The sequence below is a fragment of the Ovis aries genome, chromosome 15 (genome assembly GCF_016772045.2).
Source record: "Ovis aries strain OAR_USU_Benz2616 breed Rambouillet chromosome 15, ARS-UI_Ramb_v3.0, whole genome shotgun sequence".
Taxonomy (NCBI): domain Eukaryota; kingdom Metazoa; phylum Chordata; class Mammalia; order Artiodactyla; family Bovidae; genus Ovis; species Ovis aries.
The window spans coordinates 35,002,772-35,074,837 of NC_056068.1; the positions used below are offsets into that span (position 1 = coordinate 35,002,772).

General features: G+C 39.8%; 1 protein-coding gene across 1 annotated transcript; it reads left to right on the plus strand.

The window, feature by feature from the left end:
* Positions 1–6,062: 6,062 nt before the first annotated feature.
* Positions 6,063–7,001, plus strand: LOC114118401 (large ribosomal subunit protein eL6-like). Its single transcript, XM_042233021.1, has one exon. The coding sequence runs from the start codon at positions 6,083–6,085 to the stop codon at positions 6,842–6,844; it is 762 nt and encodes a 253-aa protein (XP_042088955.1). The 5' UTR covers positions 6,063–6,082; the 3' UTR covers positions 6,845–7,001.
* The last annotated feature ends 65,065 nt before the right edge of the window (positions 7,002–72,066 follow it).

Genomic DNA, 72,066 nt, shown 5'->3' on the forward strand with positions numbered 1-72,066 from the left:
CAAAATCAGATTCAAACCTTAGCTGACCTCCAGAGCCCATGCTCCATTGCCTCTCATCTGATGAGCATTTCAGTAATAACCAATAAGAGCTGCCATTTTCTGTGTTCCATCTAAAGCCTCCTCGACATTATCTCTGACTTTTTCACTTTTTCCCTTTTCTTCCTTATGCCCACTGTTTAAAAGTATCTGTCCTAAACAGTGGAGAAACAAAATAATTTCCTTGACATCATTAGTTAACAATTCAGGAGTATTGATCAAGAATATTATATTTCTCAGAGAGGAAAAGGTCAGTAAGGCTTGAAGAAGTAAGAAAAAACCCTTTTGGACTTGGAGCTTCAGCATCCCACAGACCCACTTTGAGAAGCTGAGAAATCTCTGGACTTTCTCCCCCAGAGAAAGCACACGTATACATATACACACGAAATTTGCATTCCATATCAAGAAGCTTGTGAATTCCCTGAAAGCCATCTATGAATCCCTGGCCTAGGTAAGCGAGGGGAGAATATTCCAGGCAGAAGTCACAGTACTATTAGTTACAGGAACATGAGGTGAACCATCTGCTGGATCGCTTAGTGCTTGTAAGCAAATAGGAAATCAGACCAGAAGGGCAGAGAGGTAACCAGGCAAAGAGGACACTGGAGAGTCCACTGTTCTTACCCTTGGATCCCACCCCTGGGAATTTATCTTAAGGAAAAATTCATCTAATGATTATTTACAACACTCAAACACCTACATAAGACAGTATTGCAATACAATCTAATACTGTAGCTAAGAAAAAACTGGAAACAACCTAAATTTTGATAATGGAAAGATATTAAAAATTAGGGTGCTTCAAATTGCTAGAATAATGTTTAGCCATTGAACACAGTAATTCTAAATCCTTTGCATAAGTAAGTGTCTAGAAAAATTGGCCAAGATTTTAAAATAGGCAGAAGAGATTACTGTACTGGCGTGCTTTCTGTGGAATGCTAGGCATTATCTAGTGAATCAGCTGAGGATAAATAGATTCTATAGGGATGGGCACTTCCGATTGTCTTTCTTCTAACTAGGCTATTTTACAGTTCTTTGGGAAGTTAAATTATAGAAAACTGATAGTGATGCAAAAGATCTTTGTTCACAAAAATGCACATGAATTTTGTTAATAGAAATATAATTAATTTCCACTCTGTAAGCAGATGACCCAAAACATTATATTGCCCTATAAGATATTAATCAGATTTGCATCTCTTAGCAAATTTATTCCAGCATTCCTAATTGCCTCTGTTTATCTACTCTTCAAATTCTCCTTTGAATTGGTCTTAATGTCTTACTGATCATGTTGATTAACTAGGTGAAAAATCCTTAGCATCTGTGTTAGTTATTTATTGCTTCATAACAAATAACCCCCAAACTTAGTGGCAATAAGTGGTGTGTGCTAATTTGTTTCAGTCTTGTCCGACCCTTTGTGACACAATGAACTGAAGCCCATCAGGCTCCTCTGTCTCCGGAATCCTCCAGGAAAGAATATTGGAGTGGGTAGCCATGCCCTCCTCCAGGGGATTTTCCTGACCCAGGGATTGAACCTGTGTCTCATTTCTCCTGCATAGGCAGGTGGATTCTTTACCACTAGCATCACCTGGGAAGCCCAGTGGCTAAAAAGCAAACATTTGTTATGTCATAATTTCTATGAAGCACAAGCTGGAATCAAGATTGCCGGGAAAAATATCAATAACCTCAAAAATGGAGATCACATCATCGTTATGGCAGAAAGCGAAGAAGAACTAAAGAGTCTCTTGAAGAAAGTGAAAGAGGAGAGTGAAAAAGTTGGCTTAAAACTCAACATTCAGAAAACTAAGATCATGGCATCCAGTCCCATCACTTCATGGCAAATAGATGGGGGAACCGATGGAAACAGTGAGAGACTTTATATTTTGGGGCTCCAAAATAACTGCAGATGGTGACTGCAGCCATGAAATTAAAAAATGCTTGCTCCTTGGAAGAAAAGCTATGACCACCTAGATACTATATTGAAAAGCAGAGACATTACTTTGCCAACAAAGGCCCATCTAGTCAAAGCTATGGTTTTTCCAGTAGTCATGTATGGATGTGAGAGCTGGACTATAAAGAAAGCTGAGCACCAAAGAATTGATGCTTTTGAAGTGTGGTGTTGGAGAAGACTCTTGAGAGTCCCTTGGACTGCAACGAGACCAAGCCAGTCAATCCTAAAGGAAATCACTCCTGAGTATTCATTGGAAGGACTGATGCTGAAGCTGAAACTCCAATACTTTGGCCACCTGATGTGAAGAACTGACTCATTTGAAAAGACCCTGATGCTGGGAAAGGCTGAAGGCAGGAGAAGGGGATAACAGAGGATAAGATAGTTGGATGGCATCACCGACTCAATGGGCATGAGTTTGAGTAAGCTCCGGGAGTTGGTGATGGACAGGGAAGCCTGGCATGCTGCAGTCCATGGGGTAGCAGAGTCGGACATGACAGAGCGAATGAACTGAACTGAACTGAATTGAATTTCTGGGAGCTAAGAATCTGCAAGTAACTTAGTTGGGTGTGGGTCAGGGTATCTCATGAGACTTCAGTCTTCTCAAGGCTTGACTGAGAAAGGATCCGATTCCAAGCTCATTCATGCAGTTTTTGACAGGTCCCAGAAGATCTACTTCTAAACTCGCTCACGCGGGCACCTTCACAGTGCTGTCTCATGATATGGCAGCTGGCTCCTCTCAGAACTGAGGAATCCAAGACAGACACACACACAGAGAACACGCCATGTGAAAGCCACAGTCTTTTTATAACCTGATGTGACATCGTCATTTCTGTCATATTCTATTCCTATGAGGCTTCCAGCTAAAATTTGTTTCCAGCTGAAGATATTTGATAATAAACAGATACAAGAAGAGGTTTTTTTCTCCCTAAACTCCCTTTGTCTGCCTAAAAGCAGAGCCTCCCAATAGAAGCTCAGCTGTCATACATCCTCTTCTAAGGAAGAAGACTAACCAGGGAAGATTGACCCTATCACCAGAGAGGGCTGACAGCACCAGGATAAGAGATTACCTAAACAGACATTTGATAGATTTTCTTTTCTTGGACTCCAAAATCACTGCAGATGGTGACTGCAGCCATGAAATTAAAAAATGCTTGCTCCTTGGAAGGAAAGCTATGACAAACTTAGTTGTGGTGTTGTGCTTAGTTGCTCAGTCATGTCTGACTCTTTGAGACTGCATGGACTGTAGCCCACCAAGCTCCTCTGTCTGTGGGATTTTTCAAACAAAAATACCAGAATCGGTTGCATTTTTTTTTAAATTGGCATGCTGTGCAGCTTGCAGTATCTTAGCTTCCCAGCCAGGGACGGAACCCGAGCCCCCTGCAGTGGAAGCACAGAGTACTAACCACTGGAATGCAAGGGAATTCCCTGCTTCCCCTATTAAGATGGTATATAAGCTCCAAATTCTAACTGCCTCCTTGAGTCACATTTTCCTGTGTGCCCCTGCAAATATATGTGATTTAGAATTTGTCTTTTCTCCTGTTAATATGTCTTTTATCAGTTTAATTCACAGGCTCCCAATCACTAAATCTAAGGGAATGGAGGAAAAGTTTTTCCTTCCTGACATGTAGAAGCCAGTCAATAAGAGCAGCCAAGCTGAAGGTGAGGGGACTATACAAGGTGATGACAAGTAGGAGGCAGAAATCATCGGGGTCATTTTAGAAGCTGCATCACAACATGTTTGCATAAAAGTCAGGCTTTTAAGTCTGAAAATAATACTGTAGCACAAAGAAAAGATTTATGATATAAAATCACACAAAAAGAACAGACTATGAAAATGGGTATATACCATTATTTCAAACATTGAAATAATACTATGCCTATGGACAGTACTGGCAGAGAAACAGAGAAAAAGAAATATCTAAGAATATAACAGCTATGTGAGAGTGGAGTTTAAAATCTGGGGCTCTTTTTCATTCTTTCATTAATTCTTTTTTTTTCTTTAAAATTATTTCAAATATTATTTTGTTTTCAACTCAAAAGCAAAAATCAAAAGAAGGCTTGATCTTATCAGGATAGAAAATATGAAGTCCTAAATTGATCAAACAGGAATGCATCAGGATGAAAGCAAGATTTCTTTAAGTGAGTAAAAAAGAAACTGTATTTCAGGAAAGCAAAGGGTAGTCACTTGAGATTTGAATGTGAAAAAAAGAAAATGAAAAGAGAGTTCACTGTACTATTGGAATCTTTATTCTTAGCAAAGTTTGAGGCCGAATGATAGGCAGATTGGAATAATTGAGAGGAAGGAGGTCCCCTGGGGAACTGCCTCAGTCTCAGAGAGCCCAGGCTCTGAGCCTCAGCACATCTGTGATCACCTGTGACACATTCTCCCACCAAAGCTGCAGAAGAAATCCAAGCCAGGAGATGGAAATCTTAATTATTCAAGCTGTGAAAACAGCAAGTCCTTTGAAATCTTCTAATTGATTTGCATACCACTGGGTTCAGTGAGTTTAAGATACATAGCCACCACTGCTGCTCCAAAGCCAGTTTTGATAAAGGAATTGGCTTCAGTTTTTGTTGCATTTTCTCTAAATTAATAAACTGAGGTAAATTTAGAGCCAGGGGGACTAAGACCTCTAAACTCTTTTTGAATAAGTGAGTGGCATGTTTGGTCTGCTCCCTAGCCAACACATTAGTAATGGATAGAGTGCTAGTTCATGGTTAACAGCTGTTTTTCTGAGAGATGGAGAGAGAAAAGGCCTGAGCTGTAGCATTTGCTGGGATAATACTCCTAGTAGGGGTATGTTTGCAAAGTCATTGAATGAAGAACTGGGGAGAGATATGCAGTTATTACACACTGTTGTATAGGACTTTTACCCTACAAAATCAGCCAATATAAATAATTTCAAGAATGTAGGTTATGGCAATATGTAGCAGAATAAGGAAGTGGTGAGTTTTGATTATTTTTTGGTCTTTGTTCTTGATGTAATTATTTAATTGTAATTGTATATAAGTTAATTTTTAATAATGCATTGTTTAACAGCTGGCTCACAAAATTCCTGAAAATTGAACAGTTGGCTCTTTTGAACTGTTATTAATATAGAACAGTTCTGACATAACACTAAAGGCCAAAAGTTTGTTCTCTATCAGTGAAGTAATAGTGAAAGGTAAGTGGTTATTGCCAACAAAAATTATTGGCCTCAAAATTAGGAATTTGCAGAAGACAGTTTTTTTTATTATAAATATTTGATATTTTTATTGTGATATAATTGACATTTAACATTATATAGCTTTCAGGTGCATCAGTGATTTGCTGTATGTACTGCAAAATGATCACCACAATTTAGTAAACATCTGTCACTGCACACAGTTACAATTTCTTTATGAGAACTTTTAAAATTTAGTAACTTCCAAATATACAATGCAATATTATAAGCTATAATCACCATGTTGTTTTTTTTTTTTTTACTTTACAATATTGTATTGGTTTTGCCGTACATCAACATGAATCCACCACGGGTGTACACATGTTCCCCACCCTGAACCCCCCTCCCCCCTCCCTCCCTGTACCATCCCTCTGGGTCATCCCAGTGCACCAGCCCCAAGCATCCTGTATCCTGCATCGAACCTGGACTGGCGATTAGTTTCTTATATGATATTATACATGTTTCAATGCCATTCTCCCAAATCATCCCACCCTCTCCCACAGAGTCCAAAAGGCTGTTCTATACATCTGTGTCTCTTTTGCTGAGAAGACAGTTTTATCACCAGATTTTTTAAAATTAAGAATTAGTTTCCCAAGTATAAATGCAAATGTATGTGTTGATCTGAGACTTCAATTTGGAGGAACTAGTGAGTGGAGACATGAATGACTTTAGAAAAAGGTAATTTCTGCTAGAATCTAACAACCAAATGGCTCTAAAATACAGCCCATCAAGAAATCTAAATAGGAAGTTTATAGAAAAGAGCTAGAAAGGCCCTTCATCACATAATAAAAAGACTCATCTTTCAAGAGAATGAGAAGACAAGCCACAGACTGGAAGAAAATATTTGGAAGAGACATATCTGATATAGGAATGTTACTCACGCTCTTTCCCATCTTGCAAGATGGCGGGTGAAAAGGCTGAGAAGCCAGATACTAAGGAGAAAAAACCTGAAGCCAAGAAGGCTGATGCTGGCAAGAAGGCTAAAAAGGTGGAAAAGGTGAAGAAGGTTAAGAAGGGGAAGCCCCACTGCAGCCGAAATCCTGTCCTGGTCAGAGGAATTGGCAGATATTCCCGATCAGCCATGTACTCCAGAAAGGCCTTGTACAAGAGAAAATATTCAGCACCTAAATCCAAGGTCGAAAAGAAAAAGAAGGTTCGTGCCCTTGCTACTGTCACAAAACCAGTTGGTGGCGACAAGAACGGTGGTACCCGAGTGGTCAAACTTCGCAAAATGCCTAGGTATTACCCTACGGAAGATGTGCCTCAGAAACTGTTGAGTCATGGCAAAAAACCCTTCAGTAAGCATGTGAGGAAGCTGCATGCCAGCATCACTCCTGGGACCATTCTGATCATCCTCACTGGGCGCCACAGAGGCAAGAGGGTCGTTTTCCTGAAGCAGCTGGGCAGTGGCTTGCTACTTGTGACTGGGCCTCTATCCCTCAATCGAGTTCCTCTGCGTAGAACACACCAGAAATTTGTCATTGCCACCTCCACCAAAATCGATATCAGTGGTGTGAAAATTCCAGAATATCTCACTGACACTTACTTCAAGAAGAAGAAGCTGCATAAACCCAGACACCAGGAGGGTGAGATCTTCGACACAGAGAGAGAGAAATACGAGATCACAGAGCAGCGCAAGGTTGACCAGAAAGGTGTGGACTAGCAAATTCTGTGAAGAATCAAAGCTGTCCCTCAGCTCCAGGGCTACCTCCGCTCTGTGTTTGCTCTCACAAATGGAATTTATCCTCACAAAGTAGTATTCTGAACTTCTTGCAAAGAACCTAATTAAATAACTTGTCATTTCAAAAAAAAAAAAAAAAGGAATGTTACTCACAATATACAAAGAACTCTTTAAACTCAACAGTGAGAAAACAAACAATCTAATTGAAAAATGAGCAAAAGACCTGAGAAGATACATAGATGGCAAATATGCATGTTAAAAGATGCTCAACATCATATGTCATTGTGAAGTGGAAGTCGCTCAGTTGTGTCCTGCTGTTTGCAACCCCGTGGACTATACAGTCCATGGAATTCTCCAGGCAAGAATACTGGAGTGGGTAGCCTTTCCCTTCTTCAGGGGATCTTCCCAATCCAGAGACTGAACCCAGGTCTCCCACATTGCAGGGGGATTCTTTACCAGCTGAGCCATACTACTAAGTCGCTTCAGTTGTGTCCGACTCTGTGCAACCCCATAGATGGCAGTCCATCAGGCTCCACCGTCCCTGGGATTCTCCAGGCAAGAACACTGGAGTGGGTTGCCATTTCCTTCTCCAATGCATGAAAGTGAAAAGTGAAAGTGAAGTCGCTCAGTTGTCTCCGACTCAGCGACCCCATGGATTGCAGCCCACCAGGCTCCTCCATCCATGGGATTTTCCAGGCAAGAGTACTGGAGCGGGGTGCCATTGCCTAACATCAGTGAGATACTATACTATACACCTGTTAGAACAGCCAAAATCCAAAACACTAATAACACCAAGTTCTGAAAAGGATGTGGAGCAATAGGAACTCTCATTTATTGTGGTGGAAATGCAAAATGTTAAGTCACTTTTGGGAAGACCATTAGAAAATTAAATGTACTCATCATATGATCCAGCAATTGAACTCCTTATCAAAATGAGTTGAAAACTTATGTTTGTACAAAACCCTATATGCGGACATTTCTAGCAATATCATCATTTTATTCATAATTGGCAAAACTTGGCAGCAACCAAGATATCTTTCAATAAATACATGAATGAATAAACTGTGGTACATCCAGACAGTGGAATGTTATTCAGCACTAAAAAGAAATGATCTATCAAGCTATGAAAAAATAAAGAGATATCTTAAAAGCTTATCAGTTTATGGGAAAAAAAGCTAATCTGAAAAGGCTACATACAGTGTGGTTCCAACTATGTGACATTCTGAAAAAGGCAAAACTATGGACAGAGTGAAAAGATCAGTGGTTGTCGGAGGTTAGGAGGGTGGAAGGGATGAATCAGCAGAGCACAGAGTATCTTTTGGGCAGTGAAACTATAATGGTAGATACATGTCATCATAAATTTGTCCAAATTCACAGAATGGACAAGAGTGAACTAGAATGTAAACTGTGGGATTTAGGTGATGATGATGTGTCAGCATTTTTCAGTTGTAACCAACGTATCACTCTCGTGGGAGATGATGATAGTGGGGGAGGCTATGCCTGTGTGGGGGCAGGTGATATAGTGTAATGGAACTCTGTATCTTGTGCTCACTTTTGCTGTGAACCTAGAAGTGTTCTAAACAACAACAAAAAAAAGGCTATTTAAAAGAAGAACTCATCTAGACTCATAATAGACATCCAATTAGAATCATTGAAATGTTATCTCCTACCATCTGATTAGCAAAAACCAGAAAGTTTGATAACAGACTGTTGGTGAGTCTGTGGGAAAACAGACACTTGCTTACTCCACTGATAAGACTGTCAATTTCTATAACCCCAGTGGAGGACAGCCTGGCAATAACTCTCAAAATTACAAGTGCGTGAACCCTTTGACACAACAGTTTCATTTTGGGGAACTTACTCTAAGGCTCTGCTCCTCCATGTGTGAAATGACGATGGACAAAGGTATCCATTGCAATGATTTTTGTGGTGGCAAAGATTGAAAAGAGATAACGTGTTCATCATTAAATAAAGTTCAAATAAGACTTCCCTAGGAATGCAGAAGCTTCTTAGGTACTAAAGCAGAAATATTTCCTAGATGGATTAATAGAAAAGGAAGAGCAAAACTGAGTGGTTATCTGTTTTAAGTTGAAAAACAAAACACTAGGAGATACATTCACATTCCTATATATTCTCAACATAAAAAATATCTCTGGAAAGATATGCAATTAATAATAGTAGTTACCTATTGGGAAAGTGTGGGGATTGAACAGATAAGGGAGGGACAGAAAGAAGACTTCTCTGTATTTTTTTTAAATCATGTGAATATACTTAATATGCAATAAAGTAAATATATAAGCACAGACTCAGAAAAAAGATATACATAGCCCATGCCCAAGCCGTAAATATATATGCCACCCCTAATAAAGTGGAAAACATCTCAAATATCAGTTTTTGTTTGAATTTTATAGTTGGAATTTTGGATGATTTTCACAGACATATGCATGTATACCTATGGACACCTGTACATACACACATGCACACATATATATAGGTTTAGAAAAGAAAAAAACATCCTTTGACATCCAGGAACTGACCTGGTACTACCAGCTGCTGGACCTTGGAGTTAGTAATACTATGAGCTGGGCTGACACTCACAGCTAGGTCTTAATGTTCTCCTGTTAGACATGAACTATTTCATAGAACATCAACATCAGACAAGGCCACTCTATGACCATGATGGATTAATACAAAAACAGGACCTCTCCATAACCAAGTCTGAACACAAACAAAACATGAACACTATCCAAGCCATAAAACACCACACATCCTCCTAGCCTGGCTAATGGATGCTGCTGTTGTTCAGTCGCTCAGTTGTGTCTGACTCTTTGCGACCCCGTGGACTGCAGCACAGACTCCCCTCTCCAGCACCATCTCCCGGAGCTTGCTCAGTGATGCCATCCAACCATCTCGTCCTCTGTTGCCCCCTCTCCTCCTGCCTGAACCTCTAGGCAAAGTAGGGTATTTCTTTTTCACTGATATAATTTCAAACAACAACATTTTGGATACTCCATGATGTTAGAAAACAAGGTTTTTCAGTAAGAAAACAGTGGTCACTCCAGAACGGGATCGTTATAACACTTTGTAGTTACAGCGTGTTCTTGGAAGAAACTATGGTTCTTGCCAACTTTGCAGCAAGCTTTATCTGTGTCTGTCCTCTCAACCCCCACCTTGCCTGTCAGCTTGATGAGCTGCAGGACAGACTTACTTTCTCAGATTCCATCTGTGCCTCTGACTACTCATTTTCTCACAAGTAGCTTGACCTCTCATACTTCAGTTACTTCCACTGTAAACTGAGGATACTGACTATATAGGGTTGAGAATTAGACAAGATAATGTTTGTAAAGAGTCTAACATGTTACATGGATATAGTGTATACTCAAAAAAAAAAAAAAATCATCTGTCTCCACATACTTAGTGGCTGAACAACAACCACAGAGGTAGACTTCATAGGTCAGATAAGTTGTTAACTCCTGGTCTAGGATATAAAAACAGATACTGTCTAATGAGAGTCTGTTAGATTTCATCCTGCCATATGATACTCTGTTTATTGAGCACCTGTACTGTTGCCAGCAGTGAGGAGAGAAACTTCATTACACAAGGAAAAGTTCAGCCCTTTGTCAGAGCCATCAATGCAATCTGAAAGGTGAAGAATGCAGGATTCTTTTTTTTTTTCTTTCAATTTTACTGAGATATAACTGATATATAACACTTACTCATTTTCATTTCAGTTCAGTTACTCAGTCCTGTCTGATTCTTTGTGACCTCATGGACTGCAACACGCCAGGACTCCCTGTCCATCACCAACTCCCAAACTCATGTCCACTGAGTTGGTGATGCCATCCAACCATCTCATCCTCTGTCATCCCCTTCTCCTGCCTTCTTTTTTTTTTTTTTTTTTTTCCTGCCTTCAATCTTTCCCAGCATCAGGGTCTTTTCAAATGAGTCAGCTCTTCGCATCAAGTGGCCAAAGTACTGGAATTTCAGCTGCAACATCAGTCCTTCCAAAGAACACTCAGGACTAATCTCCTTTAGGACGGACTGGTTGGACCTCCTTGCAGTCCAAGGGACTCTCAAGAATCTTCACCAACACCACAGTTCAAAACCATCAATACCTCGGTGCTCAGCTTTCTTTATAGTCCAACTCTCACATACATGACTACAGGAAAAACCACAGCCTTGATGAAATGGATCTTTGTTGGCAAAGTAATGTCTCTGCTTTTAAATACACTGTCTAGGTTGGTCACAACTTTTCTTCCAAGGAGTAAGCGTCTTTTAATTTCATGGCTGCAGTCACAATCTGCAGTGATTTTGAAGCCCCAAAAAACAAAGTCTGTCACTGTTTCCAGTTTTCCCATCTATTTGCCATGAAGTGATGGGACCAGATGCCATGATCTTCGTTTTCTGAATGTTGAGCTTCAAGCCAACTTTCTCACTCTCCTCTTTCACTTTCACCAAGACGCTCTTTAGTTCTTCACTTTCTGCCATAAGGGTGGTGTCATCTGCATCTCTGGGGTTATTGACATTTCTCCTGGCAATCTTGATTCCAGCTTGTGCATCATCCAGCCCAGCATTTCTCATGATGTACTCTGCATATAAGTTAAATAAGCAGGGTGACAATATACAGCTTTGATGTACTCCTTTTCCTATTTGGAACCAGTCTGTTGTTCCATGTCCAGTTCTAATTGTTGCTTCCTGACCTGTATACAAGTTTCTCAAGAAGCAGATCAGGTGGTCTGGTATTCCCATGTCTTTCAGAATTTTCCACAGTTTATTGTGATCCACACAGTCAAAGGCTTTGGCATAGTCAATAGGCACAGTAAATGTTTTTCTGGAACTCTCTTGCTTTTTCCATGATCCAGCGAATGTTGGCAGTTTGATCTGTTTCCTCTGCCTTTTCTAAAACCAGCTTGAATATCTGGAAATTCACTGTTCATGTATTGTTGAAGCCTGGCTTGGAGAATTTTGAGTATTACTTTACTGATGTGTGAGATGATGATGAACTCCTTACTGCAAAATTCAGACTTAAATTGAAGAAAATAAGGGGAAACACTAGATCATTCAGGTATGACCTAAATCAAATCCCTTATGATTATACAGTGGAAGTGACAAATAGATTCAAGGGATTAGATCTGATAGAGTGCCTGATGAACTATGGATGGAGGTTCATGATATTGTACAGAAGACAGGGATCAAGACCATCCCCAAGAAAAAGAAATGCAAAAAAGCAAAATGGCTGTCTGAGGAGGTCTTACAAATAGCTGTGAAAAGAAGAGAAGTGAAAAGCAAAGGAGAAAAGGAAAGATATATGCATTTGAATGCAGAGTTCCAAAGAATAGCATGGAGAGATAAGAAAGTCTTCCTCAGTGATCAGTGCAAAGAAATAGAAGAAAACAATAGAAGAGGAAAGACTAGAGATCTCTTCAAGAAAATGGGAGACGCCAAGGGAATATTTCATGAAAAGATGGGCTCAATAAAGGACAGAAATGGTATGGACCTAACAGAAGCAGAAGATATTAAAAAGAGGTGGCAAGAATACACAGAAGCACTGTACAAAAAAGATCTTCATGACCCAGATAATCACAACGGTGTGATCACTCCTGTAGAGCCAGACATCCTGGAATGCGAAGTCAAGCGGGTCTTAGGAAGCTTCACTACGAACAAAGCTAGTGGAAGTGATGGAATTCCAGTTAAGCTGTTTCAAATCCTAAAAGGTGATGCTGTGAAAGTGCTGCACTCAACATGCCAGCAAATTTGGAAAACTCAGCAGTGGCCACAGGACTGGAAAATGTCAGTTTTCATTCCAGTCCCTAAGAAAGGCAATGCCAAAGAATGTCCAATTCCTATTTATTTTAGGTGTACAGTATAAACATCAGTATTCTGATTAATAACAGTATAGCATAACTCCGGTTCCAATAGCTACTAGAATTTACATTATATGCTGTTTTAAGTGGGGTTTCCCAGGCAGCTCAGTGGTAAAGAATCCACCTGCCAATGCAAGAGATGCAGGAGACGCAGGTCCCTGGAGGGTGAAATGGCAACCCGCTCCAGTATTCTCGCCTGAAAAAAAATCCCATAAACAGAGGAACCCTGGGGTCCATGGGGTCTCAAAGAGTCAGACAAGACTGAGCACGCACGCATGCTGTTGTAATTGGTAATAATATGTTGTTAAAAGAAAGAGAGAGAGCTAGGGAGAAAAGAAAAGAGGAGGAGGGAAGGAGGAGAAAGGAGAGAGGGAGACTATAAACACAAGCCCAGAGATGGATTTTCTTTGTGATGTGCCAGAAGGCAGAGCACTTCTGAGCTGGAGATAAACTTGTATCTGATCTTACCTGTAACATTTCTGAACCACTTTATCTTAAGCATCTTCTAAGATTTGATCTTTTTCTTTTTGTCCTGAACTGTACATAATTAAATCTGGATGACCTACGACCAAGCAATCCCACTGCTGGGCATACACACTGAGGAAACCAGAATGGAAAGAGACATGTGTACCCCAGTGTTCATTGCAGCACTGTTTACAATAGCCAGGACATGGAAGCAACCTAGATGTCCATCTTATCCAATGGACATCTATTGGATGTCCATCTAAAACATCTACTTCTGCCATCCATCTAGATGAATGGATAAGAAAGGTCTGGTACATATACACAGTAGAATATTACTCAGCTATTTAAAAAATGCATTTGAATCGGTTCTAATGAGGTGGATGTAACTGGAGCCTATTATACAGAGTGAAGTAAGTCAGAAATAAAAACACCAATACAGTATATTAATGCATATATGTGGAACTTAGAAAGATGGTAACAATGACCCTATGTGTGAGACAGCAAAAGAGACACAGATGTAAAGAACAGACTTTTGGACTTGGTGGGAGAAGGCGAGGGTGGGATGATTTGAGAGAAGAACATTGCAACATGTATATTATTTTATGTGAAATAGATCGCCAGTCCAGGTTCGATGCATGAGACAGGGTGCTGAGGACTGGTGCACTGGGATGACCCTGAGGGATGGGGTGGGGAGGGAAGTGGAAGGGGGGTTCAGAATGGGGAACACATGTACAACCCATGGCTGATTCATGTCAATGTATGGCAAAAACCACTACAATATTGTAAAGTAATTAGCCACCAATTAAAATAAATAAATTAATTAAAAATAAATAAATAAATCTGGATAACTGACCATCCAGTTCTCTAATACTAGTTGCATTCAAATGTAGCCAGTAAAAAGTACAAAATACATCAAGACCATTTAGGTATGAGTGTCAGATACCTCTTTGAAGAAAACTCATCAAGCACACACACACAAAAACCTTCTTTCAGCCTTAAAAATATTTGTATCTTTTGACTTAATAAAAATATATCTGAAGGAAAGAATTACAACTATGCAAACACTTTTGTGACAAAATATTTACCAAACATTATTTATAATGGTGGAACATTGGTAATAATCTAAAGATACAACAGTAGATGATTTATTAATTATGGTACTTCAACTGCATGGGCTATTATGCAGCCATCTTTTAAAGTTTTATTTCTGATTAATTTATAAGCCCCTAGAAAAATGCTTATATAAAATTGTTATTTAAAATGCAGAAAGTAGGACTTCTCTGGTGGTCCAGTGACTAAGACTCTGTGCTCCCAACGCAGGGGGAACAGCCCTATGAACTGTAGCCTGCTGGGCTCCTCTGTCCATGGGATTTCCCAGGCAAGAATACTGGAGTGGGTTGCCATTTTCTTCCCCAGGGGATTTTCCTGACCCAGGGATCGAACCAGTGTCTTAGGCATTGCAAACAGTCTCTTGCATTGCAGGCAGATTCTTTACCACTGAGCCACAAGGAAGGCTGAGATTATGTCCCTCATTCTTTCCACATTTTGGTATTTTTGCAACTTTTTTGTGATGAGCACACTATATTTTCCTCTTGCTGTTTCTTCATCTATTTTTTATTATCCTTACATAACTCTTAGAGCCCTGAGCAACAGCACCCTCAAGGAGTTGTACTGTGGAGGAGCGAGTACAACACTAAAGATATGGAGGCTAGAACTCACCATCCTAAGAACTCAAGCAGGATGCATCCAAAGCTAACTAATGTCAGACATTGTTTTTCACATGAGATTTTAATTTGCTTAGAATTTTTTAAAGTTACTGTAATTCCAACTCCCAGAGGGATTTAGAAGGGAAGTCTAGATAATAAATATGTAGCAGGCTTATAAAACAATACATCTAGATTGGAAGTGTACAAGAACAGGATGCTCCAGGAGGAGTATCTCCAGGAAAGCATGGAGATCATGAGGTGTCTGATATGTGTGGTTCCATAAAGTCCTATAATAAGAAGCTGTTGTAGTATATGTCAAGAATTAACAATTGATATAGAGAAAATTGAGCAAATTAAAAAAGATAATTATTAAATCTGGAAAAAAGAAATATGTATCAGAAAATAAACATAATTTATGTATAATTCATGCTTCAATAATCAATTATACTTAGGCATGTTGGATTAACTAAACTTGTCTGCATAATTATATTGGAACGGTGGGAGGAGTGGAAGAAGAGAATAGTTGAAGAATGCTAAATCTCTGTCTGCTGCAATTGCAAACTAATGTAATAACAATAATAAGTGAAACAGATAAACCAAGAAATAACAGCCTTAGCATATTATTTAGGACTATGGAGTTGAGGACCAGAAGACCAACTGAAATAGATGGGGAAAAGAGTTGGTCTAATGAGCAGGACTGGGGCAGAAAGGGTTGGGATAGGAATGAGGACATTAAACCCTTTTAGAATCACATTATTTGACTTTTTAACTTCATACAGCCATTAAAAATGGTTTTATTTTTATTTTTTTCAATTAACCGCAGAACCACAATGAGATATTACCTCATACTTATTGAGATGGCTACTATAAAATGAACAAAAGCAATTAGAAAATAACAAGTGTAGCTGAAGATGTGGAGAAATAACAATCCTTGTGCCCTACTGTACACTGTTGGTAGGAATGTAACACGGAGCAGCCACTATGGAAAACAGTATAGCAGTTCCTCAAAAAAATTAAAAATAGAATTACCATACGATCCAGAAATTCTGCTTCTGGATATATAACCCCAAAGAATTTAAACCAAGGTCTCAAAGAGATATTTGTATATGCATGTTCACAGCAGCAGTATTCACAACAGCCAAATGGGGGAAGCAACCCAAGTGTCCATAGATGGGTAAATAAAATGTGCTATATACATACAATTGTATGTTATTCAGCCTTAAAAGGCAAAGAAATTCTGACACACGTTACAACATGGATGAATCCTGATGACATTATACCAAGTGAAATAAGCCAGTCACAAAAAGATAAACACTTCTGTATCATTACACTTATATGAGGTTCCCCACATAATCAAATTCACAGAGACAGAAAGCAGAAAGGTGGTTGACAGGAGCTGAAAGGAAGGGGAATGGTTAGTTGTCATTTAGTGAGGGTAAATTTCAGCTTTGCAAGATGAAAAGAGCTCTGGAGATTGATTGTACAACAGTGTGAACATACTTAATGCCATGAACTATATACTTTAAAATGGTAAGGTAGTAAATGACATGTTATGTGCATTTAGCTGCAATTAAATTTTTTTTTTAATTAACCAAAGTAGTTGGAATTCAGACTGCATAGGATTAAGACATGTGCTCTGCTGTTATACTCTCCTGTGGAGTGTAATAATCTTTAGCTGAGCTCTGGAATGCAACTGCACATATTAAGACAACAAGAAATTATAAACATAACCCAAGAGCATGCAATATATTGTCCTTTTAAATGATGAACAGGCTTAGAGTCAGTTGCTCAGTCATGTCTGACTGTTTGTGACCCCATGGGCTGCAGCACTCCAGGCTTCCCTGTCCATCACCAGCTCCCAGAGCTTGCTCAAACTCATGTCCATTGAGTTGATGATGCTATCCAACCGCCTCATCCTCTGTTGTCCCCTTCTCCTCCTGCCTTCAATCTTTCCCAGCATCAGGGTCTTTTCCAATGAGTCAGTTGTTCACATCAGGTGGCCAAAATATTGGAGTTTCAGCTTCAACATCAGACCTTCCGATGAATATTCAGGACTGATTTCCTTTAGGATGGACTGGTTTGGTCTCATTGCAGTCCAAGGGGCTCTCAAGAGTCTTCTCCAACACCACACTTCAAAAGCATCAATTCTTTGGCACTCAGCTTTCCTTATGGTCCAGCTCTCACATCCATACATGACTACTGGAAAAACCATAGCTTTGACTAGACGGACCTTTGTCAGCAAAGTAATGTCTCTGTTTTTTAATATGCTGTCTAGGTTTGTCATAGCTTTTCTTCGAAAGAGCAAGCATCTTTGAATTTCATGGCTGCAGTACCATCTGCAGTTATTTCGGAACCCAAGAAAATAAAGTCTGTCATGATTTCCATTGTTTCCCGTCTATTTGCCATGAAATGATGGGACCAGAGCCATGATCTTAGTTTTTCAGATGTTGAGTTTTAAGGCAGCTTTTTCGCTCTCCTCTTTCTTTCACTTCCATTAGGAGGCTCTTTAATTCCTCTTCTCTTTCTGCCATAAGGGTGGTGTCATCTGCGTATCTGAAGTTATTGATATTTCTCCCAGCAATCTTAACTCCAGCTTGTGCTTCATCCAGCCCAGCATTTTGTACGATGAACTCTGCATATAAGTTGAGTAAGCAAGCTTACAACATCTGACCAAATTTAGAATGTACAAGGAAGTAGTTTTAGTCATCCTAACTAATACCTGGAAACTAGCTTGACATCAAGCTAACATCAGTGTCAAATTAATTGATGGACACGTTCAATATTCATTCAACAAATGTTACTTAACCACTGACAATGTGCAGGCACTGTGCTGGACACTGAAACTATCTTGTAATTCATGAGCCAACTTAAGAAAGAGAGTTTAAGTCAGGAAGAGCAAGGTCTGAGTGCCTATGTGGTACCAAGCACTCTGCCAGCTTTATATACATCATCTCCACTAAGTTACACTCCATGATATACATTAGCTATCAAACTATAAGCCAATCAGTTTTATGCAGTAAGCATCCTGAATGTCTATGATATTTTTTCCAGTCAACATACAATGAATTTATCTACTACTGAAGAACACATATCTAAGTATGCCCCATCTTTCAAACCACATTTACCTTAATGCCTTTCTGGTTTTCAGGTTGACAGTTTCTGCTTCAATAACTTTTCTTTGTAATCCCACCACAGTTCAGTTCAGTTCAGTTCACTCGCATCCGACTCTTTGCAACCCCATGAATCACAGCATGCCAGGCCTCCCTGTCCATCACCAATTCCCACCACAGCTCCTCCTTAATTCCCATAGCTGGATGTTTTCACACTTTTGTGCTTTATAGTTTTGAATCTCCTTTTCGTATTGCCCCTGAGTTGCAGGGATCAGAGGTTGATGTGTTCACTACAAGTGTCTAATCTCGCAGAGACAAACTAATTGTTCCATTTTGCCCCAGAACTGAACTGGTTCTCAGGTCATGACTCAGCTTTAAAACTGAGAAAGTACTTGGTAAACTCGCTTTCAGCCAAGTGAAGTCCCATATTCTGGGAACCCCTTAGTCCTGAAGTTGGTCATCCTAACTCAGTTTTCTCTTCCCATCATCTGTCTTGATCTTGTGTGTGTGTGTGTGTGTGTGTGTGTGTGTGTATATTTATATAAAGTCAAGGGCTCAGCAGAGCAGGAGAGAACTGTGCTGCCAGATGTTCAGAGTGCTCAGTTAAAGCAAGAAGCTATTAATAAAATAAAAATAAGGCATTAGCTTTCATGATCTTACATAAGGAACACAGTATTTAACCCAATTAATCTCATATTAATTAATGCCATATTTAACTGCAAATTGAGATTTGGGTGAGTCAGAAGGGGAGAAGTAAAAAAAATAAATAAATAAATAAAATAAAAATAAGAGTCAAGCTGTTCATCACTTACTGTGATATTATAAGCAAGAGACTAAAACCAAAGTTCTGACTCCCTCTCCTTGCATTTTCCCCAGTGGAACATGACAGGTCAGGTAGATCAGCACAGATATGGGGAGTGAGGAGTAAGGGGGTTTATAGGATGGCTAGGAGTGGAAAAGTACTGAGTCATAGTGGGCAAGTACTAGTACTGAGTCAGACGGGAGAAAGTCTCTTCATCGCCTCTCCCTCCCATTTCTCTCACCAATAAGGAAACCTAAGCAAAGGCGCAAGGAAAATCTTAGAGAAAAAATCTCCAAGTGATAGCTCCTTGTCTAGAAATGCAGATATGTAAAACCATGGACAGCTCGTCCTTGACTAAAACTCCCTTCAGAGGCTGCAGTGTCCTGCCTGTGCAAGTCTAGTAGGGGGCAGTATTCCCCTCAAGACTTGCCAAGTAAGGCCTTTGTAATTGCCTACAGCTGGGCCTGGGAAAAAAAAAATACCTGCAAGTTTTTGGCCAAGAGCTGGAATATTAGTATATCTTTCTTTCTCTCTATAACCCAATAAAAAAATGGACAAAGATTATTATCAAATGGTCCACACACACGAAAAGAAAGTTAGAAAGTGAAAGTGAAGTCGCTCAGTCGTGTCCGACTCTTTGCAACCTTGTGGACTGCAGCCCACCAGGCTCCTCTGTCCATGGGATTCTCCAGGCAAGGATACTGGAGTGGGTTACCATTTCCTTCTCCAGAGGATCTTCCTGACCCAGGAATCGAACCCAGATCTCCTGCACTGCAGGCAGACACAGGCAAATGCTTTAACCTCTGAGCCACCAGGAAGCCTTAAAAAATAAAAAAGTTAAATAATTCTTAAATACATGGAATGATATTTAATCTCATAAAAGTGATGCAAATAAAACCTTCCCTGAGATAATAATTTTTCACTTAACACACTGTGATGGTAAAGAAATGGGGAAACAGATACGCCTATTATAGGAAGGCATATATACTGATAACCACTGCCTCTACTTAGAGCAATTTCACACCTTCAATCAAAATTACAGATTCAGGTATCTTTGACCAGTAAATACATTCTAGGAATTTATCCTGCATACAGGCCATACCTGTGGAAGATGACATATACACGAGTCTTTCCTTGCCATTTATTGTTTATGATAGCAAAAGGTTGGAAAAAATGTAACAGTTAGGGACTGGTAAAACGCAAATGTAATACATCCATACACAGAAATACTGCACAGCCATTCCAAAGATACGTTTTTTAACTGATTTTTAGTTTTTGGCTGCACTGGATCTTTGCCGCTGCACGGGCCTTCTCTAGTTATGGTGATCAGGCGCTACTCTGTAAGCTGTGGAGCATGGGCCATAGGGCAGGTGGGCTCAGTAGTTGTGGCCCACGGGCTTAGTTGCCCTGAGCGTGTGGAATCTTCCCAGACCAGGGACTGAACCAGTGTCCCCTGCATTTGTAGGCAATTAACCACTGGACCACCAGGGAAATCCTATCATTATGTTTCAAAAGCAAATATGAAACTGTATGTACCATATACACAGTTTGTGTGATAATACAGAGGAAATAACATGTATTTTCTGTTTAGATATAGAAAGATACATAAGAAATTAATAGCAGTGGTTTTCTGGGAGAGAACTAGGTAGCTGGCAACAATAATGGAAAGAGCCATTTCACCATATACTATTTTACACCTTTTGAATCATTTTGAATGTAAATCAGAATTTAAGGGACCTCTTTGATGGTCCAGTGGCTAAGACTCCACACTCCCAATGCAGGGGGCCTGGGTTTGATCCCTGGTTAGGGAGCTATATCCTGCATGCCTCAACTAAAGATACCATATGCCACAACTAAGACCCAGCACAGTCAAGTAAACAAATAAATTTTTGGAGAAGGAAGTGGCAAACCACTCTAATATTTTTGCCTGGGAAATCTCATGGACAAAGGAGCCTGGCAGGCTACAGTCCATGGCATCTCAAAGAGTCAGACACAATTTAGCAACTGAGCAACAACAACAACACAGAATCAGGCAGATTGTGATTTGGGGAAATAGTTCTTGATGGAAATGTGGCATAAAATGGAGAGCGAAGTGACCTAGCAATATGGAATATACAGTTTTGTAAGAAATTAAAATTTGTGTATAGAATAATAGTTGCAAATATTCAAACAATAAAATCCATGGCTAATGGGGAAAAAAAAGAATTCAAACAACAACAACCAGCAAACCAACCACAAAAACATGGGCTCTAGTGTCAAGCTGCCTAGTTTAAACCTTTCTCCATCACTTAACAGTTGTGTGTGACCTTAGGCAAATTACTTAACCTTATTTTTCTTTCCACATCTACAAAATAGGTATAATGATAGCACTTATTTCAAAGAGTTGTTGTGAGAATTAAAGTTGATCAGGGGGTCAAATATTAGATCAGTGGCAGAGACTCTAGAGCCAAACTTCAGGGCTCAAATGCCAGCTCCACTCCTCCTATGTTGCGTGACCTTGGGCAAGTTACTCAGCCCCACTTTTTCTCAGTTTCTTCATTTGCAAATGGGGATAATAATCAGATTGTGTGAAGATTAAATTAGATAATACTTATAAAGTACTTACAACTGTACTTGGAATATATTAAGTGCTATGTATGTATTTGTTGAGTATTAAATATTTATTTAACACAAATATTAGTTATTACAATTAGCTATTATCCATCATTGTTGGGTTAAACCCTTCTTAGGTTACTTTTCAGAATTATCTTACCTACACTCAACCTTGCTCCTCTCCTAACTATAATTCTACAAATACACTGCATCTGTTACATGCTCATATTCTGATTCTGGAATGCCATTTCCAACCATGACTGACTGAAGAATGCTAACCTTTCCTTCAAAATCCAGTTCAAAGGTCTTTTCCTCCCTGAAGGTGGTGGGTCTCTCCTATGAACTGCCCCATCACAGATCTCTAGTCTGACGTTTCCCACTTGGCTGAATCACTCCTGCCCCAGACCAGCAGGCAGAGCAGGCAACAATTCATGCCAGTGGGGATAAATGGGTAAATGGAATACTGACATGAGTTCAAAGGAACTCAAAAAGGTGAAAGTTTTCTGTTGTGACACATATCAACTTCATTATTATGCCCCAAAGTCTCTGACTGAGAAAAAAGAAAGAGCTGTTCAGGGATGTTTAAAGGAAAGTAGAAATAGAATACTTTGGAAACTAGAAGGTACTTTTTATTTTTCTTTCTTTCTTTTTTATTTATTTTTTTAATTTTATTTTTTACTTTACAATACTGTATTGGTTTTGCCATACATTGACATGAATCCACCACAGGTGTACATGAGTTCCCAATGCTGAACTCGCCTCCCACCACCCTCCCAATCTCTCTGGGTCATCCCAGTGCACCAGCCCCAAGCATCCTGTATCCTGTATCGAACCTAGACTAGCAATTCGTTTCTTACATGATAATATACATGTTTTAATGCCATTCTCCCAAATCATCCCACGCTCTCCCTCTCCCACTAGAAGGTACTTTTTTAGGTGACTTTTTAGGGGGACTTGGGGCAGGTTCTGGTTTGTTTTTTGCCTTTGATCAACGTGGACCTGGCTCCCCCTGCTGGATTTAAAGTAAAATACGAATGGACTTGGAGAGTACTGGTGAAATGTCAGACAAATACTGTATGATATCGCTTACACATAGAATCTAAAAAATAAAACAAACTAGTGAATATAGCCAAAAAGTAAATAAAGTCACAGATATAGATAACAAGAGAAGAGGGAAGGGCAAAATAGGGCTGGGGATTAAGAGATACAAACTACTATGTATCAAATAAGTAAAATACAAGGATATATTGTACAGCACAGAGAATATAGCCAATATTTTATAATAACTATAAATGAAGCATATAATCTTTTAAAAATTGTGAATCACTATGTTGTATACCTGAAACTTGTATGATATTGTACATCAACTGTGAAGTGAAGTCGCCCAGTTGTGTCTGACTCTTTGTGACCCCGTGAACTGTAGCCTACCAGGCTCCTCTGTCCATGGGATTCTCCAGGCAAGAATACTGGAGCCAGTTGCCATTTCTTTCTCCAGGGGACCTTCCTGATCCAGGGATCGAACCCGGCTCTCCCGCATTGCAGGCAGATGCTTTAACCTCTGAGCCACCAGAGACACCCACCAGGGAAGCACCAGGGAAGTACATCAACTGTACTTCAATTTAAAAAATCAATTCATTTACGTAAATGAAGGCAAAGGAAACAAAACTTGTAGCATATTTAGAGTAGTATCTAGAGCTTTCATCAAGGTTCTTATTACAGATGACATAGTTGTAGCTATGACATTCCAGCATTCTCATAATGACTGGCTATATAACAATTCCAGTTACCTCATGCAACTAGGGCAAGAGGTGTGGCTTTGAAATCTAAGCCCAGGACTGCAGGTCAGGAAGTCCTGAGTGTATATCCTGCTTTGACAACAACTGCAAAAAGTGGCCTCTGGCAAATAATTTAGCTTGTTTTTTTTTTTTTAATTGCACTGTTAATTTTTATTTTACTGTCTGAATGATGGGCATAAGAATGCTAGTATCGTCTTGTTACCATTGAAGCACTTGAATAATATCAGTTGTCAGTTGAATACAAGATGTCTCCTATGTGCACAGCAACGCTCAGGGCCCTGAGGAATGCGAGAGCAGTCCAGTGTTCCTCTCCTCAAGGATCTGTGTGTCCTAAGGGAATGCGGAGGCTCTGTATGGTGCTTCGAAAGGTGTCTGACATACAGCAAGTCCTCGAGAAACATACATTCACTTCCTTCTTCCACCCTTAAATCTGGCTCCTGCTCAGAGCGAGATCCCTGATTCCAGGCCTGATAGAACATTTTTTGAGATGGATTCCGCCCATCTAGATTGTTTAGATCGAGTAGATTGTCAACGCCACGAGAACAGGAACTGGGTCTTATTCACGCTGCATTCCTAGTACCAGGACAATGGCTGGCACATGAAGTGTGCTCAGTACATTTTGTGGAGTGAATGATTTTCCAGGGAAACTCATTCTATTTTTGGCTTACCCTCATTATTAAAGAAATGAGCTGAAATCTGCCTCCCTGTCACTTGCCTTCACTAGTTCTTATCTTCCCTAATCTAAATAGTTCTCAATAAATGTAAGCTCTCTTTCTACCTCCTCTTCTTGCCTTTCTGTCATCACTGCCCTCATGAATATCACAAGAGACTGTTTAGAGCCCTTGCTAAAATCTAGATACTACTGGCTATACCTCCAGTGTTCCTCTAATCCATTAGCCAAATAATTTAAAACTCACAATGTAATCGAGGAAATTCATTCTGAAACATGAAACAAAGAGGAATCAAAGCCCTTAAATGTGATGAGTGATTGTGGTCAGAGAGGAGTAAATTTGGGAGTCTGGAAAATGAAACTATCCTTAAGTATTAAAGTGTGAGAAGAGATTCTCTGCAGTTTTGGTGCTGAAACGTTTATTCATTCACCTTAAGACCTAGATGAAGCAAACAACACGGTATGTCCTCTTACACTTTCACTCTTTGGTGGAGGAGACAGTTAACTAGCAGGAGAATTAATAAAATGAACTTAAAAGGTGGTGCTATGAAGAAAAAGGCGGCATGCTGGGAGAAAAAAAAAAAAAAAAAAGGTGAGGTAGGTAGGGGACAAACATCAGCTTTAGAAAGAACAGGGATCAGAAAGCCTCTCTGAGGAGCCATCAAGAAGGAGCTTGAAGGACTTCCCAGGTGGGTGGTCCAGTGGTTGAGACTTTGCCTTCAATGCAGGGTGTGTGGGTTCGATCCTTGGTCAGGGAGCTGAGAGCCCACATGCCTCCTGGCCAAAAAACCAAAACATAAAACGGAAGCAATATTGTAACGAATTCAATAGAGGCTTTAAAAATGGTCCACAGTTAAAAAAAAAAAAACATGAAGCTTGAGAAAAAGCAAGGGTGGGAGGGATTGAAAGCTTAAATTAGATATTAGAAGCAGTCAAGTATAAGAAAAGAAACAAACATGAATTCCAAGAAAAACTTGTATGTAAGCAAATATCTAGTTCAAAATCTTTTGTTTGTTATTGCAGATATTTGAGCATGCCAATAGTTTATATGCTCCCAAAACAATTTGAAGAAAATTATAGAAATATAACAGGAAATTATACAGAAATTAGGATGAGGGTAAAAAGTAAAGACAAACAGGAGAAGAAAAATAAAGTCAATTGTTAGAACGGACAGACAAAAGTGCATATTATGCAGTTCTAAACAGTGGCTAGCTCTGGGCTGTATATTTGTTTTGTTTTGTTTTTTTAATTGTCACACACATTTAAAGTAAGCCTTGCCTTAAAATAGTTTCTTTTTTTTTTTTTTAGTGTTTTATTTTTTTAAATTTTAAAATCTTTAATTCTTACATGCATTCCCAAACATGAACCCCCCTCCCACCTCCCTCCCCATAACATCTCTCTGGGTGACCCAGAGATGTTATGGGCTATATATTTGATTCAGAGTTTCCAGGAACAAAGCAATAGGGAAATATGAACAATTATGAAATTCAGTGTGCCGGTAATAAAAATAAAAAAAAATGAAGTAGTTCTTAACAGAATTATAACTTCCTGGTATTAGAATCAGAGAGAAATGTTCCTTCATCATGAGTCACTCTATGACATAATGGGCAAAGTCCTTGAAAAAGCCCCACAATAAACACAACAGCAAGATTCTTAGGGCCATTTCTCAGGACTAGCTTCAGAACATAAAACCAAAGAACAACTAAGTAAAAGCATGTCTATAGGAGACCAGAGGCAATCCAGCTACACAGCTTATAGTAGCTGCTGTGCATCAGGGATAACATTTAGAATGTCTAGAGAAATGGATGGATTACTTATCTTTCAAGTTATCCTCAATGAATATTACTTCTTTTACCTGAACTTTTGATGAACAATGTGTAGTAGAGAATTTGAAGTAATTTCTCTGGCAAGAAACTAGAAGAATGGAAATGATCTTGCTGCGAATTAGTAATTGTTTTGAAAATCAGTGGAGCTGACTAACATCTTTTCAGAGAAGTAACGGGTCTAACAGTGCATGCGATAGCTTGAAAAAATGCCATCCTCTTGCCATTTGGAAGTGGACCTAACGTGTTCCTCAAAAATAGATCTGGACCCACATAATCACATGGATGGAGGAGGGGATGGGAACCCACTCCAGTATTATTGTCTAGAGAATCCCATGAACAGAGGAGCCTGGTGGGCTATAGTCCATAGGGTCGAAAAGAGTCAGACACAACTGAAGCAACTTAGCATGCATGCATTCACATGGACAGATAATGCCTCAGGCTCCAGAGTTCTTCCACTCACATGTGGTCAAGATCATCTTAGCCTCCATTAGTCAAGAGAAAACCTTAGTAAATTAGTTAAGAAATTTTACTTTCCAGATAGCTGCATAGTTTATGTGCTGATAATTTTTTTGGCAATAAATCAATTAAATGCTGGAAGATAGCTACCAAAAACAATACTCAAGCCATGCTTTCCGACAGTAATTATATAGAAAAAATCAGAGCCTGCTTAGTGGTAAAAATACAGTATCTTCAGTTTAAAGGTGAATAATTATCTTTCCTTTCTTAAAAAAAAAAAGCCATGCACTAAGCTCATTTAAAAATGGTTTTAGAGGAGGGAGGAGCTTCTCTGAAGGGTCAGTGGTGAAGACTATGTTCACGGGATACAGGTTCCATCCCTGGTCCAGGAACTAAGATCCTGCATGCCATTCAACATGACAAAGAAAAAAGTGGTTTTAGTTCTTAATGAGCACATTTTTAAAGAAAAAAGGGACGCTTTCTGCTTAAACCAATAGTTATCTGATCTGTTGGCTTGACAGAGACTGTCTAGCTTGTTGCTGTAGCCCACCAGACTTCCCTGTCTATGACATTCTCCAGCCAAGACTATTGGACTGGAGTTGATTGCCATGCCCTCCTCCAGGGGATCCTCTGGACCCAGGATCGAACCCCCGTCCCTTACCTCTCCTGCAATGGCAGGCGAGTTCTTCACCACTAGCACCATCTGGGAAGCCCTTAGGGCAACTAAATTTCCCAGCATCCCTTGAAGTTAAGTTTAGGCAAGAGAATTCTGGCCAGTTGAACTGGATGTATTTCACCTTCAGGATGATGCAAGAAACCTCAGAGTGACTTTGGATGCAGTGTATCAAAGATGACAGACCTTTCCGTCAGTCTGAGTCACTTAACACCCAAGCCCTTATTGAGCTTATGTGAGAAAGAAATAACTTTATATTGTGTCAAGCCACCGAGATTTCAAAGTTGACTGTTAACAACAGCTGGTGTATAGTCAATGCGGCATTTAAATCAAATCATGAATATGCTGCTACCTCTCTGTACCTCAGTTTCCTTGACTGTAAAATGGAGATATTAATAGCATTTACCTATTAAATTTGATCAACAATTGAATATGTTAATGCATGTTAATGTTAATGTTTCAAACTGTGTCTAGCACACAGTGTCTAGCACATAGTAAACATTCAATTCATGTTAACTATTATGGTTATTATTATTACAAATTTTCCTGGTACTATTAAAATGCAAGTTCCATATAACTCAGATTTCCTTTGACCATTCAGATTGTTGTAACAAATGATGTCACGTTTATGTTACCATCTGCACTGTGCTGATCTATGCCCCCATCACTGCGGGGTTTCAGTACATTTCTTGGTCCCCTTGGATTGTCCTATACATGCTCTGAAATCATTCTCCTCTGATCTCCATTTTGTTGTCTGCTAAACACTGTTGAAGTTACTGGCAAGGAGGGGTGACAGAATGAGGAAGGCTTGCTGTCATTGTGTGGTGATCCTGTGGAAGGCACTGCCTCTCATTTGTCCCAAAGCTGTAAACCCTCAAAATGCCAAAACAGACTCCCATCCATTTGTTTCTTTTTAAAAATTTTATTAAAGTTTCTTTAATTTGTAAACTCTGTGAAATAACACACTGCATTTCAGGAAATGTCAGAAGCACATTTAATGAGTTGTTCGCAAATATCACAGAACAAGTTTTAATTTATTTAATTTTCCATTGTCAATCAATGTCAATCATTCAGCCCACACCACCGAATCCATGAATTCTCAGTCAGTTGCCAGGGCCTCTTTTTAACCCACTTCTTGTCCATACAGTAGGTCAACACAGTATACCCAGAAACTGCTTTTAGGTTTGGCTCACAGGAATTTTTAACCTGAGGCCCACAGACCTCCCTACCCAGGTGAAATAATCCCCAGGATATCCACGGACACAAATCAGGAGGCCTGTGATCTTGGATGAGAAAAAAAAAAAAAAATCACTTTTTAACTTTTACTAATCTCTAATAGAAATTTAGCAATTCCTTTCATCACTAATAAAGGCAACGTTATAGTATAATTAGCAGTATCTGTGACTTTATCACCAATAGCTATACCAATAGATATTTCTATGTCATATTATAGCAGTTAAAAGTATTTTGAAAGATCACTTATGCTCACACTACTATGAAATTACAGTAGTCACTAGAGTTGCCAGTGTCATCCCATTTGTCTTATTTCATATGTCAATAAGGATGTATATTATTATAGCAAGGGCTGGTTAATATTCTGAGAACTATATTTTAATTTAATTGGCTTCCAGATGTTTATATGTAAAAACATTTTTCTGGGAAAGGAGTCTATAGACTTCACGTGACTGCCAAAAGTGTCTACAGTACAAAAAAGAATTTTAACTCCACACTCCCATGTCTTTTTTTTTTTTTTACTTTTTTTTTTGTATTGAGTTAGCCAATTAACAGTGCTACAGTGTTGCAAGTGAGCAATAAAGGGACTCATACATAAACATATATCCATTCTCCCCCAAACTCTCCTCCCATCCAGGCTGCCACATAACTTTGAGCAGAGTTCCCTGTGCTATACAGGAGGACCTTGTTGGTTATCCATTTTAAATATAGCTCAATGTATACATGTTGATTCCAAACTCCCTAACTATCCCTTCCCCTCGTTCCTCACCCCCTGGCAACTATAAATTGGTTCTCTAAGTCTGTGAGTCTGTTTCTGTTCTATAAATGGGTTCATTTGTATTATTTCTTTTTAGATTCCTCATATAAGCAATCATCATATAATATTTCACCTCTGACTTAGTGTGACAATCTCTAGATCCATCCATGTTGCCCCATGCCTTTTTCCTTACTCACTCTCCTCTAGTCTCAAAGAGGACTGTGCTGGTAACAGACACTCAGACACATTGAAATGTCATGCCCTAGGACAGCGTGGTAGGTAACTGAGTTTGGGCGCTTGAGTCAACTTGTTCTGCTCCAGCATTTATTAACTGTGTGACCCAGGGCAAGTTACTTAATCTCTCTGTGCTTTATGTCTACAAAATGAGAATTATAATTGCTTCCTCCTCATAGGGTTACTGTGAAGAGTAAATGAGTTGATCCATTAAGTCTCTTAGAGTCTACCACATAGTAAGCTCTCAGAAAATGTTAGCTGCTCTTTCAAGTGCCTGTCACGGCTGTTTCTTTATGATATTTTTAGGGAAAGGAGAAGAGGAGAGAAAAGAATAGGTTAGCCATTCCTCTTGTGAGTCATAGCCTACACATAAAATAACATGTATGATGCACAAAATTGATATCTTTTTTAAAGCACACGAAGGAAACTGTTGATAGTTCTTCCTTGAAAAGTTTCCAATTTAATTTTATACTCTATAGGTTACTCCCAACTGAATTCTTTTTTTTCCAACGGAATCTTTTTTAATGCTTCAGAGGCAGTACAAATGCTCCCTGCCTTTGATTTACAAAGCAGAGCTTATATTTAGACAATATTAAGGTTGGTACAAAAGTAATTGTGGTTTTGCATTGTTGAACGTTGCTATTTGATATTGGAATACATTCTTAAACAAATGTGGCTATGTTATGCATCATATTAATGTACATTTCTTGCTTTATTTATTTATTTTTTTGCTAATGACATTACTTGCTGTGTATTTTATATTTATTTTAGACTATGGAAATGATGTTAGACAAAAAGCAAATTCAAGCGATTTTAGACAAAAAGAAATAAGATGTTAGACAAAAAGCAAATAAGCGATTTGCTTATTTGAATTCAAAATGGGTTGTAAAGCAGCAGTGACAACTTACAACATCAACAATCCATTTGGCCCAGGAACTGCTGATGAACGTACAGTGCAGAGGTGGTTCAAGAAGTTTTGCAAAGGAGATGAAAGGCTTGAAGATGAGGAGAAAAGTGGCCAGCTATTGGAATTCGACAACAACCAACTGAGAACATCATCTAAGCTGATCCTCTTGTGACTACGCGAGAAATTGCTGAAGAACTCAAGCTCAAGCATTCTAAGGTCGTTTGGCATTTGAAGCAAATTGGTAAGCTCAGTAAGCGGGTGCCTCATGAGCTGACCAAAAAAAAAAAAAAAAGTCGTTTTGAAGTGTTGTCTTCTCTTATTCTATGCAACAACAATGAACCATTTCTCAATTGAATTGTGATGTGCAATGAAAACTGGACTTTATTTGGCAAATTCTGATAACCAGCTCAGTGGCTGGACCAAGAAGAAGCTCCAAATCACTTCCCAAAGCCAAAATTGCACCAAAAAATGTTATGGCCACTGTTTGGTGGTCTGATCCATCCCAGCTTTCTGAATCCTGGTGAAACCATTATATCTGAGATATATGCGCAACAGATCGATGAGATGCACTGAAAAGCGCAATGCCTACAGCCAGCATCGGTCAACAGAAAAGGCCCAATTCTTCTCCATGACAACGCCTGACCACATGACAGCCAAGGCTTCAAAAGTTGAACAAATTGGGCTACGAAGTTTTATCTCATCCACCATATTCACCTGAATATGGTGACCTGACCTCTCACCAACTGACTACCACTTCTTCAAGCAACTTTTTGCAGGGAAAATGCTTCCACAACCAGCAGGAGGCAGAAAATGCTTTTCAAGAGTTCCTCCAATTCCTGAGGCACAGATTTTTCCACTACAGGAATAAAACAACTTATTTCTCATTGGCAAACATGTGTTGATTGAAATGGTTCCTATTTTGATTAATAAAGATCTGTTTGAGCCTCATTATGATTTAAAATTCATGGTGCAAAACCGCAATTACATTTGCACCAACCTAATGTTAGTCTTTCAAAATTCATGCTCATTTCTAAGCCCTTTAAGAGGTGAATATCGGCTATGTCATTTTAACTGGAGAGAAGATACTAAAAATAAATGGAAGTAGATTCATTCATTTGTGCATCTAACAATTATTACATTCCTGCTCTGTGTCAGGCACTGCTCTAAATGCTAAGGAATTGGTGATACAAAGTCCCCACTGTCATTGAGCTTACATTCTAGTGTGGACAGTGAAAAGTATTAGGAGGTGATCAGTGCTTCACAGAGCATTAAAATAAAGTGATGTTATATGCATAAGAACCAGGCGGTGATTTTAGTCTGTGTAGTCAGGGATATTCTCCTTAATGAGGTGTTAAGCAGAGCTCTGAAGAACAAAACAGAGCTAGCCAGCAAGGAGACAGCATTCCAGGCAAAGGGAATAGTGCAAATTCACTGGAGCAGGACTGAGGTTACCTATTCTTATCTCTTTAGGAATGTAGAGAAGGCTGATATTGCTTCCCAGGTGGTGCTAGGGGTAAAGAACCCACCTGCCAATGCAGGAGACATAAGAGACATAGGTTCAATCCCTGGATCGGCAAGATCCCCTGGAGGAGGAAATGGTAACCCACTTCAGTATTCTTGCCTGGAGAATCCCATGGAGAAAGGAGCCTGACAGGCTACAGTTCATGGGATCGCAAAGAGTTGGACACGACTGAACACAAAAGCATGTTTCTGGAACAATAAGTGTGCAAGGGGTGGAGCCATTCAGGAGAGGTAAACAGATCAGATAGTGTGAGGTTTTGCAAGTAAAGGCAAGGTTTATTTTCAGTGCAATGGGAAGCTACTGCAGAGTTTTAGTCAGAGGCAAGGTGATCTGATGTGCCATTTTAAATCACTCTGAGATAGGGAAGGAGGGTTGAAAAATAAATAAAATAGACTCCCAGTTACTCATGAAGAATGGATTTAGTGGGGCAAAACTAGATATGGGAAGGCTGGTTAGATGGTGGTTTAGACCAGGATTACAGCAGAGAGATGGCAAAGAGGGTCAGCTTATCCATGAGAGTATATTTTGGAGGTAATGCCAGGAGTATTTACTGATTGGGATGTGAAGAAATGAGAGGAATCAAGGATAACTCCTGAGCTTTTAGCCTATATAACTCTATTGATGGTGCCAAATAGAGGTGGATAAATCCTGGGAGGATGAGAGGAAAACAAATGTGATGTAATTAGTTGCACTCTCTCATTTTGTGCTCATCTTAATTTTGAGTTGCCTATCAAGTATCCAAATGGAGATATCAAATATACAGTAAATACAAGTTTAAAGTTCAGGGGATAAGGCAGGGGCTGGAAACATAAGTTTAAGAATCACTGGCCTAAGAATGGTATTTAAAACCAAAAGAGTTGAAGTGTCTAGGGGCACTCCTAACTTTGATAAAGGGAAAGGAGCTGATAAAAGACTAAAGCAAAAAGACAGAAGGAAAACAAGAGGAACCTGGCATCATGGAAGCTTTGAGAACTAAGTGCTTCCAGGAGGGAGTGATAACTACTGTCAGGAAATGCTGAGTGGTTCCGTCTTTGGCCAGATGTATGCCAGTGGTGACTTGGTAGATGTTTCAGTATATGGAAGGGATGAAAGTCCAGCGGGATGAGAAAATAAAAGTCAGCAAATATAGATAGTTCTTTTGAGGCGCTGAAATCGGGCGGAAGCTGGAGTTGGTGTATGATCAAGGGAGAGAGGAAAGTTATGTGTACAAGGGGATTACATGAGGAGGGTTGGGTAGAGAAGTTGTGAAAAGGGAAAACATACATCTAAACTTTATTTTCTGCCCTCAGGGAGTTTATGGTCTTATCTGGGAGACGTTGAGGATAGCATTGGTCAAAAGGTCAAAGGATAGCTTTGGATTAAATACGATAGTATCCATTAACGCTAAGCATGATGCCTAACAGTAAGAACTCAACAGATGAGAGGAAGCTATAATTATAAAACAACTTGAAAACACTCTAAGACACGAGGTAATTAAGGATTAAACTGGGTAAGTAATTAAATGTTAGGATTCCAGAAAATGGAGAGATTACTGTCAGCCACAATGATGGAATTCCCCAATGAAAAATCAGAATCTACCATATGATAGTGGCTTTAAAAAAATCTGTTACTATATGTATGTGTACAAATTTGCAAAGCTCTACAGACTTAGAACATTTTCAGCCACCTACTTAATTGCCTTTATTGGAAATATTTAAATTTCATGTATCCCCAAATACCCTGAGGCTTTTTGAGGCCCCTGCATCTGTGCTTATGCTTTCTCCTCTGCCTGAAACCCCATTCCCCACCTTTACCTTTCTGACTTCTGCTCCTCAGGGCTACTTCCCCTGGGAAGCCTCCCTTGCCCTGTCCTCCCCTCCAGCCGGGCTGGGAGGTCCTGTGTTGGGACCTTGTGTGCAATTTTACCATAGCTTGTACCACAGTGTATTGACATGTTGTATTTGTGTACCTGCTGTGTTTTTTTTCTGTTGCTTTGGGGTTTACCTGACCGCAAGCTTTCCAAGGGCAGTGTCAAGATTGTATTCACCCTTGTTTCCCTCGCACCCAGCCCAACTTCTGGCTGGTCTCAATCAATGTCTATTGAAACCAACTGAATTTACTATTAGGACTAAGGTGGAATATCCTGGACACAAGTCCCTGAAGGACCGATAACTGACTTCACCCCCCGTAATGTTATAACAGGTTTATAGCGTGAGAACCATTCAGGACCCCATCCTTCATCAGTCCCTCTGAGTCTGCACAACTCCACACACTTTTTGAGCTGTTTTATATCACTTCCCAATAAATTTTTTCAAAAATCCTATTCTTTTATTATTCAACTTCTAATCAAAATGTATTAACATCCAGTGCAGTCTAACTATACTTCATGTTGTTAAAGTTGCAAAGTTGCTAAGCTCTCTTTATTTTTTTCTCCCCTAATTTGAAAGGAATACATGCTCATAGCAACAAAGCTAATCCGTATGAAAGGAATATACATTAAGAAGGAAGGCTCCATCCTGTTTGCTGATCCACAGCCTGCCAGGTCCTCTTCACAGAGACAGCCACTACTACAAATTTCTTGTGTATCCTTCCAGAGGTACACTATGCTATTACAACACACTCCATTTTTTAAAACATAAGTGCTAGCATTGCACAGATTATTTGTAACCTAGCGTTTTCCTTTAACAGAATGTACTGGAGATTATCCCATATTGGAGATATTTCCTTACTAGTACATATTTTCAACAGCTCCACAGTATCCTAGCTCCCATTTTATGACATGTCAAATCTATTTGACCCATTCCCTATTGATGGAAATTTAGGTGGATCTCACTCTTTTCCTATGATGTGATTATTATAGATTAACTTGTGCTACCCCCAAAATTCATATGTTGAAGTTCTAACCCTTAGTATCTCAGTATGTGACCTTATTTGGAGATAGAGTCATTATAGTGAAGTTAGAATGAGGTCATTAGGGTGGGTCCTAATCCAGTATGACTGATGTCCTTATAAGAAGAGGAAATTTGGATGGAGACACCTAGGAAGGAAGAGATCTAAAGCCACAGGAAGAAGATAGTCATCTACAAGCCAAGGAGACCTAGAACATATCCTTCCCTCACAGCTATCAGATGGAACCAACCCTGACAGCACCTCGATCTCAGACTTCTGGCCTCTAGGACTGTGAGACAATAAATTTATTGTTTAAACCACTCAGTTTGTAGTACTTTGTTGTGGCAGCCCTGGCAAACTAATTACAACGATGCTTTGATGAATATCTTTGTACACGTATTTATAGAAGCAAATTTATCATCTTTTAATCACGGCATTTTATCTCCTGGTCAATTTCTTTCACTGAATCAGTGATATCCCCTAAGTCCACCTCATCTGCTCACGGAATGGCCAACAGCAGACCCTTGAACACGTGAAGTTCTTTCATACCTCTGTGTCTTTGCACATATCCTTTGCCTAGAATGCCCTTCCTCTTGAGATGTTCCTGAAAAATTCCAATACAGTCACTTCAAGTGCTGCCTCCTCTGTGAAACCTTTAATCAGCCTCTGAGATGGCACCCTATGATTTCCACCTCCTAGTAGTCAAGCCTTTGTGTATTCCCCATCTTTGTGTATTGCCCTTCTCTTTATTGTGGACTGGACTTACTGCCTCACTTTTAATAAATAGAGTATGGCAGAAGTGATGGGACATCAATTAGATTACAAAAAGACCTTGGCTTCTGTCCAGAGGTAATTGCTCTCACACATGCCTGTTCTCTCTTCCTCTTTCTTGGTTGCTAACACTGAGGGGAGCCTGATGTCATACTGTGAGGAAGCAGCTTTGTGGCAATGTTCTTGTTTCAAGAGATCAAGTCCCTTTAATAACCACATGAGTGGAAATGGAAGTGGATCTCCTCTCATTCAAGCCTTTAGATGAAACTGGACACAGATAGCTTGACTACAACCTCATGAGAAAAGCCTTGAGGCAAAAGTCCCACCTAAGTCATACCTGGATTCCTGACCAAAGAAATTATGAGATAGCAAATCTTTGTTGCTATGAACTGCTAAGCTTTGGGATAATTTGATAAGCAGCAGTAAATAAATAGTCTACTTTCCATCCTCCTGTCTTTCCCCCAAGTTCCTTAGACATATTTCCAGTAATCCTCTTAGCACACTACAACGTATTTGTTTTGAAATATTTTCCCCCTAATTGCCTAACTCTAAGGACAGGAATCCTGGCTCAGTTAGCTTTATATTTACTGTGTCTTACACAAAGTTAAAGCTACCATCATCACTTCCCTAGACTGTTGCAATAACCTCCAAACTGAGCTGTCCAAATCCCCTCTAGCCTCTGTCAAATCTATTCACTACCCAGCACTAAGAACCTTTTTAAAATGCAATTTGGGTTATCTGAGAGCTTAAAATCCTTCTCCTCATTCTTAGGATAAGGACCTAAATTTGTAATACAGCTGCCCAGGCCTGGCAGGGTCTACCTGCCTCACCACCACATCCAAAGCCACTTCCGCATTGTTCCCAGCACAACAGCAACACTGGTCTTTCGGTTCCTCAGTTGAACCATGCTTCTTCCTCCCTTGCTATCTTTGCTCAAACTGTTCCCTCTGTCTGGGATGCTTTTCCCCCCTCCCCCTCAATTTCTACTCATTCTTTAAATCTGAGCTCAATACCTTTCTGCCTTCCCTTCTAAAGCAAAGAACCCTGTAGTTTTCCTCCATATCACTTTTCACAATTGAGATTAAATGACTTTAATTAAATGTTTAATATTTGTCTTCTGTGTTGGACTCTGAGTTCTATGAGGGCAGGGACACCTTGTCTTGTTCACGACTGTATCCCCAGCACAGACCATGGTGTCTGACCTATTGAAAATAAGGGCTTGGTAATTTTTTCCCTATATTTTTTTGCTGAATGAAACACAGAACAAACACTTCCTATTCTTTACACAACTTGAAATCTTTTAATCATCTACACATTTAATCTTTTGAGTGTCATCCCTCTATGCAAACAAATAGAGGAAAACAAAAGAATGGAAAAGACTAGAGATCTCTAGATACCAAGGGAATATTTCATGCAAAGTGAAGTCGCTCAGTCGTTTCCAACTCTTTGCGACCCTGTGGACTGTAGCCCACCAGGCTCCTCAGTCCATGGGATTCTCCAGGCAAGAATACTGGAGTGGGTTGCCATTTTTTGGACACAATAAAGGACAGAAATGGCAAGGACTGAACAGAAGTAGAAGAGATTAAGAAAAGGTGGTAAGGATACACAGAAGAACTAAACAAAAAAGGTCTTAATGACCCAGATAACCACGATGGTGTGGTCTCTCACCTAAAGCCAGACATCCTGGAGTGTGAGGTCAACTGAGCCTTAGGAAATTTTACTATGAACAAAGCTAATGGAGGTGAGGAAATTCCAGCTGAGCTATTTCAAATCCTATAAGATGATACTGTGAAAGTGCTGCACCCAGTATGTCAGCAAATGTGGAAAACTCAGCAGTGGCCACAGGAGTGGAAAAGGTCAGTTGCCATTCCAGTCCCAAAGAAAGGCAAAGCCAAAGAACATTCAAACTACTGCACAGTTCAGTTCAGTCACTCATTTGTGTCCGACTCTTTGAGATCCCAAGGCCTGCAGCATGCCAGGCTTTCTTATCCATCACCAACTCCTGAAGCCTGCTCACACTCATGTCCATCGAATAAGTGATGCCATGCAACCATCTCATCCTCTGTCATCTTCTTCTCTTCCTGCCTTCAATCTTTCCCACCATCAGGGATTTTTGCAATGAGTCAGTTCTTTACATCAGGTCACCAAAGTATTGGAGTTTCAACTTCAGCATCAGTCCTTCCAATGAATATTCAGGACTGATTTCCTTTAGGATTGACTGGTTGGATCTCCTTGCAATCCAAGGGACTCTCATGAGTCTTCTCCAACACCACACTTCAAAAGCATCTATTCTTTGGTGCTCAGCTTTTTCACAGTCCAACTCTCACATCCATACATGACCACTGGAAAAACCATAGCATTGACTGGATGGACCTTTGTTGGCAAAGTAATGTCTCTGTTTTTTAATATGTTGTCTGGATTGGTCATACCTTTTCTTTCAAGGAGTAAGCGTCTTTTAATTTCATGGCTGTAGTTACCATTTGCAGTTATTTTGGAGCCCAAGATAATAAAGTCTTTCACTGTTTCCATTGTTTCCCCATCTATTTGCCATAAAGTGATAGGACTGGATGCGATGATCTTTGTTTTCTGAATGTTCAGTTTTAAGCCAACTTTTTCACTCTCCACTTTCACTTTCATCAAGGGGATCTTTAGTTTTTCTTCAGTGACTTTCTGCCATAAGGGTGGTGTCATCTGCATATCTGAGGTTATTGATATTTCTCCCAGCAATCTTGATTCCAGCTTGTGCTTCATCCAGCCTGGCATTTTGCATGATGTACTCTGCATATAACTTAAATAAGCAGGATGACAATATACATCCTTGATGTACTCCTTTTCTGATTTGGAACAAGTCCGTTGTTCCATGTTCAGTTCTAACTGTTGCTTCTTGACCTGCATACAGATTTCTCAGGAGGCAGGTACGGTGGTCGGGTATTCCCATCTCTTTTATTGTGATCCACACAGTCAAAGGCTTTGGCATAGCCAATAAAGCAGAAGTAGATGTTTTTCTGGAACTCTCTTGCTTTTTTGATAATCCAACAGATGTTGGCAATTTGATCTCTGGTTCCTCTGCCTTTTCTAAATCCAGGTTGAACATCTGGAAATTCACGGTTCACATACTGTTGAAGCCTCACTTGGAGAATTGTTCCATGTCCAGTTCTAACTGTTGCTTCTTAACCTGCACTACTGTACAATTGCACTCATTTCACATGCTAGCAAGGTATTGCTCAAAATCCTTCAAGCTAGGCTTCAACAGTTCATGAACCGAGAATTTCCAGATGCTCAAGGTGGATTTAGAAAAGGCAGAGGAATCAGGTTAAATTGCCAACATCTACTGGATAATAGAAAAAGGGAATTGCAGAAAAACATCTACTTCTGTTTAACTTCCTATGCTAAAGCCTTTAACTGTGTGGATCACAACAAACTGTGGAAAATTCTCAAAGAGATGGGAATACCAGGCCACCTTATCTGCCTTCTGAAAAACCTGTATGCAGGTCAAGAAGCAACAGTTAGAACTGGACATGGAACAATGGACTTATTCAAAATTGGGAAAGGCTATATATTGTCACCCTGCTTATTTAACTTCTATTCAGAGTACATCATACTAAATGCCCAGCTGGATGAAGCACAAGCTGGAATCAAGATTTCTAGGAGAAATATCAACACCCTAAGATACAGATAATTTCACTCTAATGGCAGAAAGGGAAGAGGAACTAAAGAGCCTCTTGATGAGGGGTGAAACAGGAGAGTGATAAAGCGGCTTAAAACTCAACATTCAAAGAACTAAGATCATGGCATCTGGTCTCACCACTGCATGGCAAATAGATGCAGAAAAAGTGGAAACAGTGATAGATTTTATTCTTTTGAGCTCCAAAATCACAGCAGATGGTGAATGAAGCCATGAAATCAAAAGACACTTGCTCCTTGAAAGAAAAGTGATGACTAAACTAGACAGCATATTAAAAAGCAGAGACATTAGTTTGCCAATAAAGGTCCATCTAGTCAAGGCTGTGGTTTTTCCAGTAGTCATGTATGGATGTGAGAGTTGGACTATAAAGAAAGCTGAGCACTGAAGAACTGATGCTTTTGAACGGTGGTTTTGGAGAAGACTCTTGAGAGTCCCTTGGATTGCAAGGAGATCCAACCAGTCAATCCTAAAGGAAATCAGTCCTGAATATTCACTGGAAGAACTGATGCTGAAGCTGAAACTCCAATACTTTGGTGACCTGATGTGAAGAACTGACTCACTGGAAAAGACCCTGACTGTGGGAAAGATTGAAGGAGGGAGGAGAAGGGGATGACAGAGAATGAGATGGTTGGATGGCATCACTGACTCAATGGACATGAGTTTGTGATGGGAGTTGGTGATGGACAGGGAGGCCTGGCATGCTGCAGTCCATGGAGTCGCAAAGAGTCAGACACAACTGAGCAACTGAACTGAACTGAACTGGAACTGTCATGACACCTCTGGGTGTGTCACTTCACTTAGTGACTGAGGATCAAGGTCTAGTCATGTCTGCCATCTTGGTCCCATTTGATTCTAATCGGTTTATGTTGTGTCCTCAGGCTATGTCATTCTTTCAAAAGTTGTGCCCTGCCCCTTTCCCTCCTGTTACAGCATCACTGACTTAATGGACATGAGTTTGAGCAAACTCCGGGAGACAGTGAAGGACTGGGTAGCCTGGCGTGCTAAAGTCCACAGGGTCGCAAGGAGTTGGACATGACTTAGCAACTAAACAACAGATTATTGAGTAACTGTGTAACCCTGGACAAATTATTTATGTCCTCTGTTCCTCAAATTCCTCAGCTATAAAATAAGGATATCATAATGGTACCATTTTATAAGCTTGTTGGAGGGATTCTTGTAATTTCCTCTCCATGACTTATAAAGCACTAAGAACAGGGGCTGGCCTTCAAAAATGCTCAATAAATGTCAGTCAGTATTTTTCAGTTCAGTCGCACAGTTGTGTCCAACTCTTTGCAACCCCATGAATCGCAGCACGCCAGGCCTCCCTGTCCATCACCAACTCCCGGAGTTCACTCAGACTCAAGTCCATCGAGTCCGTGATGCCATCCAGCCATCTCATCCTGGGTCGCCCCCTTCTCCTCCTGCCCCCAATCTCTCCCAGCATCAGTCTTTTCCAATAAGTCAATTCTTCGCATGTGGTGTCCAAAGTACTGGAGCTTCAGCTTTAGCATCATTCCTTCCAAAAAAATCCCAGAGTGATCTCCTTCAGAATGGACTGGTTGGATCTCCTTGCAGTCCAAGGGACCCTCAAGAGCCTTCTCCAACACCACAGTTCAAAAGCATCAATTCTTCAGCGCTCAGCCTTCTTCACAGTCCAACTCTCACATCAATACATGACCACAGGAAAAACCATAGCCTTGACTAGACGGACCTTAGTCGGTAATGTCTCTGCTTTTGAATATACTATCTAGGTTGATCATAACTTTCCTTCCAAGGAGTAAGCGTCTTTTAATTTCATGGCTGCAGTCACCATCTGCAGTGATTTTGGAGCCCCCAAAAATAAAGTCTGACACTGTTTCTGTTTCCTCATCTATTTCCCATGAAGTGATGGGACCAGACGCCATGATCTTCATTTTCTGAATGTTGAGCTTCAAGCCAACTTTTTCACTCTCCTCTTTCACTTTCATCAAGAGGCTTTTAGCTCCTCTTCACTCTCTGCCATAAGGGTGGTGTCATCTGCATCTCTGAGGTTATTGATATTTCTCCCAGCAATCTTGATTCCAGCTTGTGTTTCTTCCAGTCCAGCATTTCTCATGATGTACTCTGCATATAAGTTAAATAAGCAGGGTGACAATATACAGCCTTGACGTACTCCTTTTCCTATTTGGAACCAGTCTGTTGTTCCATGTCCAGTGCTAACTGTTGCTTCCTGACCTGCATACAGGTTTCTCAAGAGGCAGGTTAGGTGGTCTGGTATTCCCATCTCTTTCAGAATTTTCCACAGTTTATTGTGATCCACACAGTCAAAGGCTTTGGCATAGTCAATAAAGCAGAAATAGATGTTTTTCTGGAATTCTCTTGCTTTTTCGATGATCCAGTGGATGTTGGCAATTTGATCTCTGGTTCCTCTGCCTTTTCTAAAACCAGCTTGAACATCAGGATTTTTACCTGCGGCAAAACAGGTTTGTCCATTTCTCATTTAGTACTGAAAGAAGTCTAGGGATATTTATGGTGCTGTGATGTTCTCGGTTAGGATTGGAAGTTTAGGATTGGAAGTTTAAGGAGGCTAGGATTGGAACACTTAAAAATATAATGCCTCCTCATCAATTCTTTCCTCTACCTTTAAATCTTAATATTGAAGCCAGTGGGAGAAGGGAAAGAGGAGAAATGGTGCCAGTTATGTCCTATTTGGTTCCAAAAGATAGCAGCATCTGTTTGCACTTTCTCCTAGAAGTTTGTTTCTATTGTTCACACAGGCATCTTCATATGCCTATTGTCAGAGATGAGATAAACAAAGAGAGGGCTACCATTTCAGATTCTTGACACTTGGCAGTTTGTGAATGCTGCCAAGTGTGAAGAGAACCATCAAGCTGCGTTTCTTCTTCTGATTGATCAGGGCCTATGAAGGAAGTACTGGCTATTCAAGAGCCATAATAAAATAGTAGTAAAATAATGAAGTCTGAATTGCAACAAGGAGCTCACTCAAGCAAGGGCCCTCTGCTGCTGGGACCCAGAGAAAATATTTCTCATAAGAAAAATATAAGAAAGATACAAAAAAGTCAAACAGATAACCTTCCCTCAAAACATGTAAAAAAGATACAAAAATGTCAGATAATCTTCCCTGAAAACACAGTGTTCTCTAAAGTCCCCTTCCTTCTTTTAGAAGGCACACTCAGTTCTGGAGCAGAAGCTAGGAAACTAGCCTGAGACAATTGGTTTTCCCTTCCCCTTTTAATCCCTTGAGAGAGAGCTGCCAATTCTAGAAATTCCTCCTTTGATCAGAAGATAAAGCAGAACAATGCTGTAGCACTAAGCAGATTCCTAAGGGACGTTTTTCAAGGGTGTGTAAAGCCTGCCTGAAAGTGTGTATACAAGGAGGGAGAAGGGGAGTTGGTGGAAATGGAGGGGTGGGTAGACTAGAGATGATAGTCACAGAGAGAAGGAATAATCATACAGTTGCTTCTAGACTCCATAGAGGAGCAACTCCAGTCAGTCTTATTTCTTGGGAGGCATAGGCATGTATATTACAATGATTAAAGGGCTTCATCTAATTAACATCCTTCCTCAAAAAAAAAAAAAAAAAGAAAGAAAGAAAGAAAAAAAAATCAGATTTATTTTTCACAGTTTGTTGGAGGTGACTTTTTTGTTCTTGTTTGTACTGTGAATTGCAAACTAGTCTATCACATTAAGATTGTGAATCTCTGGAAGGAGATCTGTTTAAAAGATAAAAATACTATGGATTAGAGCTAGGACTAAGTTTGAATCATACCGCCAGCTTCACCGTCTGTAAAACAGGGGTAATTTTCCTATCTGTTTAACATGGTCATGTAATTTTTTTTTTAAAGTAACACTTGAAGACTAAATATTTTATGAGCATAAGCTCATTCAATTCTCATGAGGAAGGTATTATTATGGAGATTGTATGTAAAGATATTTTGTGATGTAGAAAAGAGCCGTCTGGTTCTGAGTTATCATTGAGCCACCTTCTCACCTGGCTGTTGTGAGGATTAAATGTGATGCGAAAGCACTTTAAACACTCCACGTGATGGGCGGACTACTAATTACACACCCCGCAGCACCTGATCCACTGTGAGGAAACGGTAGACGCTGGTTGGAGTGAACTATTTTATATCTTCCCAGTTCCTTTCAATCCTCCAATCACAAGCTAATCTCCGCAGGCCTGGGGCCAAAATCACGAATCTGGGAGCTGCAGTCTGCATGGAGGCGAGCGCAGAGTCCCAGAAGAGTGCACGGGAACAGCAAAGTAGTTCCGTGGTTGGGGGGCACTTTGGACGCTGGGCTTGAGAGGTGGCCGACTGGGGTCCCCGGAGTCCCTCTCTTCTGGTCCGGGGCTGCACAGAGAGATGTCCCAAGCCGGCTGGGCACTATACCCCGGGAGCGGGACCCATCCGCAGTCACCCGAGTTAGAGCCTCACGCGACCCACCCAAGCCCCGCCCACTACCTCAGGTAGGCCCTCCGCACCAGCCAATCTGAAAGAAGCCTGGGTGCGGAAGGCGGGGCTTTCCCGACCGGAAGTGACGTCTATGCTTGGCTGGCCGCGGAGTCCGCCGAAGCTCTCGGCAGCGGCTGAGGCGACTGAGTGGAAAATGGCTCGGATTTTTGCGGCTGTGGCGCCTTGGGTTGTGGTGGAGGCAGAGGCTCAGACAGCGTGAGGTGAGGAACAGTAGGTGCGGCGGGGGCCGGAACCGGGGACCCTGCTCTCTAAAGGCGCTGAAGGGCCCCTGGGTCTTGGATGGGAGAGTCTCTTGCCGCGGCCCCAAGTCCCCCGGGTGTCCGCTTCTGACCCTCCATCCCGTACTCTTGGCGCTGCCCCAGTCCGACTCACCTCTCCCTGGGCCTTGCTTCCATCCCGGCCGTTGCCAGCTTCCCCTCCGAAGGTGCCCGCATCCCACCAGGACCCTCTTGTCGGGGGTGGTGGGTTGGGGGCTCCTGGGAGTTAGTATTGTCCGAAAGGGCAAGGGGAAGCCACCCCCTTGTTCTCGGGACCGGGCTGGAGCCGCGGTGGCGGGTTCTATTCTCTGGTCGAATTGTTGAATTGTGCCGAGTGCGTGTGTTGCACTTCTCAGTTGTGAACCGTCCCCCGCCCCCTCCCCGCTTCTTTTCGCCTCCTTGTCCCATCTCCGGCTTTGGGGGCTACAGATCCTTTTTCTTCTCCACCCACCCCACCTCCCCGGTTACTTTTTTTTTTTTTTTGCCGCGAATCCACTTGCTTCAGGAAGACAGTATTATTTCTGTGTGTATTTAGCGCATCATCTTTCTGGGAGGGCGGTCAGATTAAAAATATTTGCCTCTTCCTGAGTGACGGAGGAACAATAAATAATTGAAGGGAAAAAGCGCATGCTTATTTTCCTCGTTAGATGGTTTGGCTTTAAAAACGAGATTCTACAGCTTTGGAGTTTTTTTGGGGGGCGGGTGGAGCAGGCATTGAGGAGGGAAATGAGAAAGGAGAAAAATAAGTAAGGAGTAAAGTCTGGAGATAAGGAACGTGGAAGAGGGAGCCTGTGCTAGTTCTGTTAGTCTGATGGAAGTTCAGGTTGTAATTATATTTTTATTTTGAACAGTGGGTGTTGAATTGAGTGTAAAGAAGGAGACCTTTGTCTTTAAACAAGATTATTTATTAAAGCAGTACCCCAAAATCTTTGCAGGTGGGTGTCAGGCAGAAAGATGCGGTTGGAAAAATTGTGTAACATTGGAGCAGCAAAGCCACAGATTAGAAGAGATTCAGAAAAAAGAAAGCTATTCTTAGAAGAGTGGTGGAGACTTATTATGAAAAGGAGGAAGGCTGTAGGGAGATCCAGGAACACTGATTCCAGGCTAGACTTTGTACCTTTGCCTCCTTGGCTTGTGGTTAAGTTTCCACATAGGACGCCTCTCAGCAGCTCAGCCAGGGCTAGGGCTGATGCTCTTATTCAGGGGAGCAAATTAGACCGAAGTGCTTTAGTTGAGGTCTGTACTGTTGAAGATAACTGCTTGTTTAATATTATGATAGTCTTTAAGTACTGAAAAGCATTTTGACTGGATTATTTAACTCAAACCTATTTCAAGAGTGATTTTACATAGGTACAAAGCACATATAGAGCTTGCCTAATTTTGCCCAAATTAATAGATTACAAACCAGTTTTTTCTTATGAAAGTCTGTTGTGATTATGTTTTGTATGCATGTCACTTGCAGTTTTTCTTGGCAAGCAATATATGTACATTGTTTTCATCCATCGGTTTTACAGTTTTTTTCTGTTTCATGGGATATAAAAGTTGGCATGCTTGCATTTAGGAATTCTAGAAACTATAACTTTATGTAATAATTAGTTGTATATTAAGCATATGATTCATTGTTTCTTCTCCTGTAAATGATTCTAAAATTTTCAATTAATTGAAGATTGCTACATCAGTTCCCATGTCCAGGAATAGTTCTTTAATCTAGCCCAGTGTTTTTGCACTTAGTAAGCACATTCAGTAAATGAACTTATACCTAACCAAGAATGTTGAATTTCCCAAGAGTTCAGAGTTCTTATCAGAGCATCTGACCAAATTTTTCAGAGCAACAGGGCGAAGCAATTTTTTTATGCTGTGTAACTTGTGTTTCTTTGATAGTATAAATTACCCATTTTATTGTATTTGCCATATTCGAAAAATAATTTAAGGCATGTAAATTATAAAGGTGAATGTTTCAGTACAGTTCATTTACTTGGTTTGTTGTACCTGACTAAGGCTAAAAGTCCATCCTATGGAAGATCTTGTTGTATCCAGAGGGCCTACAGGGTGCCTGGTACAGCAGTGGTTCCAGAAATAGAAAAATGAATGAGATAGTCAGTGCAGTTCAGTTCAGTTGTCACAAAGCCACTAGGACCTTCAGTTCCCTTTAGTCGCACAGTCATGGCCTCCTCTTTGTGACACTATGAATCGCAGCACGCCAGGCCTCCCTGTCCATCACCGACTCCCGGAGTTCACTCAAACTCATGTCCGTCGAGTCCGTGATGCCATCCAGCCATCTCATCCTCTGTCATCCCCTTTTCCTCCTGTCCCCAATCCCTCCCAGCATCAGAGTCTTTTCCAAAGAGTCAGCTCTTCGCATGAGGTGGCCAAAGTACTGGAGTTTCAGCTTTAGCATCATTCCTTCCAAAGAACACCCAGGACTGATCTCCTTTAGAATGGACTGGTTGGATCTCCTTGCAGTCCTCAATAAGTTCTCTAGTCCATCTGGGGAGACAAACACAAATTATAACAGGATGGTTATAATGGCATGTAAGGATGGTGGATCCAAAATACTAAGAATGATGTGATCACCTGGCCTGAGAGATGGAGAGAGAATGAGTGCATCTGATGAGGATGGAGGTGCTCAAATTGAGTCTTAAAGGATGAATTCTTTTTGTTAATGAGGGAAAGTTAGACTTTATCAGCTTCCAGACCCTGCTGAGATACTACCAAGCTGTTTAATACCTCTGGTATCTTGTTTCTTTCATGTGAGAGTTGGACTACGTCTAAATCACTGCTATTTAGTAGAAATATTAAATGAGAGCCACATATGTAAGATATTTTACATTTTCTTGGTTAATCTTTGAAATCTGGTGTTTATTTTACACTTAGAACACATCTTACTTTGGACTAACTACTTGTCAAGCTCTCACTAGCTGTTGTGTTTATTGTTTAATTGATGAGTCTTGCCCCAGACTCTTTTGGGATCCCATGGACTGTAGCCCGCCAGACTCCTCTGTCCATGGGATTTCCCAGGCAAGAATACTGGAGTGGGTTGCCATTTCCTTTCCCAGGGGATCGTCCCTACTCAGGGATTGAACCTGCGTCTTCTGCATTGGCAGGTGGATTCTTTACCACTGAGCCATCTAGGAAGCCCTGTTTGTGTTTAGCGTATACCATACTGGACAATACAGTTCAAGAGTATGAAAATTCTGCTTTTCTGTCTTGGATTCTTGCTTGAAAAGGAAAAACAACTCCTATAAGAATTGTATAAATGTAGTCTTTATAATTTCTACTCCTTTTGATAGTATTCATACATGCCTTTAGATTGGAATTATACTTGAAAATGATTTGCTGTAGGATATCGTTCTGGTTGTTCATAGAGTTTTTGTTGGGACTGTTTTCCCTGAGTCTGGTGCAGTCACATTTTGAAATATCTTTTTTTTGTGCTTTTATGTATACTTTGTATCTCTCTTGGTCTCTGTAGTCTGTTCTTTATAACAAGTGATGCATTCAAAACACAATGAGAGACTGTACCTGGACATTTTAGGCAGTTACAATGGAGATTTGTACAATTTTAAACAACTTTTTGGATTTCTTAAAAACATTTAAAAAATGTTTTTATTTGTTTATATTTGGCTGTACTGGGTCTTTGTCGCTGTACCGGCTTTTCTCTATTTGCGGCAAGTGGGAGCTACTCTGTAGTGTCGGTGCAGGGGCTCCTCATCGCGGTGGCCTCTTGTTGCTAAGCATGGGCTCTCAGGTACATAGGCTTCCGTAGTTGCAGCACATGGGCTCAGTAGTTGCAGCCCTGGGGTCTAGAGCATAGGCTCAATAGCGGCGCACGGGCATAGCTGGACCAGGGATTGAACCTGTGTCTCCTACATTGGCAGGCAGATTCTTTACCACTAAGCAGCCACCAGGGAAGCCCAGAATTTCTTAAATTTTAAAATTCAGCTATTTAGGTACAAAAGTGAATGGGGTATTTAAACACTCTTGATTTTAATAGATTTGAAGGCAATTAATTGTCTAGCAGAGTATTTATCTTTTCCCCTTGAGAATGAATTAATATACTATAAAATTGACAACCCTATTGTTAAACACATAGCTTTCATTAGTCTTATAATTCAAAAGTTAGATTATTGATGAATAAATGATGTACAACGCTGATTCATTTAATTTGTTGTGCATTGAGTTTGGTTTTAAAAAAAACTTAGGCTTATTTTAGTCATGATAACTATGACTAACAATGATAAAGTAAATAACGTCCTTACATTTGTGTTGATTGATGATTATAGAGCCTGTAATTCTCCCCCTCCACCAGCCTTATTCTCTGTGAAGTAAATAGGGCAGGTTTTTGTTTTTTTTTTTTCATTTTCTTGAAGAGGAAAATGAGACCCAGTGAAGCTGTGACTTGTCTTGGATAATACATTACAGATACCGCTTGAACATAGCAGTCTTACAATGGTAAGCCTAGAGTTCTCTTCACTGCATCTCTTCTATGGTGCTCGAGTGTTTAGATACATAGCCCTTAACAGATTTCGGAGTGTATTGATGGGTAATTCCTGCCTTGAAGCAGAAAGTAGTTTAGTTATTAAAAAATTATTGATGGGAAAGAAGAATGTAAGGGATGGTATTGTTGTTTAGTCGCTAAGTCGTACCCAACTCTTTTGCAGCCCTATGGACTGCAGTCTCCCAGACTCCTTTGTCCATGGGATTTCCCAGGCAAGAATACTGGAGTGGGTTACCACTATGGTTTAGTTACACTTAAAATTGGGCTTCCCTTGCAGAGTCTGACTGCAATGCAGGAGAACTGGGTTTGATCCTGGGTTGGGAAGATTCCCCTGGAGAAGGAAATGGCAACCCACTCCAATATTCTTGCCTGGAGAATCCCATGAACAGAGGAGCCTGGCTGGCTTCAGTCTGTGGCATCACAAGTCGGATGTGACTGAGCAACTAAGCACACACACACTCTTTAAATAGATGAGAGTTAACTAGGCAAGAGTTTTTATTTTGAGCAAAGAATTTAGATTTTAAACTATTATTGTAGGAAGAAAGTGATGTGTCAAGGACAGAGCTATTTCAGTGTTCAGGGAACAACTTGGGGAAAACTTGGATAAGAGAAGAAATTTAGCTTTAAGGAAGGATTTGCATGGCTCATTTAAAAAGATAAAAACAATACAGGTGAAGTAGGAGATGAGAATAAATAGACATCTACAATAAATATGTAGAGGCCAGTGGTCAGAATTTTTATATTATTTGGAAGATTCAGGAAATCTTAGCACGTGCTCTAAACTTGTTGTGGCTTGAGTAGTGTGGAAGACATGGCTAAGAGTATGGAAAGTGAGGTTGTTGACTAATGAGCAGCAGAGTAATTTGAGTTCCTATTGTGAAATCAATCAGTAGGGATTTGATAAGAATTTTACTATGAGAAAAGAATAGGCAGTGTTCATAAAGGAGAATTGGTTTAAAAATTTGCAGTATGAGAAATTCTAATTGAAACAGGTAATTTTTAGAAGTATTTTCCTATTAAAAAAAACTGAAATTGACAATTTACTTTCAGAAAATGCTCAGAGAAACAGGAAGATGTTAAGTATTGTTCAAGTTCTATTGTGGAGTGAGAGGAAAAAGCAGACAGTCTTTCTAGATAAAAGGGTGGGGAAAATGAGAAGAGACAATAGAAGGAAGTCAAAGATAAGGGATACTTACCTTCTGGTGAGGTGGGGAAAGAACTTGGATGTTGATGGGAGAGATACATCCCATGGGGCTTCCCTTGTATCTCAGTTGATATGGAGTCTGAATGCAGTGCAGAAGACTTGAGTTCCATCCCTGGGTTGCGAAGATTCCCTGGAGAGGGAAATGGCAACCCACTCTGGTATTCTTGCCTGGAGAATCCCATGGACAGAGGAGCCTGGCAGGCTACAGTCTACAGGATCGCAGGAGTCAGACATGACTGCGCGACTAAGCACAAAGCATGAATACCTGTCTAATTAGGGAATGGGAGAATACTTTTCCAAATGTTTTATGTGCAGTTTTGGAATGCAAAAGCAGGTATATACCCCACCCCAGCCCCCATAAACTCTGAAGGAGTTAACTGTGATCAAAACTATAGGGCTGTGAGAAGCCATAACCAGATTGATTTATTAAATCACTTTATATGTGTTCATAATGTAATTTATAACTGTTCTGACTTTTCTGTTTTGTTTAGTGTGTACATGGATTGAACAAAGCACACTTTGGCTTGAGAATGTAGCCTGTTTTCATCTGACTAGATTTATCAGACTAGAATTCTGCCTATATTAAAATACATGACATGAGATTGTAGCTGTTCAGGTTTTTTTTTTTAAAGATATGTTACTGATTTATAATTTACTTATAGTAAAATGCATCTGTTTTGAGTGTACAATGCTATAAATTATAGGAAATAGTGACAGTATGTAACTGCCTCTACCACAATTAAAATGTGAAATAATTGCATCACTTTAGAAAATGTCCTTATGCCCTTTGTAAATTGGTCCCTCCCACTCACCCTCCAGTCTCTGGCAGCAACTGATTTTTCTTTTTCATTTCTATAGTTTTGCATTCCAAGAATGGCATATAAAATTGACATCATCCTAAACCTATAGCCTTCTGAATCTGGCTTCTTTCACTTAGCATGTTTTGAGATTCAGTATACCCTTTCAACAAAAAGCCAAATTTTTATAACAGTTTTATACTACAGAAAAATTGTTAAGATAGTACAGAGAATCCCAACAAACTCTGGACCTGGTTTCCCCTATTACTTTTTATGTATGTAAACTATATTTGCTAACTGTCAAGAACAAGATTCTAGAATTAAGTTTTTTGTGTGGAAGATGTGTGAAGGTTTCTGTCAAGGCAACTAACAACTTTTTATTGTAAAGTATATATACCAATATTTGTCAATTAACCATTTTTAAGTGTATATTTCAGTGACATATTTACGATGTTAATGCAGCCATCACCACTTTCTATTTCCAAAGTTTATCATCACCCCAAACAGATACTCTGTACCGTTAAGCAGTAACTACCCAGTCCCTTTCTTCCTGCTGCTGCTGCCGCTAAGTCACTTCATTCGTGTCTGACGCTGTGCGACCCCATAGATGGCAGCCCACCAGGCTCCCCTGTCCCTGGGATTCTCCAGGCAAGAACACTGGAGTGGGTTGCCATTTCCTTCTCTAGTGCATGAAAGTGAAAAGTGAAAGTGAAGTCGCTCAGTCGTGTCCGACCTCAGCGACCCCATGGACTGCAGCCTTTCAGGCTCCTCCGTCCATGGGATTTGCCAGGCAAGAGTACTGGAGTGGGTTGCTGTTGCCTTCTCCGTCCCTTCTTCCTAGCTCCTGGTAATTGCTAATCTACTTTTCTGTCTCTTTGACTTTACTTCATTGCCAGGATATGGAGGCAACCTCAACTGCCAGTCAACAGATGAATGGATAAAGATCCTCTGTGTGTGTGTATGTGTGTGTGTACACACACCATGGAATACTACTTGGACTTAAGGAAATTTTGCCGTTTGTAACACCATGGATAGACTTGGCAGATATTATGTTAAGTGAAATAAAGGAGAAAGACACATATCACTTAAATGTAGAATCTAAAAATACAACAAACTATTGAATACAACAAAAAAAGAAACAGACTCAGGTACAGACAACAAATAAGTGGTGAAGGGTAACATGAGGGTAGAGGATTGAGTGGTACAGACTATTATGTATAAACTAAGCTATGAGGATGTATTGCATGATACAGGGAATATAGCCAATATTCTGTAATAACTATAAGTAGAGTATAACCTTTAAAAACTGTGGTGGTCCAGTGGTTTGGACTTTGTATTGTCACTGCTGAGGGCTCGGGTTCAGTCCCTGGTCAGGGAACTAAGATCCTACAGACCACACGGATTTTGGGGCCAAAAAAGTTAGGAAAAAAACAAATTGTGAATCACTGTATTATATACCTGTAACTTATGTAATATCATACATCAACTATACTTCAATTTTTTAAAAAAGTGTTAAAATGTGGCTGTAACATTTTATGTTCCTTTTGGCAAAGTGTGAGGGATTCAGTTTCTCTATATCCTTGTCAATGCTTCTTTTCCTTTATTTCTTTATTCATATTGAACGATAGTTGATTTACAATCTTGTGTTAACTTCAGGTGTATGTGGTTATCTTCCCTGGTGGCTCAGCGGTAAAGAGTCCGCCTGCCAACACAGGAGACGTGGATTTGATCCCTGGTTGGGGAACATCCCCTGGAGAAGGAAATGGCTACCCACTCCAGTATTCTTGCCTGGGAAAATCTCATAAACAGAGAATCCTGGTGGGCTGCAGTCCATGGGGTTGCAAAGAGTCAAACATGACTTAGCGACTAAGTAACAATGTGCAGTTATACACACACACATGTGTATATTCTTCAGGTTCTCTTCCCTTATAGGTTATTAAAAAATATTGAGTGTAGTTCTCTGTGCTATATAAGTAGGTCTTGGTTGATTATCTATCCTTTTTAAAAATTATAGTCATTCTAGTAGGTGTGAAATGATATCTCATTGTGGTTTTGATTTGCATTTGGGTAAACTCCAGGAGTTGGTGATGGACAGAGAGGCCTGGCGTGCTGCGATTCATGGGGTCGCAAAGAGTCAGACACGACTGAGCAACTGAACTGAATGAGTAGTGATGTTGAGCATCTTTTCATGTGCTTATTGGCAATAAGCAGCCTTTTTTTTTTTTTTGGAATCTTAATCACTGGACCACCAGGGAAGTTCCCAAGCTACCTTTGAGGTAGCTGAACTAAGCTAAGCTACCTTCGTTCTAATATTTGAACAGATGTAATGTATTTTTTAAATGCCTGTTATATACATTATATATGTGTATAATATTATTGTATGTATATTATTTTATTTGATCCTGACAACACTGTATCTGTGTTTTACATGTGAGAAAATGAAGAAAAGGGCAGATTAAGTAAATTATGTAGGAATACACAGTTAATAAGAAGGAGGTATGATATTTGAGCTTGGGTCTACTAAAAAAAAATGCTAATTCATTTTTTCTTCTTCGTTATCACTTTTGTTTTATAAAACTAGTAATTTTCATGCATTTGATGTCATGTGAAAACAAGTTTTTGTTAGCCATAGAAATTGACAGTTTGGGAGAAAAATTTCAGAAGTATTCATGTCATTTTCATTATTATTATTCCTTATTTGGGGGTTCTCAGTTGTATTTTTTCCTGCCTTAAACCATGTTGGAAATGGAAGCATATACCATAACAACACAAAAAGCTTACTGTTATTTGCCATGTTGGAATTGGGGTAATGTCAGAGTATATTTAATGACTCATGTTAAATGAATGAACAGTAAAGTAGTCCAGAGTTCACTAATTATCTTCACAAAGCAGTACTGCTGTTGGGATTCTGGGTTAGATTGAAAACTGCTTTGTCAATAAAATGTCTTTGTACAGGACCTCTTGCTATTAACGGTATTTCCCTCTCTGTCCCCCTCCCAAACACATACAGTGACACACATATGCAGATACAGAAAGTTGCTCTGGGTGAATGCTCTGATTGTGAATCTCTTATGTGTAGAATGCTGCTAAGGGCTGAAGGTGATATAATGACTGCTAGTGCTTATTAGACTCCAGTGTAGCTGTTGCTTTTTGTCAAAATGGAAGAATTAAGCCCTTTATTAGTTGCTTATAATCTTAGGGCAAAGCATAATTGTAAGTGTGGTATAGAGGTTAAAGAATACAAGATCCAGGCTAAGCTGTACATCTTTAAACTTGTGGAGAACCTTGGGAAGACTGTTGGCTTTTCCCCATGACTTCACTGTTTTCTTATGTCCAGGTTATGGCTCCAGTTCCATCTTTTCCCTCATTCCACTATTAAAAATATTATCCCCTATCTAAAGCACTCTCTACTTTTTCCCCCCACTTTATTTACTATCTAAACTTATTTTCATTTGTTTAAAAGAAGCCACTCATTTCCAGTGCCGGTTCAGTTGTTTGTTAATTGATTTCCGTTTTTATTTTTCTTACATCTGTTTTTTGCAGAGCAAATAGAGATCTTTGAACAGTGCAAATCAGATCACATGAATGTCTCGGCATAAAACACACCTTCAGTTTCTTAATCTAATAATTGAGTATACTGGTTTTCCCCTCCTTGGAGGTATATTAAGTTTAACTATAAAAGTTCATATTGGCAGATGGAAATGTTAGGTTTTTTTTGTTTGTTTTAGAGAAGATTTTTAGGTGGAGAGGAATTGAGTTTGATGGTTTAACTTATTCTTAATTTTTATCAAAAAACATTTCACTAAAAATCTACAGAGTAAAATTAAGTTAGGTTGAAATGAAGAAGTTCGATTGTTGCATACCCTAAACCTAGAAGTATAACTCTACACATTTAACATATCTAAATTTGGAGAAAAATGATTAAACTGTACAGGGGAAATTATTATTGAAACCTCCCTGGTTTCTTTAGGAACAGGCTCTGTAGGTAACTATATTGAGTTGACCTAAACCCCACCAATGTTAATAAAAACTGAAGCCATTTCTTTCAAGTAGTTTAATCTACATTACTCTGCAACCCCATTAGGTTAATTCTCTGGTATGTTTTTATCCTATTTGGGCGCCATTCAACTTAAATTTGACTGATGACCTGCTTCACTTATAGAAAGTTCTTGGTCATTTTCTCTTCAAATATTTGTTCTGTTCAGTCTCTCCTTGCCTGAGACTCCAATTACATGTGAAGTGAAAGTTGCTCAGTTGTGTCCAACTCTTTGCGACTCCGTGGACTGTAGTCTGCCAGGCTCACCTGTCCATGGAATTATCCAGGCAAGAATACTGGAGAAGAGAACTGGGTAGCCATTCCCTTCTCCAGGGGATCTTCCCAACCCAAGGATCGACCCCAGGTCTCCTGCATTGCAGGGGGATTCTTTACCGTCTGAGCTACCAGGAAAACCTAAGAATACTGGAGTGGATAGCCGTTCCTGTCTCCAGGGGATCTTCCCAACCCAGGGATTGAACCCAGGTCTCCTGCATTGCAGGCAGATTCTTTACTAGCTGAGGTACCAGGGAAGCCCCCAATTACATGTATGTTAGGGCTTCCCTGGTGGTTCAGAGGTAAAAGCATCCGCCTGGACTGTAGGAGACCCGGTTCGATCCTTGGCCTGGAGAAGGAAATGGCAACCCACTCCGGTACTCTTCCCTGGAGAATCCCATGGAGGGAGGAGCCTGGTAGGCTACAGTCCATGGGGTCGCAAAGAGTTGGTATGTTAGACCATTTGAAATTGTACGGTAGAATTCAGGCATGCTATTTTACTTCTCCTCCTCTTTTTTTCTCTTTTAGTTGGAATATTTTCTATTGATTTGTCTTTGAGTTTACCAGTCTTCTGTGTTGTTGCTGCTGCTGCTGCTGCTAAGTCGCTTCAGTTGTGTCTGACTCTGTGCGACCCTATAGATGGCCTCCTACCAGGCTCCCCCGTCCCTGGGATTCTCCAGGCAAGAACGCTGGAGTGGGTTGCCATTTCCTTCTCCAATGCATAAGAGTGAAAAGTGAAAGTGAAGTCGCTCAGTCGTGTCCGACTCTTAGCAACCTCATGGAGTGCAGCCTACCAGGCTCCTCCATCTTTGTTGTTAAGTCCATGTAATTCTTCATTTCTGATACATTTTTCTTTCCTAATATATTTTTTGGGTTCTTCCTTTTTTTTTTTAGAAAAAATGATTTGTATTATTCCACTGAAATTCTCCCCTGCTTCGTGTGTATCATCTACCTTTTCTGCTAAATTTAGCATTTTCATCCAGATTACTTTAAAAGTTCCCATTTGACAATTTCAACATTTGGGCCTGTCTGTGTCTGCTTGTTTTGACTGCCTCTTCCATGGGCTACATTTTCTTGTTTGTCTTGTAATCTTTGATTATATGCCAGACAGCTTATCTAAATTTGGATCCTGAAATTTATTACTTACTTAATATTTACCTTCAAAATACTCTTTATTCTGTCAGGCCACTAAATTGATAGTCTGATTTAAAAGTCAGAGGGGTCTGTGCTTTGTTGCAGCTTTTAATTTGATTTGGTTCACCACTGCATTGAAATAGTTTGGGGCAGAATCATAACTTTGTCTTGAGTAGCATTTGAGATCTGAGCATTGACTTGATTTCAGAGATTGGTTTTGTAGCCTTGCTGCCAGCTGATTAGGTTGCTGGGAGTCTCTGTTTTCTAGTCCTGCTTTCTGTGTTTCATTGGATCTCTGCTTTGTTTCCATTATCCCAGCTTCTGGAGGGCAGCTGTCTTAGAGTATGTCAAAGTCTGGGATGCCTTGGAGGGCTTTTTCTTAGCTCTCTGCCATGTCCAGAGCCATCGGTAGCTGGAAACTTGGAGAGCTCTGATGGGTTTCTCCCTGCTCACCTACCTAGTCCTTTTTGGCAAGTGGCTGCCTTGTACCTCAAGGAGGCCCACACACCTCACCAGGGGATCTCTTTTACCTTTTCTGTCCTGCTCCCAGCTTTCAGTGTGCTACCTATGCATTTAGTAAAGCCCCATGGGAAAGAGTTGATGAGTGGGTATAGGCTTGTTCCATGTCTGGGTTTTCTTGTAATTCTTTATCTAGTACTATAGACCACTCTGCCTCTCCTCTATCACGCCTCTGAATTCTAACCTGTCATGCCAGCCTCCATGTGATTGTTACAAGTCTGGCTTATTTCAGTTCAATCCTGTCTACAGGTAATTCCTTCTCTTCCTGCTGTGTTAGGGTTGAGAGTAGCTGATGGGCCTGATTTGAAGGGTTTATCACTTTCTGGAATTTAATTCATTTGGTTGTTTAATGTTCTCTACTCTGATGTCTTAAAGCTATTTTTTTTAAAGCATTTTTGGCTTGTTTTTCATTGTTGGGGTGAGAGTGACAGTCTCTTGCCACTTTGTGTATTCTATTAGAGAAAATTGATATTACATATTTATGACATTCATTCTAAAATAGTAAAGCTTGAAATATCTAAAACCCTACCAAGGTTTAGATGAAAGTGAAAGTGTTAGTCGCTCATCACGTCTGACTCTTTATGACCCCATGAATTGTGTAGCCACCAGGCTCCTCTGTCCATGGGATTCTCCAGGCAAGAATACTGGGTTGGGTTGCCGCAGGCAGGTTCTCTACCATCTGAGTCCACTTTCTATCACTGGCTCTTCCCAGTCCTCCATTTTTAGGTATTCACTTAGTAATTCCTTACCTCTGTCACCTCAGTCTGCTAAGGTAACTCTTCCTTTGCAAGTCAGACCCTTGCATCTGTCTTCTGATTCTCTTATTCATCTGCACCCAGTGTCTGAGCTAGTATTAATATTTATCTTCTATCTCTTGTGCCTTTCAGTGTTTGTGCCCTGAATCCTCTTCAACCTACCAGATGTTGAAATCGCTTCCCAGTTTCAACAGCCATTCCTGACACCTCCTCCTATCTACCTAGTTCCCTTTACTGTCAAAGAATATGCCCTTTTTACGTGTAATTCCTTACTTTTTCAGTTTTCATACCTGTGTAAATCACTGATGAGAGTCTGAGAGTGGGAAATGAGTGACTGCTAATGGGTAAGAGTTACACTTGGGGGTGATGAGAATGTTCTGAAGTCTGATAGTGGTGATGGTCACACAATTCTGAATATATCAGAAATAACTGTATGCTTTAAGTGGATGAATTTTATAAGTCAGTTACATATCAGTAAAGTTATTAAGATAATCCCACATGAGGTCTTAAATCTAGAGTTTTTCCAGTCCTCATCCTGTATTGGTCTCTGTAGCTTCTCCATTTTAGGACATCCTGTTCCCTTATTTTTCTGTTACCAGTCTTTACACCTATCTGTTATTTTCTTTAGACCTTCTGTTTTCTGTTTTAAGTATTTGTGGCCCTCATGATTTCTCTTTTTCTCTTTTCACCCTGTACATTATCTCTGTGCAGTCTCAATTACTTTCATGACTTCAGGCCTTTAGTTTTACATAGATAACAACTAAAGGTCATCTCTGAATTGCTCTGTTGAGCCCAAGGCCAGTATTTTAAGTCGGCAAGCAGACATGAACGGTATATCCCACATGTACTTAAAATAATAATGTGTTTCAGTCTGTCTAAAAAGCATGTGGCTCTGAAGAACAGTTCTGAAAATGTGTACACATGATTTTCTTCCCTCAGAGAAAGAAATTCATGGTTGTTATTTGGCACATTTGAGATGATTTCTAAGTATTTTAAATGAAAACAAATGCAACAAGAGTGGATATAAAATGTTTGTTTTGAGTATATTTTTGTGTACTCTTGAGTATGTTACAGAATACTGAAGACACTTCCCAGTGAAGAACTGCTTCCTGCTTGTTCCAAGACTGTTCTAGGTGCTTAGGGATACTAATGTGAATCCAGCAGTTAAATTCCAGCTTCATGAAATTTGGAGTCTAGTGGGGAAACATAGATAATAAAATAAGTAAAATATGCAGTATATTGGATGGTACTATGTGCTAAGAAAAAAATAAGTAAACTGCCTAGGCAGTTGAGTTAGAGAACATTGTGATTATAACTAGGTTATCAAGGAAGACTTTAATCATATGTTACCTTCTCGATGGAAGACTTGAAGGAGGTGAAGAAGGAGCCATTCAGCTCTCCAGGGGAAAACAGTCCAGTCAGAGGAAGCAAAAGAGCAAACGCTCTGAGTAAGAGGCTTATGTATTTGAGGAACGAGGGGACCAGTGTAACAGTAGCAGAGAGGTGAGTTTTAGGAGAGAAGAAACAGGGTAACTAAATTTTAGAGTGCCTAGTGGACTTTTACAAAGATTTTATCTTTTCTCTGAGTGAGATAGGAACAACTGCAAGTTCTCAGCATAGGGGTGAGATGACCTTTTTCAGTATCATTCTGGGTGCTGTGTTGAGAATAGTGTGAAGGGGTAGGATCGAAGGGTGATGGAGACAGATTGGGAGGCTGTTTCTCTAATGCAGGCAAGAGATGATGGTTGGTCTAGGATGGTAGCAAGAACACAATGAAGAAATGCCTAAATTCAGAAATACTTGAAAGTAGAGCCTCTAAGATTTTATACACATATCCATCACTATTTCATAGAGCCACCACCAAACATTGCTGCCTTCCTGACATGCTATAATTGAATTAAGATTTTGTAGTTTAATTCAAATAAGAAGCAAAATAAATATACTGGATGTGCATACAATGGTGAGGGTATACAGTCATCCCTCTCACTGATAGGAATATCTTACTGTGTGTTTTTAAATGCAGTTAATATTTTTTAAATGAATTGATCACATTATGTGTGCAGTGCCTATGAAGTGATTCACAGGTGGTGAAAATTTGAGAAACCATATTTTATAGTTTGTTGTTTTCTTTTATGCCTTAACATTTTCCCCATATCCCTTAATGACTTAGAGCAGTATCATTAATTTAGCCTAATAGATTGGCAAATGAAAAAGGATAGTATAGCTGTTACTTGTATTTTTTGTTTTTATGGCATCACTAAAAAGGTGAACTTCTTGTGTTCACATAACTTGCTGTGTGGGGGTAAGGAAAAAACTCACATGCAATTCATAATGCAGATGTTCTTTATTTTTCACATACCATGTATAATATAGAAAAGAAAGTTCAGTATTTTAAATATGTGGGAAGTGGATTCCTTTTTATTGTGAAATAATGGAAAAAAGTTCACAAATCGTCTATGATTGTTTAACAAATAGTAATTGTAAAACAAACTTGTGTAACCAGTTGTGACTTTACAGACTAAACTACTGCTGGTATTCTGGAAGTCCCCAGTGTTCTCCCTTATAAATCTCTCTGTCCCTCCATGAGTAGCCACTATTCTAACTTTTGATAATCTCTTCCTTTTCTTTGAGGTTACGCTGTTAGGTAAGCATTCTTAAACACTAGACAGTATAGTTTTTCATGTTTTTGAACTTTATATGGATGAAATTTTTGTGTTTTTGTCTCTCCCTTTGCCTCTTTGGTGGCTCAGATGGTAAACAATCAGGCCTGCAGTGCAGGAGACCTGGGTTCAATCCCTGGGTTGGGAAGATCGCCTTTAGAGGGGAATGGCAGTGCACTCACTCCAGCATTCTTGCCTGGGATATCCCATGAACAGAGGAGCCTGGTGGGCTCAAAGAGTTAAGAGATGACTGAGCGATTAACACTTTCACTTTCACTTTGTTTAACATTATGTTTCTAAGTTTTATCTTTTTTTTTTTTTTTAAGAGTTTGTTCTGAGGTCAGCTATACTGTCACTCTCACAGAACTCCTTCCCTCACACTTTTTATAGACTCTTGTGACATTGGCTACACTTGCCTTGGGTTTAATTCTATTGCTCCTTGAAGATAGGGACTGTATTTCTCATGTGCCTCTTCATATTATATCCATTGCACCTTGTACAATGCCTAGCAATGGTGGTGGTGAAGTCGCTAATCCTGTCTGACTCTTGCAATCCCATGAATTGTAGCCCACCAGGCTCTTCTCTTAATGGCATGTTCCAGGCTAGAGTACTGGAGTGGATTGCCATTTCCTTTTCAAGGGAATCTTCCCTACCCAGGGATCGAACCCAGATCTCCTACATTGCAGGTAACGTCCTGCTTTACAGGCAGATTTTTACCAACTGATTCTGAGCCACCACAGAAGCCCTTACCCATTTTTTTACAGTTCTAATTCATTCTTTGGCACTGATGTACAGAATGCCGTTGAATGAGTTACAATATAAAGAAAAGTAAATATTTGGTCTTTGTCCCTAGTTCCTGTCATGCAACTCCTAAAACTCTTGGAATCTCCAGATGATTTTCTTTTGTATACTAATAAGATGACTATTGTCTGGGATCCCTGGATAGTTTCTGAATGAGGGCTAGTTGCCAGGAAGACCAAGGTGTGACTGCTGGGTTGGAACTTCCAGCTTCACCCCCTGACCTCTGGGGAAAGGACTCTCCACAGCTGGAAACTGAACTAATCAATGGCCAGTGATTTAATCAACCATGCCTATGTAATAAAATCTCTGTAAAAGCTCTATACAGTCAGCAAAAACAAGACCAGAAGCTGACTGTGGCTCAGATCATGAACTCCTTATTGCAAAATTCAGACTTAAATTGAAGAAAGTAGGGGGAAACACTAGACCATTCAGGTATGACCTAAATCAAATCCCTTACAATTATACAGTGGAAGTGACAAATAGATTCAAGGGATTAAATCTGATCGAGTGCCTGAAGAACTATGGATGGAAATTCATGACATTGTACAGGAGGCAGTGATCAAGACTATCCCCAAGAAAAATAAATGCACAAAGGCAAAATGGTTGACTAAAGAGGCCTTACAAATAGCTGAGAAAAGAAGAGAAGCTAAAGGAAAAGGAGAAAAAGAAAGAAATACCCATCTGAATGCAGAGTTCCAAAGAATAGCAAGGAGAGATAAGAAAGCCTTCCTAAATGATCAGTGCAAAGAATTAGAGGAAAACCATAGACTAGGAAAGATTAGAGATCTCTTCAGGAAAATTAGAGATACCAAGGGAACATTTCATGCAAAGATGGGCACAATGAAGGACAGAAATGGTATGGACCTAACAGAAGCAGAAGGTATTAAGAAGAGGTGGCAAGAATACACAGAACTATACAAAAAAGATCTTTATGACCCAGATAACCATGATGGTGTGACCACTTACCCAGAGCCAGGCACCTGGAGTTCAAAGTCAAGTGGGCCTTAGGAGGCATCACTATGACTAAAGCTAGTGGAGGTGATAGAATTCCAGCTGAGCTGTTTCAGATCTTAAAAGGTAGTGCTATGAAAGTGCTGCACTCAACATGCTAGCAACTTTGGAAAATTCAGCAGTGGCCACAGGACTGGAAAAGGTCAGTTTTCATTCCAATCCCAAAGAAGGGCAATGCCAAAGAATGTACCACACAATTGCACTCATCTCACATACTAGCAAAGTAATGCTCAAAATTCTCCAAGCCGGGCTTCAACAGTATGTGAACCATGAACTTCCAGATGTTCAAGCTGGTTTTAGAAAAGGCAGAGGAATCAGAGATCAAATTGCCAACATCCTTTGAATCATTGAAAAAGCAAGAGAGTTCCAGAGAAACATCTTCTTCTGCTTTATTGACTATGTCAAAGCCTTTGACTGTGTGGATCACAACAAACTGTGGAAAATTCTTAAAGAGATGGGAATACCAGACCACCTTACCTGCCTCCTGAGAAATCTGTATCCAAGTCAAGAAGCAACAGTTAGAACCAGACATGGAACAGCAGACAGGTTCCAAATTGGGAAAGGAGTACATCAAGGCTGTATATTTAACTTATATGCAGAATTCATCATGCAAAATGCTGGGCTGGATGAAGCACAAGCTGAAATCAAGATTGCTGGGAGAAATATCAATAACCTCAGATATGCAGATGACACCACCCTTATGGCAGAAAGTGAAGAGGAACTAAAGAGCCTCTTGATGAAAGTGAGAAGAGGAGAGTGAAAAAGCTGGCTTAAAACTCAACATTCAAAAAACTAAGATCACGGCATCCAGTCCTATCACTTCATGGCAAATAGATGGGGAAACAATGGAAACAGTGAGAGACTGTTTTCTTGGGCTCCAAAATAACTGCAGATGGTGACTGCAGCCATGAAATTAACAGATGCTTGCTCCTTTGAGGAAAAGCTATGACAAACCTAGACAGCATATTAAAAAGCAGAGACATTACTTTGCTGACAAAGGTCCGTCTATTCAAAGCTATGGTTTTTCCAATAGTCATGTGTGGATGTGAGCGTTGGACTGTGAAGAAAGCTGAGAGCAGAAGAATTGATGCTTTTGAACGGTGGTGTTGGAGAAGACTCCTGAGAGTCCCTTGGACTCTTGGGCTGCAAGGAGATCCAACCAGTCCATCCTAAAGGAAATCAGTCCTGAATATTCATTGAAAGGACTGATGCTGAAGCTGAAACGCTAATACTTTGGCCACCTGATGCAAAGAACTGACTCATTGGAAAAGACCCTGATGCTGGGAAAGATTGAATACAGGAGGAAAAGGGGATGACAGAGAATCAGATGTTGGATGGCATCACCGACTCGATGGCCATGAATTTGAGCAAGCTCTGGGATTTGGTGACGGACAGGGAAGCCTGGTGTGTTGCAGTCCATGGGGTCGCGGGGAGTTAGACACGACTGAGTGACTTGCACTGAACTAAGAAGCTCTTAAAATGATGGGGTTCAGGGAACTTCCAGGTTAATGAGCACACTGAGGTGCTCAGGGCATGGTACCTCCAGAGAAGCCATGGAACCTTCAAGCACTTCCCTACCCCCAACTTTGTCGTATACGTTTCTTCCATTGGCTGTTCTTGAATAGTTTACTCTGTAATAAACTGGCAATGGTAATAAGTAAGCTGTTTTCCTGTGTTCTGTGAACCTTACTAGCAATTTATCAAACCTGAGGTGGGATCCTGGGAACCCCTGATTTGAACCTAGGCTGAACAATAATGTGGGTAACCTCGGAATCCAGTACTTGAAACTGACTTCTGCAGTGAGAGCAATCATTGTGGAACTACTGTGCCTGTAAACCTGTGGATTCTGACATTAACTCTGGTAGGTGGTGTCTGAACTGAATTGTAGAACAGCTGGTTGGTGTTTGGAGAGTTGGAGAACTCTTCAGAGTGGGGAAAAAACCCCCACATATTTGGTGTTCAGAGTGATGTGAGTAGAAACAGACCATGAACGTATTCTCTTTCATCCATGTTTGGATTGGTGAAAATTAGGGTGGTTATTTTCCTGTTTGGGGCTATTATGGACCGTGTTATTTTAAAGTTCTTATGCATATATTTTGTGCACATATGTGTGAGTTACTCTAAAATATATACACTGGAATGTAATTGCTGGGCCTTAGAGTAAGAGTATCTTCAACTTTTCTATATGATCCATGTTTTGTTAAACAACTGTACCAATTTACATTCATCCTAGCAAAGTGTCTGATTTCCCGTTGTTTCACATTCTTGTTATCACTTTAGTATTATAAGATTTAAACTTTTCCCCCAGGCTTATGTATGAGTCATGGTATCTTACTGAGGTTTTAATATGCATTTCCCTTTTTACTCCTGAGATCTAACCTTTTTTTCATGTATTTATTGGTTATTGGATTTCTTTTTCATGAAGTTTTTGTCTTTGCCTGTTTCTCTTTTAGATTACCTGTTTTTCTTTTTAATTTGTCAGTTATTTAATCCAGGGTTTGAGTCCTTGGGTGCTCAGTCACTCAGTCATTGTGCTGTTGTCTGCCACCCCATGGACTATATTTGGCCAGGCTCCTCTGTCCCTGGAATTTTCCAGGCAAGAATATTGGAGTGGGTTGCCATTTCCTATTCCATTGAATCCTTTGGTTGCATGTTAAAAATATTTTCCTTTCTGTGGCTTGTTTTTATCATTCTCTCTCTTTTTTTTTTGAAATACAGCTGATTTATAATGTTGTGTTAGTTTCAGGTGTACAGATCTCCTTGGTGTCTTGATGGATGAAAGTCCTGGATTTTACTATAGTCAAATTTATTACTTTTTTCCTTGTGGTTTGTTCTTTCTATATCTTACTTAAGAAATTTTTCCTTTCTCTGATTTTAAAAACTTTATAGTTTTTCCTTTCAAAGTTTGGTATTTGGCTTCCCTTGAGTTGATTTTTTGCTTAAGGAGTTCAGGAGGAGTCCATATCATTTTTCCTGCATTTCTTCTAGCACCATTTATTGAAAAGACATTTCTTTCTAGTGCTCTGAAATGACTTTTTTTTTTTTAAAAAAATCAGGTATCTGTGTATGTGTGTCTGTTTCTGGGCTCTTAACATGATATTTAGATTTATCTCTTCCTGCATAAATACCATACTATCTTTAGTAAAATGAGCTTTGTAGTAAGTCTTTAATGGATAGCACAAGTCCTTTCACTTTGTTTTTTTTCAAGAAAGTCTTGGCTGTTTTTCACCCTTTTGGTTACTGTATAAATTTCAGAAGCATCTTGTCAAATTTTATATTAACAGACTGCATTTTGATTGGGACTGCATTGAACCTGTAAATCTGTTTCAGAAGTGGCATCTTTATAAAATTGTCTTCAAATCTGTAAAGATGAGAAAATATCCGTTACATTGAAATAGTCAATATTTGTCAGTAAACTTTTATAATTTTCCCTACAACTTGTGAATTACATATATTATTAGTGGGTTTCATGTGTGTGAACTTATTAGTATAAATACTGCTTTTTTCAAAATTGCCTTTTCTAGCCATTCCTTGTGGGTATATGGAAATATAATTAATTTCAATATCATTTCCAGCAACCTTGCTAAGCTCCGACATGTAATTCTGTTAGTTACCTGCATATTCTTTAGATTTGTTGATTTATCAGAAAACAGTATTTTGTTTCTTCCTCTTTGATCCTGTCGTGTTTCTTTTTCTTGCCTTTCTGTGCTGTCTCAGTTCAGTTCAGCTGTACATTAAGTTTTCACCTTTCTACTTTTCTAGCATCATTTAAAACAATAATTTTTGCTTTATCTGCTGTTACATGTATCTAACAAGTTTTGGTATGATGAATTGTTTTCCCCTCCGTGTGTTTGTTATCAGTTTGATACAAAATTAGGTTTAGTATAAAATTGCTATTACCTCAACATGAATAAGGGTAGGTGTCTTTTTTGTGACCAGCCTATTCAGACTTTTTGTCCATTTTCCTATAAGGTTGTTTTTCTTTATGGGCTTTATGTTATGAAAATAGTTCTTTCTATGCGATATAAGTAGCAAATATTTTCCCCCAGTTTGTTCTTTCATTGACATTCTTAATGGTTACGTTATTTTTATGTAACTGTTCAGCACCTAGAACAGTGCCTGGTGCATAACATACACCTAGTGAGTATTTATTGAAAAGATGAATAAATTCAGTGGTGCTTGAATGACAAATAAAAGTTATTTTTTAAATACGTATTTGAATATTCTCTCATGACTTCTAGGTTTTTGAATCATATTACTAACAGCACCCTGTCTTATGTTGATGTTATGTAGGAATTCGGTGTTGCTTCAGTCTTATGATTCTACATTTTAAGTTTTTTTTTTTTTTTTAAGACTTATTTATTTTTATTTATTTATTTTTTTGGCTGTTGTGGGTCTTTTTGCACCATGCAGGCTTTCTCTAGTTGTGGCAAGTGGAGGGCTGCTCTTCCTTGCTGTGTGTGAGCTTCTCATTGCAGTGGCTTCTCTTGCTGCAGAGCCTAGGTTCTAGGCACTCGTGCTTCAGCTGCTGAAGCATGTGGGCTCAGTAGTGGTGGCACACGGGCTTACTTGCTCCATGGTATGTGGGATCTTCCCGAATCAGGGATCAAACCAGTGTCCCTTGTGTTGCAAGGTTGATTCTTAACCACTGGACTACCAGGGGAGCCCCCTATGATTCTGTCTTTTTTTTAAACAGTTAAATATTTAATCTTTTTGTAATTTATCCTGTATGATCAGTTGTGAACATATTTCTCTATGAAGTGTTAAGTTTTCTAATTTTAAAAGGCTAATTGGAAATTATATACTTTAAAAATAGAAAAGTTGCAAAGGATGATAAGATAGTCCTTAGTAAAATATCCCATTTGTATTTTTCATATTGATTATCTATTGAAATAATAATATTCTGCATATAATGGATTCAAGTTTATTAAAATTAATTTCATCTTTCTTTTAATTAATGTGGCAATAAAAATTTTAAATTCCATATGTGACTTGCATTCTATTTCTGTGGTACTCCAACCAACCATATCCCTGAACACTGTGTTGTGGTGTTTTTTTTTTTTTTTTTGGTCTTTGATAGATTTGTATAGTGCCTAGTACCAAAGTACTTGATTTTTTTTTAATTATGAGACTTCTTTCCCCCTCCATGAATCAATTAGATAGGAGAGTATTCTTTTTTTTCATACTATATATGTTATTGAAGTTCAGTTCACTTGCAGTGTTTCAGCAAGGTGATTTGGTTATACATATGCATATGTTTTTGAAATTATTTTTCATTATAGATGATTACAAGATAGTGACTATAGTTCCCTGTGCTATGCAGTAAATCACTGTTGCTTGTTGCATATGTATTTTTTTTTTTTAAGTTAGAAATCTAGAATTCTATTTATACGAAGTGAAGAGTCAAAATGTCAAATTTTTTAGTTAGGTAAAAATTTGCAAGTTTTCTGAGGTATATGTTATACATATTGTTTATATGTATGTATATAAAAGCTTTACTACACTTGATAAAGGCTTGAGAAAGAACATTTTAAAAAAGAGATGGAAAAATTGGAAAACATAAACTAAATGAAATGGGAGCACTGAACATGAAAAAGAAAAAGTGAAACTAGATAAAAGTAAAAGATCATCATATAGCCCAATTCTTTTTAAACATGGCTATTCACTAGAAAGATATCTGGAGTTTTGGAGGAAAAAAAAAGCGGTATCTGGGCATTTGTATTTTTCAAAAAATGCCAAGGTAATTCTGATACATCTGGATTTTAAAAAGTGATTACAGTTTTTTTCCATTAAATGGTAGTTTTGGTGATACAGAATTCTGTTATTTTTCTGTTGACCAACCATTATACAATGGTATTAAGTGAGTAATAGTTGCATACTCACAATAGTAAAAGATGTTTATCAGTTTTCACAATCAGAAGCCAGACAAAAAATAAAAAGGTAATTAAAATTGCAAGCCATAATGGGGGCTTGATTAACCTAACAATATAGAATAATTACATGCAATTTGGGGGGGGAGATCAAGCAGAGTGATGTGGTAAGTGGAGGTGCATGCATGCACATATTTTCATCCACCCAGCCAGTCTGTGTCCTTCGATTGGTGCATTTAATCCATTTACATTTAAGGTAATTATCAGTATGTATGCTCTTGTTAGGTGGTCTGGTATTCCCATCTCTTTCAGAATTTTCCACAGTTTATTGTGATCCACACAGTCAAAGGCTTTGGCATAGTCAATAAAGCAGAAATAGATGTTTTTTCTGGAACTCTCTTGCTTTTTCCATGATTCAAAGGATGTTGGCAATTTGATCTCTGGTTCCTCTGCCTTTTCTAAAACCAGCTTGAACATCAGGAAGTTCATGGTTCACATACTGCTGAAGCCTGGCTTGGAGAATTTTGAGCATTACTTTACTAGCATGTGAGATGAGTGCAGTTGTGCGGTATTTTGAGCATTCTTTGGCATTGCCTTTCTTTGGGATTGGAATGAAAACTGACCTTTTCCAGTCCTGTGGCCACTGCTGAGTTTTCCAGATTTGCTGGCATATTGAGTGCAGCACTTTCACTGCATCATCTTTCAGGATTTGAAATAGCTCTACTGGAATTCCATCACCTCCACTAGCTTTGTTCGTAGTGATGCTTCCTAAGGCCCACTTGACTTCACATTCCAGGATGTCTGGCTCTAGATGAGTGATCACACCATCGTGATTATCCGGGTCATGAAGATCCTTTTTGTACAGTTCTGTGGAAAATTCTGAAAGAGATGGGAATACCAGACCACCTAACCTGCCTCTTGAGAAATCTGTATGCGGGCCAGGAAGCAACAGTTAGAACTGGACATGGAACAACAGACTGGTTCCAAATAGGAAAAGGAGTACGTCAAGGCTGTATATTGTCACTCTGCTTATATGCAGAGTACATCATGAGAAACGCTGGACTGGAAGAAACACAAGCTGGAATCAAGATTGCCGGGAGAAATATCAATAACCTCAGAGATGCAGATTACACCACCCTTATGGCAGAAAGTGAGGAGGAACTAAAAGCCTCTTGATGAAAGTAAAAGTGGAGAGTGAAAAAGTTGGCTTAAAGCTCAACATTCAGAAAATGAAGATCATGGCATCTGATCCCATCACTTCATGGCAAATAGATGGGGAAACAGTGGAAACAGTGTCAGACTATTTTTTTGGGCTCCAAAATCACTGCAGATGGTGACTGCAGCCATGAAATTAAAAGACACTTACTCCTTGGAAGGAAAGTTATGACCAACCTAGATAGCATATTCAAAAGCAGAAACATTACTTTGCCGACTAAGGTCCGCCTAGTCAGGTCAGTTCAGTTCAGTTCAGTCGCTCAGTTGTGTCTGACTCTTTGCAACCCCATGAATCACAGCACACCAGGCCTCCCTGTCCATCACCATCTCCCAGAGTTCACTCAGACTCACGTCCATCGAGTCCGTGATGCCATCCAGCCATCTCATCCTTGGTCGTCCCCTTCTCCTCCTGCCCCCAATCCTTCCCAGCATCAGAGTCTTTTCCAATGGTTTTTCCAGTAGTCATGTATGGATGTGAGAGTTGGACTGTGAAGAAGGCTGATTGCTGAAGAATTGATGCTTTTGAACCGTGGTGTTGGAGAAGACTCTTGAGAGTCCCTTGGACTGCAAGGAGATCCAAACCAGTCCATTCTAAAGGAGATCAACCCTGGGATTTCTCTGGAAGGAATGATGCTAAAGCTGAAACTCCAGTACTTTGGCCACCTCATGCGGAGTGTTGACTCATTGGAGAAGACTCTGATGCTGGGAGAGATTGGGGGCAGGAGGAGAAGGGGATGACCGAGGATATGAGATGGCTGGATGGCATCACTGACTCGATGGACGCCACTCAGTGAACTCCGGGAGTTGGTGATGGACAGGGAGGCCTGGCGTGCTGCGATTCATGGGGTCGCAAAGAGTCGGACACGACTGAGTGAACTGAACTGATGCTCTTGTTACCATTTTTTCAACTGTTTGGGGTTTATTTTCTGTAGGTCTTTTCCTCGTCTTGTGTTTCCTACCTTGAGAAGTTCCTTTAGCATTGTAAAGCTGGTTTGGTAGTGCTGAATTCTCTTAACTTTTGCTTGTCTGGAAGGCTTTAATCAAATCTGAATGAGAGTCTTAACTGGGTAGAGTATTCTTGGTTGTAGGTTCTTCCTTTTCATTACTTTAAGTACATCATGCCATTCCCTTCTGGCTTCCAGTTTCTGATGAGAAATCACCTGAACGTTATGGGAGTTCCCTTTTATGTTATTTGTCATTTTTCCCTTGTTGCCTTTAATGTTTTATCTTTGTCTTTAATTTTTGTCAGTTTGGTTACTGTGTCTTGATGTGTTCCTCCTTGGGTTTACCCTGCCTGGGACTCTCTGTGCTTCCTGAACTTGGTTGACTTTCCTTTCTCATGTTAGGAAAATTTTCAGCTATTATCTCTTCAAATACTTTTTCAGGTCCTTTTTCTCTCTCTTCTCCTTCTGGGACCCTTATAATGCAAATGTTGGTGTGTTTAATGTTGTCCCAGAGGTATCTTAGGCTGTCTTCATTTTTTTAAACTCTGTGTTTTCTATATTCTGTTCTGTGGCAGTGATTTCCACCATTCTGTCCTCCAGGTCATTTATATGTTCTTCCCCCACTGTTATTCTGCTGTTGATTCCTTCTCGTATATTATTCATCTCTGTTTGTTTGTTCTTTAGTTCTTGTAAGTCTTAGGTAAACATTTCTTGTGTCTTCTCCATTGTTTTCCCTAGACCCTGGGTCATCTTCACTGTCATTATTCTGAATTTTTCCTGAAAGTTTGCCTGTCTCCACTTCATTTAGTTGTTTTTCTGGGGTTTTATCTTGTCCCTTCATCTGGGAAATAACTTTTTGTTTTTTTTCATCCTGATTAACTTTCTGTAATGTTGTTTTTGTTCTAGCTGTAAGATAGTGGTTCTTGCTTCCTCTGTCTGCCCTCGATAGAGGAAACTAAGAGGCTGTGTAAGCTTCCTGATGGGAGGGACTGGCAGTGGGAAAAACTGAGTCTTGATCTGGTGGGCAAGGCCTTGCTCAGTATAGCTTTAATCAAATTATCTGCTGATGGGTGGGATTGCACTCCCTCCCTGTAAATTGTTTGGCCTGAGGTGACCCAACCCTGAGGTCTACTGGCCTCTGTGGTAGGGTTAATGGGGACCTCAAAGAGGGCTTCCCTGGTGACTCAGACAATAAAGAATCCGTCTGCAATGTGGGAGACCTAGATTCGGTCTGTAAGTTGGGAAGATCCCCTGGAGGACGGCGTGACAACCCACTCCAGTGTTTTTGCCTAGAGAATCCCCATGGACAGAGAAGTCTGGCGGGTCCATGAAGTTGCAGAGAGTCAGACATGACTGAGCAATAATCATGGTGCATAAGACGGCTTGGGCCAGTGGGGCCTTCCAGGACTCCTGCTTTCAGTCCCTCATCCCTGTGGTGAGCCCCTGCCTCCCATGTCTCCACAGGAGACCCTTCAACACTAGCAGGTGGTTTTGGTTCAGTCTCCTGTGAGGTCATTGCTCCTTTCCTCTGGGTCTTGGTACATGTCAGATTTTGTTTGGGCCTTCCAAGGCTGGAGGCTTTGTTTCCCCCTGTCCTGTGGAAGTCCTACAGTCAAATCTTGCTGGCCTTCAAGGTCAGATTCCCTGGGGATTCCCAGGTTAGGAAGCCTGATTTGGGGTCAGAACCTTCACAACAGTGGGAGAACTTGTTGGTATTATTGTTCTTCAGTTTGTGGTCACCTCCCAGCGGGCATGGGATATGATTTTACTGATTGTGTCCCTCCTGCTGTCTTGCTGTGGCTTCTTCTTTGTCTTTGGCCATGGGTTTTATTTTTTTGGTGAGTTCTAGTGTCCTCCTGTCGATGGTTGTTCAACAGCTGGTTGTGAGTTTGGGGCTCTCACAGGAGGAGATGAGCACATGTTCTTCTACTCCGCCATCTTGAGCCAAAAGGAGGAGAGTATTCTTTTCTAATGCAGTTTGTTTTAAAGCACAGATGGAGTTCCTTTCTCCTATGTTTACTTTTCTATTGCCCTCTCTTTCCCTCCTAGTTTTCAAGATAATTTTTCTCCTACCATTTTTTTATTCTGAGCTCAACCGTGTGATTTTTCCATTTCAGCTGAATTATTAATAAATTAGTTCTTTTAGTCTGTTTTATTTGTTTGTTTCAGAGTTTAGTTTTTCTGATAAAAGATATGGTGTCTTAGGTTCTCTACTCGTTGATGCATTATGCATTCATTCAGCAACTGTAGCTTAAGTTTGAGAGTAGAGGGTAAATAAGATAGGAATTCAATGAATTATAACTTTGCTAGTCATCTGGTTATAATAAATTAGCTGATAAATTGATGCTTCAGTTCAGTTCAGTTACTCAGTCGTGTTCTGTTCTTTGCAACCCCGTGGACTGTATAGCATGCCAGGCTTCTCTGTCCATCACCAGTTCCCAGAGCTTGCTCAAATTCATGTCCACTGAATCCGTGATGTATGTTACAGCTAAAAAGCGATACTAACTACTTCATGATAGAATTAAAAGAAACAAAATTTATTAACGCAGACAGAAATATCCCTAGGATTGAGAAAGAAAATTGATATTTTTAAAGGATAAGATATGTCTGGACACTTACTGATTCCATATAACTGTTAACATAAAAACACCGTCTGAATTTGAGTCCTAATTTCACCACTTGCCTAGCTGCTATGGGCTTGGGCACTAATTATATTAATATAACATTTGTATACTAGGGATAGTAGTAGCAGCTACTTAATAGAATTTGTGAAGGTTAAATTAGTTAATATATTGCTTAAAGCAGTGCTTGACATATAGTA

What these genes read in the sequence shown, in the direction of transcription:
- LOC114118401 (XM_042233021.1), top strand. Translation starts at nt 6,083, where the DNA reads ATGGCGGGTGAAAAGGCTGAGAAGCCAGATACTAAGGAGAAAAAACCT.